The sequence below is a fragment of the Oncorhynchus clarkii genome, chromosome 19 (genome assembly GCF_045791955.1).
Source record: "Oncorhynchus clarkii lewisi isolate Uvic-CL-2024 chromosome 19, UVic_Ocla_1.0, whole genome shotgun sequence".
NCBI classification, from domain to species: domain Eukaryota; kingdom Metazoa; phylum Chordata; class Actinopteri; order Salmoniformes; family Salmonidae; genus Oncorhynchus; species Oncorhynchus clarkii.
This window is the reverse complement of record NC_092165.1, coordinates 44,999,353-45,070,783: the sequence shown is the minus strand read 5'-3', so window position 1 is coordinate 45,070,783 and position 71,431 is coordinate 44,999,353. Positions and strand designations below refer to the sequence as shown.

At 41.6% G+C, this 71,431-nt stretch overlaps 4 protein-coding genes and 1 long non-coding RNA gene across 11 annotated transcripts; 3 read left to right on the top strand and 2 right to left on the bottom strand.

The window, feature by feature from the left end:
- Positions 1 to 8,293: 8,293 nt before the first annotated feature.
- Positions 8,294 to 11,219, top strand: LOC139375290 (MARCKS-related protein 1-A-like). The gene is made up of 2 exons (XM_071116921.1): positions 8,294 to 8,564; positions 9,886 to 11,219. The coding sequence occupies exons 1-2, from the start codon at positions 8,481 to 8,483 to the stop codon at positions 10,399 to 10,401; spliced, it is 600 nt and encodes a 199-aa protein (XP_070973022.1). The 5' UTR covers positions 8,294 to 8,480; the 3' UTR covers positions 10,402 to 11,219.
- A 7,494-nt stretch (positions 11,220 to 18,713) lies between these two features.
- LOC139375292 (interferon alpha-inducible protein 27-like protein 2A) lies at positions 18,714 to 25,174 on the top strand. 3 transcript variants are annotated; one of them, XM_071116925.1, is made up of 4 exons: positions 18,714 to 18,971; positions 19,118 to 19,147; positions 19,528 to 19,689; positions 20,028 to 21,614. In XM_071116925.1, exons 1-4 carry the CDS (start codon positions 18,962 to 18,964, stop codon positions 20,120 to 20,122), a joined length of 297 nt encoding a protein of 98 aa, XP_070973026.1. In that variant the 5' UTR covers positions 18,714 to 18,961; the 3' UTR covers positions 20,123 to 21,614. The 3 variants fall into 3 exon arrangements, with proteins under 3 accessions (XP_070973026.1, XP_070973027.1, XP_070973028.1); XM_071116926.1 differs by lacking the exon at positions 20,028 to 21,614 and adding an exon at positions 24,105 to 25,144 and having other exon boundaries at positions 18,763 to 18,971; XM_071116927.1 differs by lacking the exons at positions 18,714 to 18,971; positions 19,118 to 19,147; positions 19,528 to 19,689; positions 20,028 to 21,614 and adding exons at positions 22,831 to 23,067; positions 23,214 to 23,243; positions 23,626 to 23,766; positions 24,105 to 25,174.
- A 6,648-nt stretch (positions 25,175 to 31,822) lies between these two features.
- LOC139375291 (interferon alpha-inducible protein 27-like protein 2A) lies at positions 31,823 to 42,795 on the bottom strand. Of its 2 annotated transcripts, none has more exons than XM_071116923.1 (6): positions 42,734 to 42,795; positions 35,979 to 36,009; positions 35,792 to 35,819; positions 35,644 to 35,673; positions 32,649 to 32,813; positions 31,823 to 32,511 (listed from the first exon to the last, which is right to left on the bottom strand). In XM_071116923.1, the coding sequence occupies exons 3-6, from the start codon at positions 35,799 to 35,801 to the stop codon at positions 32,411 to 32,413; spliced, it is 306 nt and encodes a 101-aa protein (XP_070973024.1). In that variant the 5' UTR covers positions 35,802 to 35,819; positions 35,979 to 36,009; positions 42,734 to 42,795; the 3' UTR covers positions 31,823 to 32,410. The 2 variants fall into 2 exon arrangements, with proteins under 2 accessions (XP_070973024.1, XP_070973025.1); XM_071116924.1 differs by lacking the exon at positions 42,734 to 42,795 and adding an exon at positions 42,214 to 42,243.
- LOC139375293 (uncharacterized) lies at positions 41,925 to 49,884 on the top strand. 4 transcript variants are annotated; one of them, XR_011627774.1, is made up of 5 exons: positions 41,925 to 42,409; positions 44,744 to 44,812; positions 46,553 to 46,642; positions 47,234 to 47,365; positions 47,471 to 47,882. It is a non-coding gene; the product is annotated as an uncharacterized lncRNA (long non-coding RNA). The 4 variants fall into 4 exon arrangements; XR_011627773.1 differs by lacking the exon at positions 41,925 to 42,409 and adding an exon at positions 42,914 to 44,292 and having other exon boundaries at positions 47,471 to 49,884; XR_011627775.1 differs by lacking the exon at positions 41,925 to 42,409 and adding an exon at positions 44,299 to 44,412.
- Positions 49,885 to 52,068: 2,184 nt separating this feature from the next.
- On the bottom strand, positions 52,069 to 65,044 carry LOC139374501 (cytosolic 5'-nucleotidase 1A-like). The gene is made up of 6 exons (XM_071115507.1): positions 64,793 to 65,044; positions 60,634 to 60,801; positions 60,387 to 60,516; positions 53,236 to 53,358; positions 52,634 to 52,821; positions 52,069 to 52,449 (listed from the first exon to the last, which is right to left on the bottom strand). The coding sequence occupies exons 1-6, from the start codon at positions 65,042 to 65,044 to the stop codon at positions 52,069 to 52,071; spliced, it is 1,242 nt and encodes a 413-aa protein (XP_070971608.1).
- Positions 65,045 to 71,431: the final 6,387 nt, after the last annotated feature.

The following is a 71,431-nucleotide window of genomic DNA, read 5'->3' as shown; positions in this document are numbered from 1 at the left end:
AGTGTGACTATTGTGTGTTCTGTGTAATTCCTTTGTATTTTCCAATCCTAACTGGATGGTGAATGTCTGGTGTCATTGTGTCTTCTTTCTGTATGTGAGAAGAGAAGTTGTTTCTTAGGGGAAGGGAAATGTTTATTTTGAATTCTGTAAATTTGAACAAAATTCAACACCAATTTAAGAACTGGGATAAGCTACAAATCTCATTGTGGGGTAGTCCTCATGTTACAAAGATTACGTCATCTGCATGTTTCCACTGTCCATACCTGCCTACACCTTTAACACCATTGTAACGCTCGTCCTCTTCTTCTGACGAGGAGTCGCAAGGATCGGACCAAAGTGCAGCGTGGTACGTGTTCATGACGATATTTATTCAACTCAGAACACTAAAACAAAAATAACAAACGACAATGATACGAAACAAAACAGTGATGGTGACATACACAAAGACAGAAAAAAAACACCCACGAAACACAAGTGGGAAAAGGCTACCTAAGTATGATTCTCAATCAGAGACAACTAACAACACCTGCCTCTGATTGAGAACCATACCAGGCCAAACACAAAAACACAACATTGAAAATGGAACATAGACAACCCACCCAACTCACACCCTGAACATACTAAAACAAAGACATAACAAAGGAACTAAGGTCAGAACGTGACAACCATAGACAAAATTATGACTCTTTAAATCTGTCCTGAGTCTGCACAACTCTGCCAGGACCTAGGATCAAGGGAGACACTCAAGTGTTTTAGTACCATATCTCTTGACACAATGATGAAAATGATCATGGCCTCTAAACCTTCAAGCTGCATACTGGACCCTATTCCAACTAAACTACTGAAAGAGCTGCTTCCTGTGCTTGGCCCTCCTATGTTGAACATAATAAACGGCTCTCTATCCACCGGATGTGTACCAAACTCACTAAAAGTGGCAGTAATAAAGCCTCTCTTGAAGAAGCCAAACCTTGACCCAGAAAATATTTAAAAAACTATCGGCCTATATCGAATCTCCAATTCCTCTCAAAAAAATTGAAAAAGCTGTTGCGCAGCAACTCACTGCCTTCCTGAGGACAAACAATGTATACAAAATGCTTCAGTCTGGTTTTAGACCCCATCATAGCACTGAGACTGCACTTGTGAAGGTGGTAAATGACCCTTTAGTGGCATCAGACCAAGGCTCTGCATCTATCCTCGTGCTCCTAGACCTTAGTGCTGCTTTTGATACCAGCGATCACCACATTCTTTTGGAGAGATTGGAAACCCAAATTGGTCTACACGGACAAGTTCTGGCCTGGTTTAGATCTTATCTGTTTGTCTCTGTGGATGGTTTGTCCTCTGACAAATCAACTGTAAATTTCGGTCTTCCTCAAGGTTCCGTTTTAGGACCACTATTGTTTTTACTATATATTTTACCTCTTGGGGATGTCATTCGAAAACATAATGTTAACTTTCACTGCTATGCAGATGACACACAGCTGTACATTTCGATGAAACATGGTGAAGCCCCAAAATTGCCCTCCCTGGAAGCCTGTTTCAGACATAAGGAAGTGAATGGCTGCAAATGTTCTACTTTTAAACTCGGTCCCAAGAAACAAAGAGATATTCTGTTGAATCTGACAATTAATCTTGATGGTTGTACAGTCGTCCCAAATAAAATTGTGAAGGACCTCGGCATTACTCTGGACCCTGATCTCTCTTTTGACAAACATATCAAGACTGTTTCAAGGACAGCTGTTTTCCATCTACGTAACATTGCAAAAATCTGAAATTTTCTGTCCAAAAATGATGCAGAAAAATTAATCCATGCTTTTGTAACTTCTAGGTTAGACTACTGCAATGCTCTACTTTCCAGCTACCCGGATAAAGCACTAAATAAACTTCAGTTGGTGCTAAATACGGCTGATAGAATCTTGACTAGAACCAAAATATTTGATCATAGTACTCCAGTGCTAGCCTCTCTACACTGGCTTCCTGTTAAGGCAAGGGTTGATTTCAAGGTTTTACTGCTAACCTACAAAGCATTACATGGACCTGCTCCTACCTATCTTTCTGATTTGGTCCTGCCGTACATACCTACACGTACGCAATGGTCACAAGAAGCAGGCCTCGTTACTGTCCCTAGAATTTCTAAGCAAACAGCTGGAGGCAGGGCTTTCTCCTATAGAGCTCCATTTTTATGGAATGGTCTGCCCACCCATGTGAGAGATGCAGACTCGGTCTCAATCTTTAAGTCTTTATTGAAGACTCATCTCTTCAGTAGGTCCTATGATTGAGTGTAGTCTGGCCCAGGAGTGTGAAAGTGAACGGAAAGGCACTGGAGCAACGAACTGCCCTTGCTGTCTCTTTCTGGACAGTTCCCCTCTCTCCACTGGGATTCTCTGCCTTTAACCCTATTACAGGGGCTGAGTCACTGGCTTACAGGTGCTCTTCCATGCCGTCCCAGAAGGGGTGCGTCACTTGAGTGGGTTGAGTCACTAACGTGGTCTTCTTGTCTGGGTTGGTGCCCCCCCTTGGGTTGTGCCGTGGCGGAGATCTTTGTGGGCTATACTCGGCCTTGTCTCAGGATAGTAAGTTGGTGGTTGAAGATTTCCCTCTAGTGGTGTGGGGCTGTGCTTTGGCAAAGTGGGTGGGGTTATATCCTGCCTGTTTGGCCCTGTCCGGGGGTATCATCGGATGGGGCCACAGTGTCTCCTGGCCCCTCCTGTCTCAGCCTCCAGTATTTATGCTGCAGTAGTTTATGTGTCGGGGAGCTTGGGTCAGTCTGTTATATCTGGAGTATTTCTCCTGTCTTATCCAGTGTCCTGTGTGAATTTAAGTATGCTCTCTCTAATTATCTCTTTCTCTCTCTTGGAGGACCTGAGCACTAGGACCATGCCTCAGGACTACCTGGCATGATGACTCCTTGCTGTTCCCAGTTCACCTGGCCGTGCTGCTGCTCCAGTTTCAACTGTTCTGCCTGCGGCTATGGAATTCTGACCTGTTCACCAGACATGCTACCTGTCCCAGACCTGCTGTTTTCAACTCTCTAGAGACAGCAGGAGTGGTAGAGATACTCTCAATGATCGGCTATGAAAAGCCAACTGACATTTACTCCTGAGGTGTTGACCTGTTGCACCCTCGACGACTACTGTGATTATTATTATTTGACCATGCTGGTCATTTATGAACATTTGAACATCTTGGCCAGTTTCTGTTATAATCTCCACCCGGCACAGCCAGAAGAGGACTGGCCACCCCTCATAGCCTGGTTCCTCTCTAGGTTTTGGCCTTTCTAGGGAGTTTGTCCTAGGCACTGTGCTTCTACACCTGCATTGCTTGCTGTTTGGGGTTTTAGGCTAGGTTTCTATACAGCACTTTGAGATATCAGCTGATGTATGAAGGGCTATATAAATACATTTGATTGATTACTTAGTTTATTTGGACTATTAAAATGGCAAGGATTCACCTAGATTACAGGAAAAACTTGGAAGGGAGGATTAAAGCTCCCTAACATTTCATTATATCAAGAAGCCTTTATAACTGCCCAAATAGGCTCTCTTTATTGACAACTCTAATAGGCCAATTTGGGTTGACATGGAAGAAGAACTTATTGCCCCATTTGGAGCATCATATTAGCTGAGTCAACACTTGTGGGACTGCAGAATCCCATAATGTTCCATACTAAGAAATATGGTGTCAGATAAATAAGAGAGAGACATCTTTACCTTTCCTGACAAGCTCTGCTTCGTTATGGAACAACCATAAATACAAATTAGGAGGACAGGTGGTTGTCTCAAAAGAGTGGCATATGTTTTGTTTTAGCCTCAACAATAACCTTTGCTATTAGTGTCAACTTCAATTTCAGAGTGGCTGTGAAAGACTGGTCCCTTGATGATGTCTGCAAGTGGCTGAGTACTAATAATCTCCATGATTCCATTCTATCATTCCAAGGTTCACAATCTGTCTGAAGAATGCCAACTCTATTCAATTGTCCACTTTGCAACAAACATCAAGACTACTCACACATATTGGCCTCTATCACCAGCATGAACCATGTGGATGAAGATGACAATCTCAGGGACTTACTCAACAACGCTGCAGTATTTGAGGAATGCATTAGATGCATAAGCTCTGAGAGGATGCTGGAGCATTACTGTGTGAAATAATTGGGTATGGTCAGGCCAATTGAAGTATGGCCATCTATCCGGACGTACATCAGAAAAATGTACACTTTTCCGTTTACTCCCTTGTCAGCACACTACAAAAATAGAAAGTAATAAAGAGGACTGGGTCACCTTGAATCAAGACCAAAACCCACATAATGATGAAATTCCGGAAGACTTGACTGACGGTGAATTGTTCAAATCAAATCCCAAGCTAACAAAGCAGAGCCAATGTCTGCAGTTCTATGTTGATGAATTTGAAGTAGTCAATCCACTGGGTTCAAAAAAAGGCACTTACAAAATGACCACAGTGTATTTAAGATTAGGAAATCTTGACCACAAGGATACTTCCCGACTCCAAAATATATACCTCTCCACACTGGTTCATCACTGCGTCATTCAAAAACAAGTCAACACCTATGAAGAAGTATTCAAGCCTTTGATACATGACATCCAGGAATTGAAAGCAAAGGCTATGAAGTTATCATGCAATGGTGAAAACAAAACCTTCCGAGGCACAATCACAACAATCTCAGCAGATAATCTCTCTGCACATGCAGTTATAGGGTTGAGCAAAAAATGTGTTGCTTCTGCTTGGCTACCAAGGGGGACATTTGCTCAGAAATCACTGAAGAGGAATTCACTATGCATGACCCAAACAACTACAAGTACCATCTGCAGGCCGTGGAAGATAATCTAGACAATGCATCAATGTATGGCATCACAAAAGCCTGTTGCTTCTCTCTGAATCATGTGCCATCTCCAATTACCTATCTGTTTCCACCAGATGTCATGCATGAACTTCATGAGGGCATCATACCCACAGTGCTCAGACTAGTGCTGCAACAACTAGATCAAGAGAGGCAAATTACTCTTTCCCAGATTAACTATGAAATTGAGAACTTGTTTTATGGCAAACGAGATGTGTTTTCTAAACCTGTGCCACTACCCGAGAGAATCCTAAGGAAGAATGACCATCTTTTCAGAAGTGCATCAGAAAAATGTACACTTTTCCGTTTACTCCCCCAAATGATTGGTAGTCAAAAACAAAATGGCAGTGCTCCTGATCTCTACCTCCTGCTTGGAGAGATATCCGACATCTTGGCCTCAGTTTTAAAAAGATCCTGGATCCCATATGAGGCAGAACAAATCACTGAATTTCGAGCTCTCTTCCAGGAGCTGTTTCTAGGGAAGACAGTTACAAAGACACACTTCCTTGTCCACTACCCTAGCCTGCTACTTGCCTATGGACCTTTGATCCACCAGTCCACCATCTGATTTGAAGTGAAACACCAATATTTCAAGAGGCTCAATCAATGTAATTTCTATTACAAACAGAATTGTTAGTCAAATGCAATGTTGTATGTTTCTCATTTGCTTTAGGTATTCCACTACCCAGCAATACATGGATGTGTGCACAGCGCTCATTCAAAAGTACCCCTCATTGAGAGAACAGACAGGGAAGGGATACAGTTGAAGTCAGAAGTTTACATACACCTTAGCCAAATACATTTAAACTCAGTTTTGTCACAATTCCTGACATTTAATCCAAGTAAAAATTCCCCGTTTTAGGTTGGTTAGGATCACCACTTTATTTTAAGAATGTGAAATGTCAGAATAATAGTTGAAAGAATGATTTATTTCAACTTTTATTTCTTTCATCACATTCCCAGTGGGTCAGAAGTTGACAAACACTCAATTAGTATTTGGTAGCATTGCCTTTAAATTGTTTAACTTGGGTCAAACGTGCCAGGTAGCCTTCCACATGCTTCCAACAATAAGTTGGGTGAATTTTGGCCCATTCCTCCTGACAGAGCTGGTGTAACTGAGTCAGGTGTGTAGGCCTCCTTGCTCGCACACGCTTTTTCAGTTCTGCCCACACATTTTCTATAGGATTGAGGTCAGGGCTTTCTGATAGCCACTCCAATACTTTGACTTTGTTCTTAAGCCATTTTGCCAATAACTTTGTAAGTATGCTTGGGGTCATTGTCCATTTGGAAGACCCATTTGCGACCAAGCTTTAACTTCCTGACTGATGTCTTGAGATGTTACTTCAATATATCCACATCATTTTCCATCCTCATGATGCCATCTATTTTGTGAAGTGCACCAGTCCCTCCTGCAGCAAAGCACCTCCACATCATGATGCTTCCACCCCCATGCTTCACGGTTGGGATGGTGTTCTTCGGCTTGCAAGCATCCCCCTTTTCCTCCAAACATAACATTGACATTATGGCCAAACAGTTATATTTTTGTTTCATCAGACCAGAGGACATTTCTCCAAAAAGTACGATCTTGGTCCCCATGTGCAGTTACAAACCGTAGTCTGGCTTTTTTAATGGCAGTTTTGGAGCAGTGGCTTCTTCCTTGCTGAGCGGCCTTTCAAGTTATGTCGATATAGGACTCGTTTTACTGTGGATATAGATACTTTTGTACCTGTTTCCTCCAGCATCTTCACAAGGTACTTTGCTGTTGTTCTGGGATTGATTTTCACTATTCGCTCCAAAGTACGTTCATCTCTAGGAGACAGAATGTGTCTCCTTCCTGAGCAACATGACAGCTGCGTGGTCCCATGGTGTTTATACTTGTGTACTATTGTTTGTACAGATGAACGTGGTACCTCCAGGCATTTGAAAATAACTCCCAAGGATGAACCAGAATTTTTTCTGAGGTCTTGGCTGATTTCTTTTGATTTTCCGCATGATGTCAAGCAAAGAGGCACTGAGTTTGAAGGTAGGCTTTGAAGTACATCCACAGGTACACCTCCAATTGACTCAAATGATATAAATTAGCCTATCAGAAGCTTCTAAAGCCATGACATCATTTTCTGGAATTTTCCAAGCAACTTCTGAACCACTGGAATTGTGATAAGGTGAATTATAAGTGAAATAATATGTCTGTGAACAATTGAAAAATTACTTGTTGCCAAAACTATAGTTTGTTACCAAGAAATTTGTGGTGGTTGAAAAACGAGTTTTAATGACTCCAACCTAAGTGTATGTAAAAATCCGACTTCAACTGTATGTAAGAATTCTTTACATTTCCTACTCACATTAATTCACACTAATAACCTTAATACACCATTGTGCTTACCCAGACCATAATGTGCTGGCTTGGATATGTTCTTCTCACATTGTTATACCATCACATTTACAGCAGCATAACAAGGTCATTTTAGTCTGCTCCTCTGACCTCAAGCCCCAATAGTCCGTCATGACATTTCTCCACTCCACATTTTATTCTTTAAGGAGGCATGGCATGATAAAGAATACATATAAAAAATAACGACAGCCACTTGCTCACATTGCACAAGTACAGGAAATGCGGAAGAGGTTTGGGAGGCAAGGGGGAAAAAATTATCCCAGATGACACCAAAAGTGAAGACCCGATCAAAATAGTTAAAGTAACTGCATATAAATAATGGCCCATATTCAGTGTGTCAAAGTCGAACCGCTGAACCCGAATCAGTTTTTAAGATAAAAAAATAAGATTGTATGGACAGGTGGGGGGGGGACCTGATCCTAGATCAGCACTCTGAGATGATTTGTGAATACTGGACAATTTGCATTTTTCTAAGTGAATAAAATGAATTTGTGACTTTACAAGTTTGCCACTCAATATTATTATTCATTATATAATACATGGGACATAAAAGATTCCTACAGGAACCTTAACACCCTAAACGGTTCTTTGAGGATCTTTTATAATAGGTTCCTCGGGGAAAAGGTTCCTGGCTGGAAGCACCTTTAGGGGTTATGTTGGTGTTGCAATCTGAATAACCCCTTAAAATGCCTCCAGGAACCTTTCATTTTTAAAGTGTAGAATTGCAGTGCACTGTATGGAGGATTTTCTAATTAGATTAATTTGGAGTAAAGTGCTTGGAAAGTGCTAAGATATGATACTAGTGTTATTTACTATTTATGTTCAATAAAAATATCTGATAATAAAGATACAATTCTTACTTGCTCCGTCGTCATATTCATTACATCTGTAATAAACACTCTCGTTGCAGCTGATAGGGGGTGAGGAGGGGATTCCAACCCACGGTTGCAGATTGTGCGTGTCCGTGTAGTCACGCCCATAGGTGGAGTCTTCCACAATTTTGAGGCACGGTTGAAATACTCACACTTGTAGCCCTAGCCTTCTTTAATTTGTGCTCAGCAGCAGTGAGGTTAGTAGACCAGAGTGGGGAAACTTTTGTTGCTTCCCAAACGTAAAAGGGATCAACACGGATTTCAAAATCTGGCAAGATCTACCTATCTCTGGCTGGATTTAAAACCGTAAATCGTCTCGGTTTTTCTTTTAGATTTTCTTTTTGTTTAGGAAGCATAAAAGATGGGAGCTCAGTTTTCCAAGGGTGGAGTAGCTGTTGATGGAAAAGCCGTCGACGACCCAGCTGTCGCTAAAACTAATGGCCAGGTAAGAGAAACAGTTGTATGCGTCCACATTGGCACCCAATGCCCACCTCCAGCGTGAGTTGGATGGGCAACGTGATACCAGGCTAGCGATACCTCACGGCTAACAGTTACAGTACATTTGACTAATTAGCAAAAGCTTATTATGATAAAAATGACTATTCGCTGTCGAACCACCTGTTTTGATTGCAGTGATTACATGTTGTAATTAAATTGTTTAGCTAATGCTGTGCTTGGTTGAGTGGCTAATTGATGGTGCCATGCGCCACAACCACCACCTTTTTGTTAAATTCGTCTCTAGTTTAGTCTATCTAATCAAGTACAGTAGCTAATTGTCCGTATTATAACACCAGGACTAAGTTACATAGTTATCATCTGAATGGAAAGCGGATTTATTTTAACTAGCTTTCTCTCATGAGTTGGTGCTGGAAACCGTCAGCGGTCGCCCTCTCGGATGGGCGACAAAGGATGTAAATGAGGACGGCTCGTTGCAAACAAAGCGCACGGGCAGGGCAGCAAAGCGTTCTGTTGAAAAAAGCAAGCAAGCAGACTTGTGCAATTTTCGATGTAATTTGTAGCACTGGAAACATTAAATGATCTACTCAAACCGTGTTTTATTGTACATGCCCGTATGCACGTTACCTGGACAATAAATCGCTATGTTAACTTCAGCTGACGGTTTTAGAATGGGTGCAATTGCCAGTCAACCATCTCATTGAGGCGGCTCGTCTACCAGTTGGTGCATTCTTTAGCTAACGTTAGCAGAGATGGTTAATTTCCTCATTTATCCTTGGCCAAAAGGCTAGAACATGTCATCATCATTTCAATTTAATATGACAAATTGAGAGAAGTTAGTTTGGATTATTCGAAAGGCTAGAAGAGAACGAAATTGACATTTTGCAATGAACTGCAAATGTAGCAATCTCCTAGATTCCATGGGGATTCCTTTGTTCCAAAATTCATCTTGCTGTTCGACTGGTTGTGGTGGAGTACGACTGCCCCCACGTGGTCGATGCGAGTAATGCAAACCTGCTGTGCATATGAAGCTTTTTGCTATGCATTTGACCGAGTCAAGTAATCGTCCACAATGACAAACGTCTGATACGTCGGTTGGACATATCACACTGCCTTATCACAGAATTAAAATAGTCTTGATTTTTATCTCCTGAGCCACTTTCTTGATCAACAGTGACTTGTAGATTGAGTCAATTTGGTATGGGCTGCTTATAATGGTTAACTTAATTTTCTCCCCATACCAGTTTATTTAGAAAATTCTCATTATTGTTCTCCACATCTGTAAATTGTTCTCTCACTGTTGTCCACAGGAGAATGGCCATGTTAAAACCAATGGAGATGTCTCTGCCAAGCCCGATGGGGACACAGCTCCCGTAGACGGGAATGGCACAGCCGAGCCAGCCAAAGAGGGCGAGACAGACTCCATCGAGGCTGCCCCTGCTGCCGAAGGAGAGGTGGCCAAGGTCGAGGGAGAGGCCGCCAAGGATGCCAAGAAGAAGAAGAAGTTCTCCCTGAAGAACTCCTTCAAGTTCAAGGGCATCTCGCTGAAGAAGACCAAGAAGAGCAGCGAGGAGGAGGCCGCCTCCCCCACGGCGGAGGACAAGCCAGAGGAGAATGGCCACGCAGCAAAGGAGACGTCAGCCGCTGAGCCTGTGGCAGAGGCCAAGGAGGAGGCCACCCCGGCCCCAGAGGGTGAGGCTGCAGCAGCAGAGGCCGTTCCCACAGAGGAAGCCCCTCCCACAGAGGAAGCCCCTACCGAGGAGGCCGCAGCCCCCGCAGAGGTCACGACACCCGCAGCATCTGAGACCGAGCCCAAGACAGAGTGACCGTGACTCGTCGCAGCTACTTGAACTGTTTTTCCAAGATTAAAGTATATAAATATATGAGACTCGTGCCACGTTCTTAAACTTATAAACAAAACTACAAACGAAGACAAATGAAGAAGGCTATATCACGTTTGCTGATTCAGCCACCAGTTCACTGCCTTTATCATTTCTCTACTGACGGAATCTCACTGGCCCTCTCACGAAAGTGTTGGCTTACAGCGCCCCCTCATGGTACACACTGGGACTGGCGTGTGGGGAAGGTATTGGATTGGATGTAGAATGAATCAGGAATACTGACTTATTTTCCCAATTCATGGAGAAGCATACATTTAAACGTGTGGCAGTCCTATAACACTTTATTTTTCTTTCTCATCTCTTGGGATTTAAAAATCGACAACGGTTATGGAGCAGGGCATACCACCTCCTTCACTCGAAATGACTGTTATATGGACACAAACCTTTCAAATCATCTAAAAAAAATATATTCTACATTACTATGTTTTACCCCCAAATTAAGTGTTTTGTGCTGTATAGAAAAGCAAAATTCAAGGAGGGGGAAAGGAAATGTCTTTGTTCGTGCATTCTGGTTATTTTCTGGCTAAAACACATTTGAGCTTCTGAGTCTTGCGGTGTTCACATTTCAGAGTTTATGATGCAGATGTTGGGGTCGTGTACAAAAATGTGAGCTTTTTATCTGCAATTTGTCTCTGTAAATATGTTTTGGCCAATATTTTTGGTTCTCTTTATTTTGCTATCGTTTAAAGATGCTAATTGTTTTATTGTAACTTTTAACAAGGGTAAATAAATGTTTGATCCCCTCTGTGTTTTGCCTCTGTCATCCTATGCCACGTGGCTGTGGGAGACCGGTTAGTCTTGGGATAGGATTATCAGTGGACTGTTTTTTTTACACGCACAGATCTTAAATGGCTGAATGCACCACATTCGTTTCCTCTGTGACCTTTCGACCAGTACATCTTCACCTTTACAGAACTCCAGGAGGATGCTTGAGGTAAACAACTGACAAATCAATGACTGACAAGGTACTGTGCTTATGAGCTGAGCCACAGCATGTCAGTATATCACATCACACTTGGCTATGATCGTTCTCTTCTCACAATTTTTTGACTTACACTCAACTAGAGCAGACTACACTTTCAATCATTACAGCGGTATGACTTTACAGCTTTATAACAAAAGCTGTATGTGAGGGAAAGCTTGGCAATTTTTTTTTTGTTGATGTTTCACTAATTGGCACCAATCAATTTCATATTTGACATTTATTTTCAAGTATGTGTCACAGTACATAACAAGGACTGAGCCTAAACCTCCAAACTGCAACAGTGGTAACCGGTGAGGTAGAAGCCTATGTTGAAGATTGGTGTTTTTTCTATATGAAGTAGCCTTGGTTGGAAATTAGGAGAGAATCTCAATTGGTTTTGCTCGTCTATTGTTTTTAAGGTCAAAGGTTATAGAGGCAGCGAGGAGAAGAAACATACGCGTCTGTGAAATTACTCCAGTCAGCGTCAGACAAATTGCGTTTGCAGGGGTGGAATCACGAAATGTGACAATCAAATGTGGCTTAGTTGTGCAAGAAATTTTCTAGATAAAAGGTGAAGTAGCATATTTTTACATTTGAGCATGCTTTTCCCTTTTGATAAAACACCTGATTCAAGAGGTGTGGTGGATTTTAAAACATGAGGATACTCTTGTGCCTCCTGCCAAAGTAGGTAAGTGAGGGGAGCAGACTCCTTTGTTCGCCTACTAACAAATTGACTCCTTGACCACTTGTTTTCTGGGTCATGGAGGAAAGGTGGACAGTGTCCAATTCAATTGAGAATCTCCCTAGGTTGTGTGGAAGACTGGGTGATCTGGGGTGTATTCATTATTGCACACCAACGAAAACAAGGCGTTCTATAGTACAAATTCAGGTAGGTCCCTCAGTGAATGGAATGCTATAACAATATGACAGAAGCTCCAACTTGCCCTCTCATAGGTGTCATATTTACCATACTGCTTAGAAGTATCCAAGTATAATCTTCAAAAAGAGGGACAGCACACGCATGAATAAAGAAACAGCATTTATATTTTGTGGAAGAATTCTGCACAAAAGCCCAATGATACCATGTCCTACATATTTGTTACAGGTGGTGACACTATAAACTACCAGTGGATTAAAGGACAAGGTCTTTCAGAGACACAGTTCTACCACAAGGTGCAAGTTTTAAGAAAGACGACAGTACGTGTAAACCCGATATATCTCAGCGATGATATGGCAGAAAATGAGAGTGATAACCCCACTGGGACTGGAATCTGGGTCCCTGCATCTGACAGTCTTAAGACCTTAGCAATTACACTCAAAAGAGGTCCAAACCTAGAAGGGGTTGCACTACTAGATGCTACATATTAAAATATACGGTGCATTCGGAAAGGATTTTGTTACGTTGTAGCCTTATTCTAAACTTGATTCAATTGTCTTCCCCCCCCCCCCATCAATTTACACATAATGAAAAAGCAAAAACAGGTTTTAGAAATGTTAGCAAATGTATTAAAAACAAAGAACTGAAATATCCCATTTACATAAGTATTCAGACCCTTTACTCAGTACTTCGTTGAAGCACCTTTGGCAGTGATTACAGCCTCAAGTCTTCTTGGGTATGATGCTACAAGCTTGGCACACCTGTATTTGGGGAGTTTTTCCTTTTCTTCTCTGCAGATCCTCTCAAGCTGTGTCAGGTTGGATGGGAGTGTCGCTGCACAGCTTTTTTTGGTCTCCAGAAATGTTTGATCGGTTCAAGTCCATGCTCTGGCTGGGCCAATCAAGGACATTCAGAGACTTGTCCCGAAGTCACTCCTGTGTTGTCTTGGCTCTGTGCTTAGGGTCGTTGTCCTGCTGGAAAATGAACCTTCACCCCACTCTGAAGCCCTGAGCACTCTGGAGCAGGTTTTCATCAAGGATTTCTCTGTACTTTGCTCTGTTTTGCTTTCCCTCAATCCTGACTAGTCTCCCAGTCCCTGAAAAACACCCCCACAGCATAAAGCTGCCATGACCACGCTTCACTGTAGGGATGGTGCCAGGTTTCCTCCAGAGAGTGACGCTTGGCATTCAGGCCAAAGAGTTCAATCTTGGTTTCATCAGACCAGAGAATCTTGTTTCTCATGGTCAGAGTCCTTTAGGTGCCTTTTGGCAAACTCCAAGTGGGCTGTCATGTGCTTTTTCCTGAGGAGTGGCTGCTGTCTTGCCACTCTACCATAAAGGCCGGATTGGCGGAGTGCTGCAGGGATGGTTGTCCTTCTGGAAGTTTCTCCCCAGAGGAACTCTGGAGCTCTGTCAGAGTGACCATTGGGTTCTTGGTCTCCTCCCTGACCAAGGCCCTTCTACCCCGATTGCTCAGTTGGCCGGGCAGCCAGCTCTAGGAAGAGTCTTGGTGGTTCCAAACTTCTTCAATTTAAGAATGATGGAGGCCACTGTGTTTTGGGGGACCTTTAATGCTGCAGAAATGTTTTGGTACCTTTCCCCAGATCTGTGCCTCGACACAATCCTGTCTCGGCGCTCTACGGACAATTCTGTCGACCTCATGGCTTGGTTTTTGCTCTGACATGCACTGTCAACTGTGGGACCTTATTAGGTGTGTGCCTTTCCAAATAATTTCCAATCAATTGAATTTACCACAGGTGGACTCCATTCAAGTTGTATAAAATCTTAAGGATGATCAATGGAAACAGGATGCACCTGAGCTCAATTTTGAGTTTCAAAGCAAAGGGTCTGAATACTTATGTAAATAAGGTATTTCTGTTTTTATTTTTAATACCATTTTCAAACATTTCTAAAAACCTGTTTTCGCTATGTTATTATGGGGTATTGTGTGTAGATTGAAGGAAAAAATAATTGTATACATTTTAGAATAAGGCTGTAATGTAACAAAATGAGGAAAAAGCGGTGTGAATACTTTCTGAATGCACTGTATACAATGAGCTACAAAAGCATTGGGACAGTGACACAATTCTTTGTTGTTTTGGCTCTGTACTCCAGCACTTCGGATTTGAAATTATACAATGACTGATGTTAAAGGTATTTTCCTCCATATCGGGTGAACCTCTTACCAATTAAATAACTTTTTTGTACATAGTGCTACCTTGATTACGGATAGTCCTGAATGAATCGTGAATAATGAGGAGTGAGAAAGTTATACGCACAAATATCATACCCCCAAGACATACTAACCTCTCACCATTACAATAACAGGGGTGGTTAGCATTTTTTGGGGTAGGGGGGGGATGATATTTGTGCGTCTGTAACTTACCCCCTAATCGTTATTCACAATTCATTCAGGACTATCCGTAATCATGGTAGCATCCACATATATGCAGAAGTATTCAAATTCTACTCTTATTTACAATAAAAGTGACTCAAATGATAAAATACATGATTTACCATTCATTTCTAAAGGGCCGAAAATGATCTGAAACATAAAATAATGTGAAGCACAACAAAACAAACAGCAAATACATCCAACAAGTTTGTAGAGTCCCAAGATTGATGTAATCATTGCATGCTAGGAATATGGGACCAAATACTATCTCAAATGAGTGCAGGAAATGCAGAAAATTAGGTTGAAGTTGTATTGAACAGTATATAACAATCAGGATGGAGAAAGACCCATTGAAATCATTTAGAATATGTGTTGCCACCCTAGTGTCACGCCCTGGTCTTAGTTATCTGTGTTTTCTTTATTATTTTGGTTAGGCCAGGGTGTGACATGGGTGATTTATTGTGTTTCAGCCAGTCCACATGGGACTGTTTTCGGGTTTTCACGTTTATTGTTTTGTATTTCTCTCCTTCCCAGGAGGAAAGCTGTTAAAGAACCACCCACCAAAACAGGACCAAGCGGCGTGGTAACGGGCAGCAGCAACAGCGGCCGAAGAATCAAGACTCTTGGACATGGGAGGAAATCCTCGACGGGAGAGGACCCTGGGCACAGCCAGGGGAGTATCGCCGCCCCAAAGAAGAGCTGGAGGCAGCGAAGGCGGAGAGGCGCTGGTATGAGGAGGCAGCACCGCGGCGTGGATGGAAGCTCGAGAGTCAGCCCCAAAAATGTCTTGGGGGGTTGCACACGGGGAGTATGGCGAAGCCAGGCAGGAGACCTACGCCAACTTCCTGTGCTTACCGCGGGGCGAGAGAGACCGGGCAGGCACCATGTTATGCTGTGGAGCGCACGGTGTCCCCGGTGCGGGTGCATAGCCCGGTGCGGTACATACCAGCTCCTCATATCGGCCGGGCTAGAGTGGGCATCGAGCCAGGTGTCATGAAGCCGGCTCTACGCATCTGGTCTCCAGTGCGTCTCCTTGGGCCGGCGTACATGGCACCAGCCTTACGCATGGTGTCTCCGGTTCGCCTGCACAGCCCAGTGCGGGCTATTCCACCTCCCTGCACTGGAAGGGCGACCGGGAGCATTCAAGCAGGTAAGGTTGGGCAGGCTCGGTGTTCAAGAGCTCCAGTGCGCCTGCACGGTCCGGTCTATCCAGTACCACCTCGCCCATAGGTGCGTGTCCTCGGGTTTTCACGTTTACTGTTTTGTATTTCTGTTCATGTATAGTTTCTCTGATTTAAAGAACCATGAACTTTAACCACGCTGCATATTGGTCCTCCGATCCTTCTCGCCTCTCTTCTTCGGAAGAAGAGGAGGAAATCCGTTACACCTAGGGTCAAGCACTACTAATAAAGCAAAAGTAGAATTTTTATTAATCAAAAACAAAATACCGTAATACTGTCAAAAATTTGACATATACCATGATATGATATTTTGGCCATATCGCCTAGCCAGATATAATGTAAATATTGTCTGGTGTCTTTGTCTCTACATACAGTATGTGTCAGCTAGGGATGGAAATTAGTTTAGTCTTCGCAACAGGATGTTTTCCAATTGAGTTGATTAGGCTGATGTCTTCAAATCTGTACCTCACTGGTCTGTTGTACAGTGCAGTGGTGTAAAGTACTTAAGTAAAAAATACTTTAAATACTACTTAAGAAGTTTTTTGGAGTATCTGTAATTTACTATTTATATTTTTGCGAACTTGTACTTTTACTTCACTACATTCCTTGTTACGGATACAGGTATCCTGGGGGTATTAGTAGGCGGCTTTCTTCAAATCTGTACCTCACTGGTCTGTTGGATTTAAGTAAAAATACTTTAAACACTACTTAGAGTTTTTTTGGGGTATCTGTACTTTACTTTACTATTTGCCAACTTGTACTTATACTTCACTAAATTCCTAAATAAGATAATTTACTTTTTACTCCTTACATTTTCCCTGACACCAAAAGTACTCGCTACATTTTGACAGGAAAATGGTCCAATTCACACACTTATCAAGAGAACCTCCCTGGTACTCCCTACTGCCTCTGATCTGGCAGGCTCCCTAAACACAAATGCTTAGTCAGTAAATTATGTCTGTGTGTTGGAGTGTGCCTCTGGCTATCAGTCGATAAAAAACTAAAAAATAAATTGTGCCATCTGGTTTGCTTAATATAAGGAATTTGAAATGGTTTGTACTTTTACCTTTGATACTTAAGTATATTTAAAACCAAATACTTTTAGACTTTAAATCAAGTAGTATTTTACTTGTTGACTTTCACTTGAGTCATTTTCTATTAAGGTATCTTTACTTTTGCTCAAGTATGACAATTTAGGACTTTTTCCTCCACTGGTACAGTGTCTTTTTGCATTGGTTTGTCCTTCTTCTTTAAGTTTTAATGGCAGACCAAACCAATTGCTGTATTGCAGTCCCCTACTGTACAATTCATTGTACTTTGTGATGCAGTAATACAAAAATAGGGAAAAGGAAATTTACCCTGCCAACTATTATCCCTCACTAAAAAACTCACCACCCCATTCCACCATTTAACCCTATCTTATCCTACCCCAGACCAGCTGTCTGGGAGGACAGAACACTACCACTCAACACCCCCTGGTATTTGTGTGTCTGTAACTTTCTCACTAATCATTACTCACAATTCATTCAGGACCATCTGTAATCATTGTAGCATCCACATTCATATAGAAGTGTTTGGAAACATATTATATTCTTATTTACAATAAAAGTGACTCAAAAATGACACAATACATGATTTACCATTCATTTCTATAGGGCACAAAATAATGTGAAACACAACCAAATTCAAACAGCAAATACATCCAACAAGTTTGTAGAGTCACAAGATTGATGTAATCATTGCGATCTAGGAATATGACACAAAATACTAAACGTTTGACTACTTTATTACACATATCAGGGAATTTTTCCCAATACTTTTGGTCCCCTAAAATAGGACGATGTACAAAAGTACTGTAATTTCTAAACGGTTCACCTGATATTTATGAAAATACATTCAAATTAAAGCTGACAGTCTGCACTTTAACCTCATAGTCATTGAATCAAGTGCTGGAGTACAGCAACAAAACATGTGTCACTGTCCCAATACTTTTGTAGCTAACTGTATATTTTCAAAGACTCACTCAAATGGGTTCCTGTCAATGTTTTACTTTCTGGTCAATGTGTTCCTTTATTCTGCAAAATCCCATGGCCTGGTTACAGTCAGTTTACCAAAACAAACATTTGTTACAGTGCTCTCATTTGACAGTGATGCTTTGTATTGTAATGCCCTTACTGAAGAGAAGATAGCTTTTGTTTTACAGTAATAAAGGTTAAAGAAACCACAGTGCCACCTGCAGAGTAACTGTTCACTCATAGTTGTAGTTGCAGTATTGTCAAATGCAAGCCTTTGGCGCCACCTAGTGTCAAGGGATGGGCCAAAACAATCTAAATACTGTCATGTCACTTACAGTATTTACTGTAAAGCCACATAGAAGAATATTACTTAAAGTGTCATATAAGCTTAGTACAACTGTCTTATGTCAAAAATTACGTTTGTTTTACTCCACTGTTTGTAAACAATGTCTTCGTGGACAAACATTACTTCAAAACTATAATTTTAATATCACGGCAGTCATTGCATTGCAACGCACTATAGCTGCGTTTTGCATCTGTAGTTCCATCTATGAATTTTAAAGTGGTTACATTTCTCGAACCCCATCCCTCAGTTTTATAAAAAGCCAAGCGGCGGGGATTCCGTTCGGCTGGAAAACGAATAAAGAATTGTGCCTTTCTTTACTACCTTTGAACATAACCAAAAGCCTATTCGCCTACACTATTGGCTCGATTGTCCTGTTTCATGTTCCTTTCACGTGATGGCCGAGCTATCTTAGATCCTTATCTAATATCCTTCTCACAGGAACAAGAAACGGTTGACTTTCGTTTCTGTTTGTGGGCTTGACGACAATCGACACGGAACTCGTTCCGGCCAGTTGTGACAACCAGCACCCTGTCGATCAAGTTTCCAATGCGGAATGCTTGTAATGTTCAATATGCGCACCGAGATGGATACAGACACACCCTAAATTGGAGCACCTGAGTTTCGTTTCCCAAAAAATCTAGGCACTGCATTATTTAACCCGGACCCAGTCTTTTCTCCTGCAGTCACTGATACAGTCACTGAGGAACCATGGAACTTCGTGAGTAACCTAAACCCCTAATGTATCTGGCTAAATCTAAATTGTGTGAAGTAGGCTAGGCTACAGTAACCAATGCATAAATGTGGCATACAATTTTCATGTAATTATATTTGCTCATTGTACATCCTTGATTTTTTTTAAAACAGTTACCGTTATTGCGGTCACAGCAGGAGCAGGTGAGACATTTGTCATGCTATTTAAAAATTGACTGACATAATTAAAACGGTAATATATATTATCAGATTACCCTGTGTCAGTTTCATTTCAAACTAAAAACTGATAAGACAATATGAAATTCCATGGAAATACCAATATTGTGGATAGCCTAGTTTAATTAAGTAGGCTAAGCTACCAGCAAAATGCCAATTCAACTCATGGTTAATGTTACAAGTGCACAATAAAAAGCATAGCTAACTACACATGTTAAATCATTTGCCGTTTTCACAGCTAATTTTGAGAGATTCCATTTTTTGTTAACATTTTACCCAATAACTTCAATTTGCTACTTGGCCAACTGTAGTAGGCTACAATTGAAATGTTTATTTGAACTTTTAAGGGGTAGCGGTGGTCATGGCTCCAGTTGCCCTAGGCGCTGTAGGGTTTACCGCCGCTGGCATCGCCGCAAACTCTGCAGCAGCCGGCATGATGGCTTCCGCAGCCACTGCAAGTGGCGGTGGTGTGTTGGCTGGAAGCATCGTTGCCGTTCTGCAGTCGGCAGGTAATTACAGTCACATTTTCATGTGTTTAAATATCATATTTAAAAATCAGTTTACATAATTGTGTTGTGTTCAATACATTGGCAACTTTACAGAGAACCATATTGTCAATTAATTGCTATTAGTCACAGAATCAATAGGAATATGATCTTGTGATAATCCCCAACTATACCTTGATCATCTCTCTTTAAGATTGATTTCTTCCACCTTGATTTTGCATATTAGAACATTGAAGACCTCTTATTTTCAGACAAGACAAGGCTATGATACCCTGATGCCTGAGGTACATTCTGTTGTGAATGCCACAGTGACCAAAGTATGTTGTGTTGTTTCCCTCTAGGTGCAGCAGGATTAGCTGGGTCTACAACTGCAGTGGTGGCTGGTGTTGGAGGAGCAGTGGGATGGCTCACAGCTACAGCAGCTGCACTCATCTGATGATCCAAATATTGATGATTGATAGCTGTCTTGGGACAGCTCTCGTCTAAGACAATTTTAATCACAAAGATCACCTCTTTAAATATATATATATTTTATCCTTTATTTAGGGATACATATAAACACTTGATAAGACGGTGAAGGAATGCTTAGTGTTAAAAAATATATATTATTGAAGTTCATATCCTCTATTGTGTGCAATGAAGGCAAATTATGACTGACTTGTTCTGTTTGGACATCTTGGTCAGCTGCACTTTCAAGCCCAGGGCTTTTTTATACCGTACTTTTTCATATTTCAGTTTAATACCTTCTTTATCTCAATCAAAGGTCAAGTGTTGCCAGATATAATGTAAACATTAGTCTGGTGTCTTTGTCTCTACATACAGTATGTGTCAGCTAGGGATGGAAATTAGTTTAGTCTTCGCAACAGGATGTTTTCCAATTGAGTTGATTAGGCGGCTTTCTTCAAATCTGCACCTCACTGGTCTGTTGTACAGTGCAGTGGTGTAAAGTACTTAAGTAAAAATACTTTAAATACTACTTAAGAAGTTTTTGGGGGTATCTTTACTTTACTATTTGCCAACTTGTACTTATACTTCACTACATTCCTAAAGAAAACAATTTACTTTTTACTCCTTACATATTCCTTGACACCAAAAGTGCTCATTACATTTTGACAGGAAAATGGTCCAATTCACACACTTATCAAGAGAACCTCCCTGGTACTCCCTACTGCCTCTGATCTGGCGGGCTCACTAAACACAAATGCTTAGTCAGTAAATTATGTCTGAGTGTTGGAGTGTGCCTCTGGCTATCAGTCATTAAAAAAAACTAAAAAATAAATTGTGCCGTCTGGTTTGCTTAATATAAGGAATTTGAAATGGTTTGTACTTTTACCTTTGATACTTAAGTAACATTTTAGCAATTCCATTTACTTTTGATACTTAAGTATATTTAAAACCAAATACTTTTAGACTTTTAATCAAGTAGTATTTTACTTGTTGACTTTCACTAGAGTCATTTTCTATTAAGGTATCTTTACTTTTGCTCAAGTATGACAATTTAGGACTTTTTCCTCCACTGGTACAGTGTCTTTTTGCATTGGTTTGTCCTTCTTCTTTAAGTTTTAATGGCAGACCAAACCAATTGCTGTATTGCAGTCCCCTACTGTACAATTCATTGTACTTTGTGATGCAGTAATACAAAAATAGGGAAAAGGAAATTTACCCTGCCAACTATTATCCCTCACTAAAAAACTCACCACCCCATTCCACCATTTAACCCTATCTTATCCTACCCCAGACCAGCTGTCTGGGAGGACAGAACACTACCACTCAACACCCCCTGGTATTTGTGTGTCTGTAACTTTCTCACTAATCATTACTCACAATTCATTCAGGACCATCTGTAATCATTGTAGCATCCACATTCATATAGAAGTGTTTGGAAACATATTCTATTCTTATTTACAATAAAAGTGACTCAAAAATGACACAATACATGATTTACCATTCATTTCTATAGGGCACAAAATAATGTGAAACACAACCAAATTCAAACAGCAAATACATCCAACAAGTTTGTAGAGTCACAAGATTGATGTAATCATTGCGATCTAGGAATATGACACAAAATACTAAACGTTTGACTACTTTATTACACATATCAGGGAATTTTTCCCAATACTTTTGGACCCCTAAAATAGGACGATGTACAAAAGTACTGTAATTTCTAAAACGGTTCACCTGATATTTATGAAAATACATTCAAATTAAAGCTGACAGTCTGCACTTTAACCTCATAGTCATTGAATCGAGTGCTGGAGTACAGCAACAAAACATGTGTCACTGTCCCAATACTTCTGTAGCTAACTGTATATTTTCAAAGACTCACTCAAATGGGTTCCTGTAAATGTTTTACTTTCTGGTCAATGTGTTCCTTTGTTCTGCAAAATCCCATGGCCTGGTTACAGTCAGTTTACCAAAACAAACATTTGTTACAGTGCTCTCATTTGACAGTGATGCTTTGTATTGTAATGCCCTTACTGAAGAGAAGATAGCTTTTGTTTTACAGTAATAAAGGTTAAAGAAACCACAGTGCCACCTGCAGAGTAACTGTTCACTCATAGTTGTAGTTGCAGTATTGTCAAATGCAAGCCTTTGGCGCCACCTAGTGTCAAGGGATGGGCCAAAACAATCTAAATACTGTCATGTCACTTACAGTATTTACTGTAAAGCCACATAGAAGAATATTACTTGAAGTGTCATATCAGCTTAGTACAACTGTCTTATGTCAAAAATTAAGTTTGTTTTACTCCACTGTTTGTAAACAATGTATTCGTGGACAAACATTACTTCAAAACTATCATTTTAATATCACGGCAATCATTGCATTGCAACGCACTATAGCTGCGTTTTGCATCTGTAGTTCCATTTATACATTTGTGGTTACATTTCTCTAACCCCATCCCTCAGTTTTATAAAAAGCCAAGCGGCGGGGATTCCGTTCGACTGGAAAACGAATAAAGGATTGTGCCTTTCTTTACTACCTTTGAACATAACCAAAAGCCTATTCGCCTACACTATTGGCTCGATTGTCCTGTTTCATGTTCCTTTCACGTGATGGCCGAGCTATCTTAGATCCTTATCTAATATCCTTCTCACAGGAACAAGAAACGGTTGACTTTCGTTTCTGTTTGTGGGCTTGACGACAATCGACACGGAACTCGTTCCGGCCAGTTGTGACAACCAGCACCCTGTCGATCAAGTTTCCAATGCGGAATGCTTGTAATGTCCAATATGCGCACCGAGATGGATACAGACACACCCTAAATTGGCGCACGTAAGTTTCGTTTCCCAAAAAATCTAGGCACTGCATTATTTAACCCGGACCCAGTCTTTTCTCCTGCAGTCACTGATACAGTCACTGAGGAACCATGGAACTTCGTGAGTAACCTAAACCCCTAATGTATCTGGCTAAATCTAAATTGTGTGAAGTAGGCTAGGCTACAGTAACCAATGCATAAATGTGGCATACAATTTTCATGTAATTATATTTGCTCATTGTACATCCTTGATTTTTTTTTAAACAGTTACCGTTATTGCGGTCACAGCAGGAGCAGGTGAGACATTTGTAATGCTATTTAAAAATTGACTGACATAATTAAAACGGTAATATATATTATCAGATTACCCTGTGTCAGTTTCATTTCAAACTAAAAACTGATAAGACAATATGAAATTCCATGGAAATACCAATACTGTGGATAGCCTAGTTTAATTAAGTAGGCTAAGCTACCAGCAAAATGCCAATTCAACTCATGGTTAATGTTACAAGTGCACAATAAAAAGCATATAGCTAACTACACATGTTAAATCATTTGCCGTTTTCACAGCTAATTTTGAGAGATTCCATTTTTTGTTAACATTTTACCCAATAACTTCAATTTGCTACTTGGCCAACTGTAGTAGGCTACAATTGAAATGTTTATTTGAACTTTTAAGGGGTAGCGGTGGTCATGGCTCCAGTTGCCCTAGGCGCTGTAGGGTTTACCGCCGCTGGCATCGCCGCAAACTCTTTAGCAGCCGGCATGATGTCATCCGGTGTGTTGGCTGGAAGCACCATTGCCGTTCTGGAGTCGGCAGGTAATTACAGTCACATTTTCATGTGTTTAAATATCATATTTAAAAATCAGTTTACATAATTGTGTTGTGTTCAATACATTGGCAACTTTACAGAGAACCATATTGTCAATTAATTGCTATTAGTCACAGAATCAATAGGAATATGATCTTGTGATAATCCCCAACTATACCTTGATCATCTCTCTTTAAGATTGATTTCTTCCACCTTGATTTTGCATATTAGAACATTGAAGACCTCTTATTTTCAGACAAGACAAGGCTATGATACCCTGATGCCTGAGGTACATTCTGTTGTGAATGCCACAGTGACCAAAGTATGTTGTGTTGTTTCCCTCTAGGTGCAGCAGGATTAGCTGGGTCTACAACTGCAGTGGTGGCTGGTGTTGGAGGAGCAGTGGGATGGCTCACCGCTACAGCAGCTGCACTCATCTGATGATCCAAATATTGATGATTGATAGCTGTCTTGGGACAGCTCTCGTCTAAGACAATTTTAATCACAAAGATCACCTCTTTAAATATATATATATTTTATCCTTTATTTAGGGATACATATAAACACTTGATAAGACGGTGAAGGAAAGCTTAGTGTTAAAAAATATATATTATTGAAGTTCATATCCTCTATTGTGTGCAATGAAGGCAAATTATGACTGACTTGTTCTGTTTGGACATCTTGGTCAGCTGCACTTTCAAGCCCAGGGCTTTTTTATACCGTACTTTTTCATATTTCAGTTTAATACCTTCTTTATCTCAATCAAAGGTCAAGCGTTGCCAGATATAATGTAAACATTAGTCTGGTGTCTTTGTCTCTACATACAGTATGTGTCAGCTAGGGATGGAAATTAGTTTAGTCTTTGCAACATGATGTTTTCCAATTGAGTTGATTAGGCGGCTTTCTTCAAATCTGTACCTCACTGGTCTGTTGTACAGTGCAGTGGTGTAAAGTACTTAAGTAAAAATACTTTAAATAGTACTTAAGAAGTTTTTTGGAGTATCTGTAATTTACTATTTATATTTTTGCAAACTTGTACTTTTACTTCACTAAATTCCATGTTACGGATACAGGTATCCTGGGGGTATTAGTAGGCGGCTTTCTTCAAATCTGTACCTCACTGGTCTGTTGTACATTGCAGTGGTGTAAAGTACTTGAGTAAACATACTTTGAATACTACTTAAGAAGTTTTTTGGGGTATCTGTACTTTACTTTACTATTTGCCAACTTGTACTTTTACTTCACTACATTCCTAAAGAAAATAATTTACTTTTTACTCCTTACATTTTCCCTGATACCAAAAGTACTCGTTACATTTTGACAGGAAAATGGCCCAATTCACACACTTATCAAGAGAACCTCCCTGGTACTCCCTACTGCCTCTGATCTGGCGGGCTCACTAAACACAAATGCTTAATTTAATATAAGGAATTTGAAATGGTTTTTACTTTTACTTTTGATACTTAAGTAACATTTTAGCAATTCCATTTACTTTTGATACTTAATTATATTTAAAACCAAATACTTTTAGACTTTTAATCAAGTAGTATTTTACTTGTTGACTTTCACTTGAGTCATTTTCTATTAAGGTACCTTTACTTTTGCTCAAGTATGACAATTGAGTACTTTTCCACCAACGGTACAGTGTCTATGGTTGCATTGGTATATCCTCCTTTAAGTTTTAATGGCAGACTACACCAATTGCCGTCACATTCTGTACAATCCATTATACTTTGTGATACAGTAATACAAAATTGGGGAAAAGGAAATTTACCCTGCCAACTATTAGCCCTCACAAAAAAAAACAACACCCCTTTCCACCATTTAACCCTATCTAATCCTACTCCAGGCCAACTGTCAGGGGGACAGAACACTTACACTCAACACCCCCTGCTATTCTTCTGCAGTAAAACCTCGCAATCCCAAGTACTTCTCTGCAGATTCCACCACAAACAATATTTTCTGTGACTTACGTTCCATTTCTGCAGTACAGTTTATGACCATGGCTATGAATACTAAGAAACTCACCTTACTAAAGCAAATATTATTCTCATCACTCACTATTGGTCTCTGCCTACTCACAGGAATCTTCTCAGGATCCCTCATCCTGTACCCATCTTCCTCTACCACTCTCTTAACTGCTTCAGTATGACACTTTCTGTACTACTCTGACCCTGCTAACCTCCACCTGCCTTTCTCTCACCAGACACCTCAGATCTCCAGCCCCATGGGCACCCCCATAGATAACGCAACTTTCTCCACCGATACTACACATTCCTGCATCTCATGCCCTCCTGCACACTTCTCATATCTAGCAATCTCCCTCCTACACACTGCTGCAACATGACCATAAACTTCACACCTAATACACTGTAGTATTTTTGGAACAAAAGCTCTCACGTGATAACTGATACATCTTAACTTGACCTTGTCGGACAAAGACTGCATCAAAACTCAGCAGGACAGACAATGTCTTCTCCTTTTCACCGTCCTACCTACCTGGCCGGCTGGACCTACCTACCTGTACATAGGGTAGCAGTCTTTTAAGGTGCAGGGTAGAGTACCGGGTGGTAGCCGGCAAGTAACTGACTAAGTTCAGGGCAGGGTACTGGGCGGAAGCCAGCTAGTGGTGACTATTTAAAGCAGTTTATATTTTTTTAAGCAGTTTTTCAGTCTGTCGGTCCCAGCTTTGATGCACCTGTACTGTTGATGCATTTTAGATGGTAGTGGAATGAACCACTATTTCGTCCCTTCGCAATATCGGCATTGAACACGTCACCCTCCCTATGAGAGGGGGTGACCTTGACAATTTATTGTTAAAAACGAGAGGCCGCCTGGATTTTTAATTTAAAGACCCTTTCTCCCTTCGGTCTCAACGTAGACATTGCTCTGAAGCCATTCTTGGGATTATTGTGATTTTGCTATTCATTGTAAATGTTTGTTGGCCTATGTAGCCAAATTGTATCTATGAATGTATGCTATCCATTCATGCTTTTTTATATGTTCTATTTATGTCTGTAAATCAACCAATGAAATCAAGCTTGGTTCAAATCAAGCCACCATGATTACAGACACCTGTGTGTCTCCTTTCAAAGGTTATAAATTAGTGGCCTGCAGTGTTTGTCATTATACCCTGATGAATACAGCTTGTCTGTCAAAACATTGGTTATAAAATGATTGCATCTGTGAGGCTCTCCTTTTCAAGTGTTCTACTCCGTTAGCCATCAACTTGCGTAAACAGGTGTTGTTTATTTTGCCTCCAGTAGGGTGAACAGACCATAGTTTGGGTGGCTGAGGTCCTTGATGATCTTCTTGGCCTTCCCGATGATTTGGGCTGACCACACCACCCTCTGGATAACCCTGCGCTAGTGGACGGTGTAATTGACGTACCAGGCTGTGATACAGCCCGACATGATGCTCTCAATGGTGCATCTGTAGAAGTTTGTGAGGGTCTTAGTGGCCAAGCCAAATTTCTTCAGCCTCCTGAGGCTGCCAGGGAGTGTGCAATAGGGCTCTTGGGCACAGGCACTATGGTGGTCAGCTTAAAACATGTTGGTATTACAGACTCGGACAGGGAGAGGTTGAAAATGTCAGTGAAGACACTTGCTAGTTGGTCAGCGCATGCTCGCAGTACACGTCCTGGTAATCCGTCTGGCCCTGCGGCCTTGTGAATGTTGACCGGTCTTCCGGTACAGCTGGTGCTCTCATGCATGTTTCAGTGTTATTTGCCTCGAAACGAGCATAGAAGTAGTTTAGCTCGTCCGGTAGGCTCGTGTCACTGGGCAGCTCTCGGCTTCCCTTTGTAGTTAGCTAGCTACCTAGCCATTTAATTTGCCCCCCTCTGACTCCAGAAATATATAATAATACAAATGTCCAATTAATTAATGTCCAACTTAACCTCTGATCGCGTTTGGCTAAGAACCCTCTCCTTAGGAGTGAAGACATGCACTTCTATTCAAGAGCCATGGTGGAGATTTATATTTAACCTTTATTAACTATGCAAGTCAGTTAAGAACAAATTCTTATTTACAATGACAGCCTACACCGGCAATGCTGGGCCAATTGTGCACCGCCCTATGGGACTCCCAATCATGGCCGGTTGTGATACAACCTGGAATTGAACCAGGGTGTGTGTAGTGACACCTCTATCACTGAGATGCAGTGCCTTAGAGCGCTGCACCACTTGGGAGCCCAAAGATTCATGGTTTGATGGACAACTTTGAGAGCCAAAGGACTTTAGTTAGTTTTGATGACAAGCTCATTTGAATACATTTAATTGGTCAATTGGTCGTGAAAGGTTCTTGCAGACTTAAAGGAGAATCAATAGTAAAAATATATAAATCACAACATTTGGAGTGACAAGGTTGTCATCTGACAGCGATGATATAATAATATAAATCTATGTAACTGAATTCATTTTGTAAAATGTAACCGAGTAAAAAGCAAGTTACTTCCTTCAGAAATGACTAGAGTAAGAGCACAAGTACAGCCCACAGAGAGTAACTAGAAAAGTACTAGTTCCTCCCAAAATGTACTTAAAGCTGCAATATGCAACTTTGTGGGCGACCGACCAAATTTACATAGAAATTTAAGTTATAGATCTGTAAATACTCATTGAAAGCAAGTCTAAGAAGTGGTAGATCTGTTCTATGTGTGCTATTTTTTTGCTTCCCGTTCTTAAGTTTTAGTTTTTGCATCATTTACTTTCGGTTTTGTACACCAGCTTCAAACAGCTGAAAGAAAATACAATAATTTTAGTTATGGAAAATATATTTCACAGCGGTTTAGATTGTACAATAATTCTCTACACAATGACTGCTTGTTTTGTACCAAACTGAAATTAGGCAAACTTTTAGAAGAAGTTTAGCAACCACGGAATGTCGGCCCAAGCATTTTTTTTATTTATTTATTATTTATTACATTATTATCCCAGAAAATGTTTTGTGTTATTAGATACAGCCGGCAAGAACTATTGGATATCAGAGCAGCGGTAAATCACCACCACTACCAGCATTACCACCAGGAATGGGACTTGAATTGAACTGATTCCAGAGGCCGACCCAAAACAAAGCAGGCGATGGAAAGGTACTTGGAGTGGTCTTATAGTCTGACTTAGGAGGCACACACACCACCCACCGCTTCCGAATATATTACTCGCTAAGGTCCAGTACCTGGATAATAAAGTTGGTGAGCTCAGGGTGAGGGTTTCTTTCCAGAGCAACATCAGCGATTGAAACATACTCTGTTTCACAGAAACATGGCTCTCCTGGGATATATTGTCTGAGTCGGTCCAGTCAGCTGGGTTCTCAGTTCATCGAGCAGACAGGAATAAGTATCTCTCCGGGAAGAAGAAGGGCAGAGGTGTATGCTTCATGATTAATGACTCATAATGTAATTGTGATGGCATACAGGAACTCAAGTCCTTTTTGTTCACCTGACCTAGAATACCTCACAATCAAATGTATTATCTCTCAAGAGAATTTTCTTCAGTTATAGTCACGGCCGTGTATATCCTCCTTCAAGCAGATACCATGGTGGCCCTCAAAGAACTTCACTGGACTTTATGCAAACTGGAAACTACTGTCAAGACGTGGCCCTTTCTGGGTATAGATCGTGGCTTCCCCCTCTCACACTCTCCTAAACCCAGGTTCTGTTATCTCAGGTTGTAAATTCCTGTCGGAGACTCCCCCTGGCCATGCAGAAAGAGAGACCACAGAGTGAATAAAGGAGTTCACGTGGCAGAACTCCTAAATCCCCAAAATGGGAAAACAAAACTATATGTCCACTTGTGAGAATGTGGGAAATGTCTGTGGACACTTAAGGGACTGGTATGAAGAGTGTGTTTCATTGGGTGACCTCACGAAGGGCAGGAAACATACATAACTATATATCTGAATGTGTACATCTCAATTATGGTGTTTGCATCTAATTCTTGTATAAAATGAATGAGTAAAGATGAAACTATTTTCGAAATGATGTAATCTGATGTTAAACCTTTAATGTGAGAGAATTGTATTCCCTTTAAAGTTTAACTAAGTCATTGGTCTGCCCCCGTGAGCACAAACATGATCAGGCGTCATAGAGCCTTTTCTACTGTTACGAATAAAAGCTCCTTCTAAGAAAATCTTCTTTAGACTGAGCAAACCCACAGCGTGAGCTGTGATTGCGAATAGTTTACACCACGCATACCTTGGTGTAAGCTGAGGTGGCACAGGTTTGAGTACCAAAACTAGAAATGGTTAATGGTTCAACTCTGAGACTATCGATCCCTACAGAATAAGAGCAAATCTTAGATACTAATTACTAGTCTGCAGCTAGAAATGATGTAAACCTGGGACGAGAATAATCAACACCCGCCGAAACATCTATTCTTTGAGAACATTTCTGAATGGTACTCTGAAGTATCCATTCTAACCACAAAAGACTTCAGGGAAACAGAAAGAGAGAGACTCGGATGAACTCTTCAGCAGACGGACCTGATTCCAACAGAAAGATCACAACGACACATGGGCGTAAATGTATATTGATTGCAATTATTCCCGAATGAGTGAGCGTTCATGTGCAAAGGATTCGAATTTCAATTAATATATTTAACAACTGTGTGTTGTGATCCCTTTTGTCTTTCCCGCTTCATTCTCAGTCCACACCCACTTCCATTCGTCCACCAAGCCATCATATCGGCTTAGCCCACTAGGGATTCTTCCCTATCCTTTGTTAGTAACCAATACTGACTGTTGGTTTGTCTGTGATTATTTAGTTAGTTAGTAAATACATTATTAAGCCAATTGGTGTATGTATGGATGATTTATATTAAAGGATGGGTTCGTGTGTAGATAACCAACAATTTACGACGTTTGGAATGAGACTGACGTGAGGTAAAGAATAATTCATTAATAGAAGACTAATTGATCAGATAATAGTATCTGAAGAGTTGTATTCGGAAAATTAAAACTTTGTAATCTGAAGATTTTCCATGGTGCCCCGACTTCCTAGTTAATCACATTTACATGATTAGTTTAATCGAGAATTTATTTGAGAAAATAACAGTCTTCACTCTTAATGATGCCAAAGACACGACACCACATTTCCTGAGTCCGCATTTATTGAAGCTGGGGATTTTAACAAAGCAAATTTGAGTAGTCAATGAACAGCATTCTCACGTAGGTGTTCCTTTTGTCCAGTTGGGAAAGGACAGCGATTATGTCATCTGTGGCGGCAGTATGTGAATTGGAGTGGGTCCAGGGTCTTTGGGATGATGGTGTTGATGTGAGCCATGACCACCCTTTCAAAACATTTAATGGCTACAGATGAGTGCTACAGGGCGGTAGTCATTTAAACAGATTACACCTTGGCATTCTTGGGCACAGGGACTATGGTGGTTTACTCAAAACATGTAGGTATTACAGGCTGGGACAGGTAGAGGTTGAAAATGTCAGTGAAGACACTTGCCAACTGGTCAGTGCATGCTCCGAGTACGCATCCTGGTATTCCGTCTGTGGCCTTGTGAATGTTAACCTGTTTAAAGGTCTTACATCAGCTATGGAGAGCATGATCATACAGTCATCTGGAACAGCTGCAGGTGCATTGTAAAGGAATTCACAAATTGGTGAAAGGATCTCGGGGACTTTAGGTCACCCTTGTAATGAAAATTAAACATTTCCAAATGACCAGGTTGGGCATCTCATTTAGAACGTGAGATTACATAATATAGTGGTCAGATTCATGACCAACTGGTCATACGGTCAGAAAAATGTAATATTCTGGTCGTTAGAAAGACCAACATTTTAAAGGGAATTTATCAGTTTCTGACCAGAATAAGACGTCACAAAAATAAATCATATTGACATCTTTTCAACCAGATTTTGCCCACTGGGTTCCCGCTTACTTAAAAGGGTAGTCCACACAATGCAGGCCTGTTTGCAGAAATAGTACATTCCACACTTTGGGTTGGTTTACCTAGCCACTGTCAAAGAGCATGCACTTTCTATTAAAAAGACTGGAAGTGAATATGATATTTTACATGTAAATGCCCAAATCAGTGATCTCAAAGAAATGTCAAATCAAGACAATGAACTGATTTATTTATTTAACGAGGCAAGTCAGTTAAGAACAAATTCTTATTTATAATGACAGCCTACCCCAGCCAACGCTGGGCCAATTGTGCTCCGCACTATAGAACTCCCAATCATGGCCAAATGTGATACAGCCTGGATTCGAACCAGGGACTGTAGTGGCACCTCTTGCACTGAGATGCAGTGACCACTGCACCACTTAGGAATGGGCCCCCATCCACATTAGTTGGCCTACCATTATTTTTTAGCTTATAAATCTGCAATCACAAATGTAATTTCATACAGAAATTGAATTGACCAATAACTACAACCTCCTTGACAAATGTAAAATATATTTACTTCAGCAAGGCATTGCAATACTCACTGATCTTTCACATTCACTAATCAACACATCCTCTTTATCGGTCAGAAATCAATGGAAACATTCAGTAGCTTCAACACTATGCTATAGTCAACTTCTCTATCCTAAAGCTCAGTACATACAATACGGGACAGACACATTTGAAGTATAATCAAATTTATTATCAATGTAATCATAGCGAGGATGAGACCCCAGCGTCAATACGGCTGAATATTGAGGTCACCCCCTGAACTTAGAGGACACCCATCCCACCGCTCCACCGGCTGCCGCGCCGACACTTCCCACAACAGCTGTGGCCACACCGGTGAGTCCTGCAGCTCCTAGAGGAACAACGAGATAAGTTCAATTTATGTCCAATTTATGTCCAAACCACTAGTTAAAATCATGACCACAAGACAGTCCTGATAAATTCAGTTTCCAACTATTTACATTGAAAAATAAAATGTATTGTCTTTACCTGCTGACTGTAGAGCAGCAACAAGACTCCCTGCTGCTACCCCACCTCCATTGGCCACGGCTGCAGAAGACATCATGCCTGCTGCGGTTGATCCAGCTGCAACCCCAGCAGCACCGAATCCCATCGCTCCCAAAGCAACAGGGGCAATGAGCACTGCCGCCGTACCTGTCAGGTCCAAACAAACCTTTTAACTTGCAGACCAAAACACAGGAGTTCTGGGTCACACCTCCCATAAGGAGATATGGCACTACTGTCATGTGCAAGAGGGCAAAATTACAGTGCAGAATGCAGACGGGTCTTTCCACACGGTTGTTTAAATTTTAACAAACATTTGTTTTGACAATGGAGTATTTATAGTCCACACAACCGCTGCGCTTTCATAGTCCACACTACTGTTAGTTAAACCATGGGAAGTTCTAGAACCTGCTAGAAGACTCATAGACGGTCCTCTGAGGAGTAAGACTTGACTCTGCTGCACCAGACCAGGTCTCCACCAGACCAGAGAAAGGGGCATAAATCTAACCTGCCAGAGTAAGTTTCTCTCTCTCTCTATCTAGAGAAAAGTTCATATGTTTGTTGATTTGTATATGCTGCTATGTGAATATCCTTTGTTCCTGAGAGAGAGATGAGATATATATAAACTCAGCAAAAAAAAAGAAACATCCTCTCACGGTCACCTGCGTTTATTTTCAGCAAACCTAACATATGTAAATATTTGTATGAACATGAGTCAACAACTGAGACAAACTGAGCAAGTTTCACAGAAGTGACTAACAGAAACGGAATGTGTCCCTGAACAAAAGGTGGGTCAAAATCAAAAGTAACAGTCAGTATCTGGTGTGGCCACCAGCTGCATTAAGTGCTGCAGGGCATCTCCTCCTCGTGGACTGCACCATACTTGCCAGTTCTTGCTGTGAGATGTTACCCCACGCTTCCACCAAAGTACCTGCAAGTTCCCAGACATATCTGAAGGAGAATGGCCCTAGCCCTCACCCTCCGATCCAACAGGTCCCAGACGTCCTCAATGGGATTGAGATTCAGGCTCTTCGATGGCCATGGCAGAAAACTGACATTCCTGTCTTGCAGGAGATCAGCCATACTGCTCATTCTGTGCACGCTGGCATTGTCATGCTGGAGGGTCATGTCAGGATGAGCCTGCAGGAAGAGTACCACGAGGGAGGAGGATGTCTTCCCTGTAACACACAGCGTTGAGATTGCCTGCAATGACAACAAGCTCAGTCCGATGATGCTGTGACACACCGCCCCAGACCATGACGGACCCTCCACCTCCAAATCGATCTCACTCAGTGTAACAGGCTGACTACACCGCTCGCTACACATGCGTTGCAAAATAAATGTAGAAATCTACATTATTCAATTATTGCACCCACACTGCGCGCGCTCCAACAGGCGTCTACATTGCCAAGGGCTAAAATAGAAGTCAGTTCTATTTCTGACGCAGATCACACAGCAAGTCCTGCCTCTCTCATTGGTTATACCCACGTGGGTGACTGAAATACAAACAAGGTTGGTGGCGGTAATGCACCTAATTTATGAAAGTTGCCAATTGCAATATAAAGTCAAGAGAAGAAAAAGCCTAGGAGGAGAGATGACTAGAAACGATTCAGTTGACCGTTTGTGTGGATTAAATGTCGGAGTAGAGGACCTTGTGCATTTCAAGTAAAATAACAATTCAATGTTTATATCCCAGGACAAATTAGCTAGCAACAGCAAGCTAGCTAAATAGGACAAATTAGATAGCAAGTGCCAGCTAACTAAATTGCCATAAAGGTTTCATGTTTTTCATCATGTCCCCAAATTACTGTAATTGGTTCAGAGTTTGTTTTGATATTCTAACCTGCGTGTCATGATCACGTTTGGTGTGGGGGGACAAAATCAATTTATGGCACGCACGCAGCCGGTTTGGGTACCGTGTAACACTCATTCCTTCGACCATAAACGTGAATCCAACCATCCCCCCGGTGAGACAAAACCGCAATGTCAGTGAAGAGCAGTTTTTGCCAGTCCTGTCTGGTCCAGCGACGTTGTTGCCGGTGAGGACCTGCCTTACAACAGGCCTTACAAGCTCTCAGTCCAGCCTCTCTTAGCCTATTGCGGACAGTTTGAGCACTGATGGAGTGATTGTGCGTTCCTGGTGTAACTCAGGTAGTTGTTGCCATCATGTACCGATCCTGTGCAGTAGCACGTGGTCTGCCACTGCGAGGATGATCAGATGTCCGTCCTGTCTCCCTGTAGAGCCGTCTTAGGCGTCTCACAGTACAGACATTGCAATTTATTGCCCTGGCCACATCTGCAGTCCTCATGCCTCCTTGCAGCATGCACAAGGCACGTTTACAGAGATAAGCAGGGACCCTGGGCATCTTTCTTTTGGTGTTTTTCCAGAGTCAGTAGAAAGACCTCTTTAGTGTCCTAAGTTTTCATAACTGTGACCTTAACAGCTTACAGACGGTAGGCAATTAAGTGTCTTAACGACCGTTCCACAGGTGCATGTTCATTAATTGTTTATGGTTCTTTGAACAAGCATGTGTTGTAACCCTTTACAATGAAGATCTGTGAAGTTATTTTGATTTTGACAAATTATCTATGAAAGACAGGTTCCTGAAAAAGGGACGTTTATTTTTTTGCTGAGTTTATATCTACATACAAATATATATGAATACTGTCATATCTATACATGTTTCTTTCATTTTAGAACAAGTCTATTCCTAAATAACTGAAGAGAGTGTGTGTGTGTGTGTGTGTGTGTTAAAACTCTGGATATGAACATATCTGCCTGGTTCTTGCCGGACCGCCTGTAGTGGGGTCAGACCAAAGTAGAGTCAGCATTATGTGGTGGTGTCAGACCAAAGTAGCATTAAGTCACTAATGGGTGAGGGCATGTACAGCCAATCACACAGATGGCTCCAGCTAGCCGTTTTTACAGTCGTATCTGCAACTGTTCATTCTTAGAAGAATTGATTGAAGGATACTTTACCAGTCCCAACTGCCATGGCAATCACAGATACTAAATAGAGGAACAAACATACATGGGTCATCATCATTATGGTTAACTAATGCAATGTTTTTCTTAGACAAAGCAGTTTCATTGCCAAAACTTACATCAAACAATGAAATAAACTCACCAGACACCATTTTCTTGGATTCAAATAGCTAAAAGTGTGATAAAGATTCAGTTAATTAATGTTGTTGTTAGTGACAAAAGATCTGCCAGCATTCTCACTTAGGCTATATCAGAAGAACACTGCTGGTACAATGCTAAAACATGGCATACAGCATTATAACAGAATAAATCAAATATGGACATTTTACCTTCCCGTTTTAGGCGTTGTTCAGTGGTAGGCTATAATAAATGACAAAAAAGCAGATAAATCAAAATAAGACCACTTCTTGTAAGATCACATTCAGTTTCAAAATGTTTATTATGATCAAGTCCAGAGTACAGTCAATAACTCCGTGCTTGCCTACAGTGAGTCAGAGCTGTAACTAATCTACTGGACAAATACATTTATGGAAAGCTTCGGAGTTTAACAGCATTGGCATCCAATATGTTGCATTACCGCCCCCAACTGGACTACAATATCAACCCATTACACTGATACAAAAAGGGAAAAGGATTACCAAAGATGTACTACAACTAAACCAAGATAAACCACAGCCTGTCATTTAAAATGGGAACAAATGAGTCAGTAGGCAGAACAAGAAAGGGGGTGGGCAGAGCCAAGCACGAGCTAGCGAGATCCTATCTGCTTATTTCCGTTAGGGAAAGACTGCTCTGAAATGCACATGTGCAATAACTCAATACGCCTTTGCACTCCTAAACAACGCAATTTAACATCTTTTACAAAAGGGTAAACGCTACAAAACTTTGTCCACTCTGTTCATAACATAATCTAGTTTTGAGAACAGAAAAATTGTATTGAGATCAAATATTTCATTGATGAGAAATTGTGCAGAATGTCAGCCAAAATCCATCTCGTTCCACCTTCTCTCATATTTGGTAGTGGGTGGAAACACCAAGCAGATGATCCACATTTATACTTCCGGTGAAATATCTGTCATTGTTCTGTGGGATTACTCCACCTCTATGATATCATTGCGGTCCACAAACCAACATTTAAAGTGCATGCTGCCACCTACTGTGTTGGAATGTACGATCAATGATCATATGCCCAATTCTGAACTACCATAAAAATAAAACTCTAAATCAAATAAATCCTCAACTTCTCCCACACCATCCCCGCAAAACTCTTCCCAACCCCATTAAACTTGATCTATATAATGCTGAAACACTCCACCCTTGTTCAGTATATCAACCACAATTTCAACAATCAACAAAGCTTGATTACCAACAACGACGAGACGGCCTACAGGGAGGAGGTGAGGGCCCTCGGAGTGTTGTGTCAGGAAAATAACCTCTAACTCAATATCACTAAAACAAAGGAGATGATCGTGGACTTCAGGAAACAGCAGAGGGTGCAGCCCCCTATCCACATCGACGGGACAGTAGTGGAGAAGGTGGAAAGGTTTAAGTTCCTCGGCGTACACATCACGGACAAACTGAAATGGTCCACCCACACAGACAGCGTGATGAAGAAGACGCAGCAGCGCCTCTTCAACCTCAGGAGGCTGAAGAAATTTGGCTTGTCACCAAAAACACTCACAAACTGCACAATCGAGAGCATCCTGTCAGGCTGTATCCACCGCCTGTTACGGCAACTGCTCTGCCCACAACCGTAAGGCTCTCCAGATGGTAGTGATGTTTGCACAACGCATCACCGGGGGCAAACTACCTGCCCTCCAGGACACCTACACCACCTGATGTCACAGGAAGGCCAAAAAGATCATCAAGGACAACAACCACCTGAGCCACTACCTGTTCACCCCGCTATAATCCAGAAGGCGAGGTCAGTACAGGTGCATCAAAGCTGGGACCGAGACACTAAATACCAGCTTCTATCTCAAGGCCATCAGACTGTTAAACAGCAGTCACTAACATTGAGTGGCTGCTGCCAACATACTGACTCATCTCTAGCCACTTTAATAATGAAAAAAACGATGCTATTATCTGAGGATAGCACCTCCGTAAACAAGAGAGAACATATTTCAACCCTGCAGGCGCGACACACAACGCAGAAATAAAAATATAAATCATGCCTTACCTTTGACGAGCTTCATCTGTTGTCCCATAAACATCACAAATGGTCCTTTTGTTCAATTAATTCCGTCCATATATATCCAAAATGTCCATTTATTTGGCGCGTTTGATCCAGAAAAACACCGGTTCCAACTTGCACAACGCGACTACAAAATATCTCAAAAATTACCTGTAAACTTTGCCAAAACATTTCAAACTACTTTTGTAATACAACTTTAGGTATTTTTTAAAGTAAATAATCGATAAAATTGAAGACGGGATGATCTGTGTTCAATACAGGAAGAAAACAAACTGACGATACCTTTCTGGTCATGCGCCTCAATCAAACAGTACACATGAAGTGACCCTTGTTTTGAACAGGGCTACTTCTTCATTACACAAAGGAAAAACCTCAACCAATTTCTAAAGACGGGTGACATCCGGTGGAAGTGGTAGGAACTGAAAGCAAGATTCCCAATGAAAACTCATTGAAAAGAGTGACCTCAAAAATAAATCTGAATGGTTTGTCCTCGGGTTTCGCCTGCTACATAAGTTCTGTTATACTCGCAGATATGATTCAAACAGTTTTAGAAACCTCAGTGTTTTCTATCAAAATCTACTAATAATATGCATATCTTATCTTCTGGGGATGAGTAGCAGGCAGTTGAATTTGGGCATGCTTTTCATCCAAAATTCCAAATGTTGCCCATCCTAGAGAAGTTAAACAATGCCACTTTATATAATGTTTACATACCCTACATTACTCATTTCATATACTGTACTCTACTGCATCTTGCCTATGCCGTTCAGCCATCGCTGATTCATAATTGTAGTTTTTAGTTGTGAAAATTTTAGGTTAGATTCCTTGTTAGATATTACTGCATGGTCAGAACTAGAAGCACAAGCATTTCGCTACACTCGCATTAACATCTGCTAACCACATCTGCTAACCATTATCCCAAGGGCATAAGATGGGTGTGTCTTTTAAGTGTTTGGACCGCAAGCAACACGTGGCCAGAATAATATGCACCTCTACCTGTTTATAGCGTTTTTTTATGGGGAAATCAGAGTAGCGCCACAAAACCAACCAGTGGCCGGAATTCTATTACATCCGGGTTAGTTTAGAAACCTTATTGACAATGCATGGGAAACTGTTTAGCGAAAGAATCCCCCGCGCGAGAGCATGAAGTAATGCAAGAGTTGTGGATTTGATTCCCACGGGACCAGTATGAATAAAAAGTATGAAACTGTATTCACAGATAAGGGCATCTGCTAAATGACTAAAGTGTAATGTAGCATCTTAGCCTAACAGTAACCCTTTTCCTAACCCAAACCTCATTCTTTTAACCTGCCACATTAATTATCCTAACCTGTTGTATTTGTAGACTTCTTGCCATCCAGGACCTGTATACCAGGCGGTGTTGGAGGAAGGCCCAAAAAAATGGTCAAAGACTCCAGACACCATAGTCATAGACTGTTCTCTCTGCTACCGCACGGCAAGCGGTACTGGAGCGCCACGTCTCCTGAACAGCTAATGAAATGGCTACCCGGACTATTTACATTGTCCCCCAGTCATAGACTGTTCTCTCTGCTACCACATGGCAAGCGGTACAGGAGCGCCAAGTCTAGGTCCAAGAGGCTCCTAAATAGCTTCTACCCGCAAGCCATAAAACACCTAATCAAATGCCCCTCCCCCCCAATCTGGAAAGCTCCTGCTACTCTTATCTATGCATAGTCACTTTAATAACTCTAGCTACATGTACATTTTACCTCAATTGCCTCGACACCGGTGCCCCCACACATAGACTCTGTACTGGTAGCCCATGTATATAGCCCTGCTATTGATATTTCCTGCTGCTCTTTAATTATTTGTTCTATTTTTTGGGGTATTTTCTTAACTACATTGTTGGTTAAGGGCTTGTAAGTAAGCATTTCATTGCAAGGTCTACCTACACCTGTTGTATTCAGCGCATGTGACAAAGAACATTTGATTTGAAGAAACTAAAAACATTAATTGTACTTTTTGTGTTGAGCATTCAGAAACAGTTTTGCATTTATTTTGGCATTGTCTACATGTAAATACATTATGGAAAGATATTCATAGTTTTATACTTGTTAATAGTTGATGACTTGTTTATGGGAGAATGTGCTGTTCATTTTCCATAACTATAAAAAGGATAAAGAAAAACTATTTTACCTCAAATCTAATTGTACTAATGGAAAAATGTCATATTCATAAATGTAAATTCAGTAAACATTATAAAAACTCTGTTTTCTATAAGGAATTCACACAGTACATTAAGACCATTCTACATTCTTCTAATATGAAAGCTGTTAAAACAATGTGTGCCTCAAGGTCTTTGTATAATCTGTACCCCCTAGCATATGTTATCATTGTCTGTTTGTATACTTCTTGTATGTAATACTGTTTTTTCTGCAATAACTAAAATTATAGAATGGAAGGCGAGTTGGTGCCACTGTGCTCAATTGACCTTTTGCACAACGAAGCAAAGCCCACTTCAGCTCAGCTTCCTACCCGATACATAGCTTCCTGTCCCAATCGCGTTGTCAGCCTGATTGTAGCCATACTAACCTCGAAGTCACTCGTTTTATCATTAACTCGGTATATTAACAATCATTTCTATAACCTTATTTTAATCACTCATTAAATTCTGTTTATCCATTCAGTTAGTGATTTTTGTAATTTGGATTGTGTTGTCTTTTTGTCTCTTTAGCTAGCAAACGTTAGTTACCAGTACCTAGTTAACGTTAGTGCTAACGACGTTAACGTTAGTTGGTGCGGCATCTTTATTGAAAGTTAGGAAATTAAGATTCCATTATACCTTCGTGGGCTTCGACATCTGAAGAAGGGAGCAGTACCTTTGCTATTCCAGTGGAATAACTACCATGTCCAAGAGATCCTCATGTCACTAATGGGAAGCATCAACTGAATCTGGGTTGTGGCTTGACTTCTCACAAAACTACCAGTGTGAGACTCTTGTGAAGGCGTGGGCCAAGGAGTTACTACTGCAATGCATCTTTCCTTTTTTTGCTTTGACCGTTCACTTTGTCTAACACCCTGTAGTCCATTTATTGGTAATAAACAGCTCTGTTATACTCCAAACAAAATGTTAGAGTTTTTTATTTACAGTGACAAGAGAACAGAAACATTTAACTGAATTATTTTTGAATGATTAATTGCACAGACAGATGTTGGTTTGTTTCTCTTTCATACATTGAAAGATAAAGGAGCCTGTCCCTTGTTATTGAGTTTTTCCTGCCTAAGAACTTTTGCATGTACACAAGTAGTACCAGTCACCCTTCTCTCTAATTAGTGAGAACACCACTGGGTCTCTATGTATTCTCTCACCTGAATAGTCTATGTGAAGCTGGTCTTCTTCACTGAACACAAAGGTGCAGCCTTGAAAGTTGCTCTCCAGTCTGTAGCTATTCGGGGGCAGTGAGGGGAATGGTGGGGTCTCCTTATGGTGAACTATGTGTCACCCTACACAAACTGTGTGGTTTCTCATTTTCCCTCATGGACCTGTCGCAGCAAGCCCTTATGCTGACCTCTCCTGTCACTCTGTCCCTGTTCAAAACTGGAATAAAAATAATGAGCAATCATAATGTTAGCTAGCTACTGTAAAAGGCATGTCTTAAACTACGTCACAGCTTTGAATAAACGTCCTTGTCTGGTCTGATAGGCAACTTACCTTCATAGTTGGAAAGGTAACTGGAGACAAAGTTTCAGTCCCTTTTCCAACTTGAAGTGCAGTGCTTTGCTACTTGTCTTGGCCAGACGATGTACATCCCTCACTTATATTTGTCAGCTCTTGCACGCGCCTTGAGTATAACACTGCCATGGTTGGTAAGGGAGGGCGTTGGCTAATTGCTAGCCACCTTACTAGTTAGGGCGTTAATAGCTAGCTAAGAGACAAAAGACAGAACACAATCGAATTGCAAAAATCACTAACTGAACGGATAAACTGAATTTAACAAGAATTATAAAAAAAAGCTATAGGAATATGATTAATATACTGAGAATGATAAAACGAGTGACTTCGAGGCTAGTATGACTAGTCAGGCTGACAGGACGCTATGTATTAGGTAGGAAGTCGAGGTTGTACAAAATATCTATGGAACTAATAGGAGCTGGCAGGGTGGGAAATAACCTCAAATAAGGCCTGTTTTTCGTGATTACTTCAAAACTACGGCAAACTGCTCGGGAATATGGTCATATTATGAAACTGGGCTCCACGGCGGAGGCAATGAACTAGTTATCAGAAGAACAAAAAAGTTAATGTCATGTGTCCAGCCTACGGTTGTCATTGGTTGTTTCTTTGCAGCTAGCTAAGCTAACATTAACTAAACATCGAACTTTTGTACATCGCTATATTCCGTACACTTTACCTTATTTTAGCGCTTTAATACTTCCAGATCAACTGTAATATGAATACCATTGTAAAGCACAATTTCTCCCCTTTCAAGCAAAATCAATGACGAGACCTTTATGCTGCCCGCCTCTACATGATTGAAGATAGCAAAGGAGCTACGCCATGTATTTTTTTAAAAGTCGGGTGGGGAAGCGGAAAGCTATTGCGTGAAAGTGAGAGATATATCATTTGTTATTTTACCTTTATTTAACTAGGCAAGTCAGTTAAAGAACAAATTCTTATTTTCAATGACGGCCTAGGGACAGTGGGTTAACATGTGGAGAAACAGCCTTTTTCCATTTTATAACCTCTAAAATGTTTTTTTTTAAATACTATAAATAGTTAATGTCTCATTACATACATATTTAAAGGTTTATATCGAATTCCAATAGTGTTAAGGTGGCGCAAAATTACTTCAAGTTAATTGCGGCTGTCACGGTTTTTCAGTCATGATGGTGCGAAAAATGAACAACTGATTGAATTGTCTTCACACTCACCATTGATCATTTGTTGTTTTTAATCTTCGAGAGAAGCGCTGCTCCTGGTGGAAAGAGGCTGTACGGCACAGAATGAGTTGCGCCGTGACACATCACACTTTAAAATACAGCGTCAGAGGGGTCAGTTTCTTCAACGTTTCTCCAATACTATTGGTCGATTACCATGTCAATCAACGCTAAACAGAACGTTAGTTCACACCTCGGATTTTGATGCCAACACAGACGTTAGTCTCATTAGTTTTCATTGCAGCCTCGTTAAAATTAATGTATTTAACCGTTATTTAACTAGGCAAGTCAGTTATGAACAAACTCTTATTTACAATGATGGCCTACCCCGGACGACACTGGGACAATTGTGCGCCACCCAATGGGACTCCCAATCACAGCCGGATGTGATACAGTCTGGATTCGAACCAGGGACTGTTGTGACGCGTCTTGCACTGATATGCAGTGCCTTATTAGACCGCTGCGCCACTCGGGAGTTTGAATGCCGTGGTTGCCTAATATGTGTCCGGATTGGGGTTAGTCACCGTTAGTTAGGTGGTTGTGGTGTACATTAGGCTCCATTACCGTTTACATACTATTAGTTCATTTTAGAATACTGTAAACTAACAGTATCCTTTCAGTTGAGCGTACTAGCTGTTCGCCTGTCTACTGGAAGTTGATGCTGTTGTTGTGCAACCTCTTGCTATCTAGTTAGCATAACAAATGACTAGTTAGACATTTTTACGACTTCCGGTGTGTTCTTAAATTCAATCTGGAGTGCAGGAGTGCTCGTTGTCAGATTATCCGTTTGTTAATTCAGAGCGCACTCTGGATGCTTGGGCGGAGGAATAGGGTCGATTTGAGCGCACTGACCATACAACAGCAGTCAAGTACCCAAGCTAACGTTGGCTAGCTACTTCCAGACACAAATGAAACCACTCTGACCAGTTTTCATGTTATCTAAGAGCGTTGGTGACTATAACTGCTGCTGGCAACAATTTACGTATTTTTGCTGACAAATGCCATATTCAATGGGTGTTAGCGCTAGTAAATTCATTATTCTGCGCTCTTGTACACTCAGAGGAGAGTGCTCTGAAATCGGAGCCAGAGCGAATTTACGAAAGCACCCGAATGTCCGAACGCACAACGACTATACCATTTAGCTAAGAGTAACGGGAATAATCAAGTCAATAAACGTTGGTTAGCCTATAGTTAATATACTGGCAAATTTGATGTATAAGTAGCCAACTAACATACTGGTATATAATGTTCATTCTGTAATGATATGCTATGTGGTTCGTAAGGACAGCATAGCTAAAAAAGATTGTCAGGCTACATAACGTGTAAGTTTAACAGTATAACTTTAGACCGTCCCCTCGCCCATACCCGGGCGCGAACCAGGGACCCTCTGCACACACCAACAACAGTCACCCTCGAAGCATCGTTACCCATCGCTCCACAAAAGCTGCGGGCCTTGCAGAGCATCGGCTGCATATTTTCCGCCATTTTCTTCAAATCTGAAAGCAATGTGAAGCCACGCCCATCTTCTGAAGAATTGCATTATGGTCCCTAAAGTAAGGAAATAGTGTCTTCTGTGTGTATACTTCATATTTTTGCAAATTTAGTACGACATCCGGGAACTTTTGGCATACTAACTATATCCATACTATGACCAATTAGCATACTATATTGCGGTTAGTATGAGTATTCGAACACAGCTATTGTCCTTATCCATACCATAGCTGCTGCTATGGATATGCTTTTTACTTGAGAGCTCTGTCTTCTTTTCCAGGTCTCCCTTGACAAAATGAGGTTATTTTTTGACTTGGTAAAATAATCTAACGGTTGTGTGCACTCTCGCTAGATAGAATTGTGTGGTTTGGTGGCAGATTTTTTAAAGAAAATAGAAATATACAGTATATCATCAGCAAATCTCAATCAGATGAGATACACAGCTAACCCAAATTGAATTTCATTCATTCATAAATGTGGACACTAATTATTGTTAATATTACAATTCTCTAGGTCCTTCATTCCAAAACCTGAAGCCCCCTGTCCTCAGCAGGAAAGAACAGGAAAAAGTGTTGGCTTAAGGTACATGTAAGATAACTCAATGTCATATTTAGAGTTACTGACATGAATAGCAGCATATACAAGCAATCTATCAAATGTATTTTATAAAGCCCCTTTTACATCAGCAGTTGTCACAAAGTTATTATACTGATACCCAGCCTAAAACGCCAAAGCGCAAGTAATGCAGACGTAGAAGCACAGTGGCTAGGAAAAACTCCTTAGAAAGGCAGGAACCTATAAAGAAACCTAGAGAGGAACCAGGCTCTGATGGGTGGCCAGACCTCCTCTGGTTGTGCTGGTGGAGATTATAAAAGAGTACAGCCATTTAGACCAGATCGTTCTTCAAGACGTTTAACGTTCATAGATGACCAGCAGTGTCAAATAATAATCACAGTGGTTATAAAGGGTGCAATAGTTCAGCACCTCAGGAGTAAATGCCAGTTGGCTCTTCATAGCTGAGCATTTAGAGGTTGAGACAGTAGGTCCCGTAGAGAGACAGGATCAACCGGCATGTCTGGGACAAGGTAGTTCCTTCGGTGAGTCCAGAGCAGGTAAGGGTTCCATAGCTGCAGACAGAAACAGCAGAGACTGGATCAGCAGCACGACCAGGTGGACTGGAGACAGGGAAAGCCAGAAGTCGTCAGGCCAGGTAGTTCTGAGGCATGGTCCTAGAGCTCATGTCCTGCATCCTATATTTAACTTGAGTCTAGACTAAGCCCTAGAGGTTTGTAGCTTCACATGATTTAGCCTACTTGTCAATCCAGATCTGAATATTTAATATCCTTTTTATTATACACTGTTGATAGTAATTTTTTCTGAAGCTAATCACTGAATGTCCTACTTCAAGGATGTGGTCCGGTTGACACTTTAAGTCATAATAACACCGAGTGGCGCAGCGGTCTAAGGTACCGCATCTCGGGGCTTGAGGCGTCACTACAGACACCCTGGTTCAATTCTAGGCTGTATCACAACCGGCCGGGATTGGGAGTCCCATAGGGCGGCACGCAATTCACCCAGCGTTGTCCAGGTTTGGCCGGTGTAGGCCGTCATTGTAAATAAGAATTTGTTTTTAACTGACTTGCTTAGTTTAAATAAAGGTACAACAATTAATAAAATGAAGTCTGCTGCGTGGTTGCCAGGTACACACAAACTTAATACATTTTTTGTATTGTATTTATTATGGATCCCCATTAGCTTACTCTTCCTCGGGTCCAGCTAAATTAAGGCAGTTATACAATTTGAAAAATATTACAATACATTCACAACACATTGTGTGCCCTCAGGCCTTTACTCTACTACCACATATCGACAACACAAAATCCATGTGTACGTGTGTGTACAGTGCATATGTTATTGTGTGTATGCCTGTGTTTCCCTTCACAGTCCCCGCTGTTCCTTAAGGTGTATTTTTATCTGTTTTTTTTTCAATCTAATTTTACTGCTTGCATGAGTTACTTGATGTGGAATAGAGTTCCATGTAGTCAAGGCTCTATGTACTACTGTAGGTTAGGTTAGGTTAGTGTGAAGTCAAGGCTTTGTCATTAAATAAATATTGTGCCTATCTTTCAAATCTGCCAACCAGGCTCGGTGGGTGACCGGTAACAATGATTCAACCAAGCTGTTCCAGGCCTGGAGTGGCACGCTGGAACTTCCAGAGGCTTGTAGACCTGAAGCAGTGTGATGTGATCACTCACTCAATCACTCATTCTGTTTTGTTGTATAATTATTTTAACTTAAGAAAATTCTTACTCTCTCTTTTAGATCTGACATCCCTATTACCTCAACCACAGTTCTCACAGCTGAAGTCGTCTGCCCCTGCACCTGCTACACCAGCCACGACAGGTGATACAGGTAATTATCACATGCATGTATACACCCATGCACACTCTCCCTCACTTGGGGCTCTATTCAATCACATCTGCTTTAGCCGACATCCACATAGCGGTTGTTTTGGCGGTGTCTGATGTGTAACTGTGTTAGAGCTGTCAAATTCACAAGCGTCTCCTGGCATTATACCTAAAGAGGACATTGCCTGCACGGAGTCGCATTAATAGAAATCTCATGCAGCCCTGTTTACAAGTTAGAACACTGGAATTTGAGATGTAATCTACACCTCAATTAGGCTGATAGAAATCCTCATTATTTAGTTTAATGATTTTGAATTTGAGCGTCGTTATTTATACTATATAACCTACACTTTCTAGTTCTGAACATGTAACGCGAGTAGGACGGTGTATTTACGTGACAATGATCAAGAGCTGCTGCTTACCGATTTGACAGATCAATACACTTACACCTCAGACACCGCCAAAACATCAGCTATGCAGGTGTCGGCTATCGCTGGTTAACTCTTGATCTGATTGAATCTAGGCCTTACACTCATTCAGTCTGTTTAGTTGTATGATTATTGTCAGTGAAGAAAATTGTGCCTCTCTCTTTTAGATCTGCCACCCCCAGCAGTTCAGCTGCAGTCACAGCAGTCCTCTGCTGTGGTATTTAATTTACCGGCTGCACCAGTTCCTACTACACTGGCCATGAAGGGAGATGCTATTGAGGAGACCCAGATGGATACAGGTAATTCAGAATTATGTTGCATATGCTCACTCACACCAACAGATGTGTACACAAACATGTTGTTGAGCTGTATACTTACTCTCACTTTGTGCATCTCTCTTTCAGATCTGCCATGCACTCCACCAGTGCCTGACAGACTCATCTCTGAGAAAGCAGAGATGGGTGGCTGACAAGGAAAAATAAAACACAACACACACTCTCTCTCTGTCATACACACTCACACACATTATTCCCAGTGTAAATGAGTTGTATTTACTTGTTTATTTTATGTTTGCTCAATTTGATTTTAGGATTTGAGATATCTATTCCTACATATCCATTCTCAATATCTACATAATTACTCTAAATATCTATCAAATCAAAGTGTTATTGATATTGTAAAAGACTTGCTTAATTTGTATAGTTTGAGGAAATTCTGTGTGCTTTTTAAAAACATGCCTCCCTCTCACACACACATTAGACCCAATGTAAATACATTGTTTATTTTATGTATGCTCCATTTTGTTTGAGGATTGTCAAATCAAAGTTTTTTTGTCACGTGTGCTGAATACAACATGTGTAGATCTTACAGTGAAATGCTTATTTACAGGCTCTAAACAACAGTGCAAAAAAGGTATTAGGTGAACAGGGTAGGTAAAGAAATAAAACGACAGTAAAAAAACAGGCTATATACAGTAGCGAGGCTATAGAAGTAGCGAGGCTACATACAGACAACGATTAGTTAGGCTGATTGAGGTAGTAAGTACATGTAGATATGGTTAAAGTGATTTTACATACATGATGAACAGAGAGGAGCAGTAGCGTAAAAGAGGGGTTGGTGGGTGGTGGGACACAATGCAGATAGCCCGGTTAGCCAATGTGCGGGAGTACTGGTTGGTCGGCCCAATTGAGGTAGTATGTACATGAATGTACATCGATGGAACAGTAGTGGAGAGGGTAGTAGAAGGCATCGTGAAGAAGGCGCAGCAGCGCCTCTTCAACCTCAGGAGGCTGAAGAAATTCGGCTTGTCACCAAAAGCACTCACAAACTTCTACAGATGCACAATCGAGAGCATCCTGTCGGGCTGTATCACCGCCTGGTACGGCAACTGCTCCGCCCACAACCGTAAGGCTCTCCAGAGGGTAGTGAGGTCTGCACAACGCATCACCGGGGGCAAACTACCTGCCCTCCAGGACACCTACACCACCCGATGTCACGGGAAGGCCATAAAGATCATCAAGGACAACAACCACCCGAGCCACTGCCTGTTCACCCCGCTATCATCCAGAAGGTGAGGTCAGTACAGGTGCATCAAAGCTGGGACCGAGAGACTGAAAAACAGCTTCTATCTCAAGGCCATCAGACTGTTAAACAGCCACCACTAACATTGAGTCAACTCAACTCCAGCCACTTTAATAATGGGAATTGATGTAAAATATATCACTAGCCACTTTAAACAATGCTACTTAATATAATGTTTACATACCCTACATTATTTATCTCGTATGTATACGTATATACTGTACTCTATATCATGTACTCTATATCATCGACTGCATCTTTATGTAATACATGTATCACTAGCCACTTTAAACTATGCCACTTTGTTTACATGCTCATCTCATATGTATATACTGTACTCGATACCATCTACTGCATCTTGCCTATGCCGCTCTGTACCATCACTCATTCATATATCTTTATGTACATATTCTTTATCCCTTTACACTTGTGTCTATAAGGTAGTAGTTTTGGAATTGTTAGCTAGATTACTCGTTGGTTATTACTGCATTGTCGGAACTAGAAGCACAAGCATTTCGCTACACTCGCATTAACATCTGCTAACCATGTGTATGTGACAAATAACATTTGATTTGATTTGTATAGTTAAAGTGACTATGCATATATGATAAACAAAGAGTAGCAGCAGCGTAAAAAGAGGGTTTGGGGGGCACACAATGCAAATAGTCCGAATAGCCATTTGGTTACCTGTTCAGGAGTCTTATGGCTTGGGGGTAAAAACTGTTGAGAAGCCTTTATGTCCTAGACTTGGCACTCCGGTACCGCTTGCCATGTGGTAGTAGAGAGAACAGTTTATGACTGGGGTGGCTGGTGTCTTTGATCATTTTTAGGGCCTTCCTCTGACACCGCCTGGTGTAGAGGTCCTGGATGGCAGGCAGCTTAGCCCCAGTGATATGCTGGGCCGTACGCACTACCCTCTGTAGTGCCTTGCGGTCAGAGGCCGAGCAATTGCCGTACCAGGCAGTGATGCTCTCGATGTTGCAGCTGTAGAACCTTTTGAGGATCTCAGGACCCATGCCAAATCTTTTTAGTTTACTGAGGGGGAATAGGCTTTGTCATGCCCTCTTTTCCTGTAGTCCACAATAATCTCCTTAGTCTTGGTTACGTTGAGGGATAGGTTGTTATTCTGGCACCACCCGGCCAGGTCTCTGACTTCCTCCCTATAGGCTGTCTCGTCGTTGTCGGTGATCAGGCCTACCACTGTTGTGTCATCTGCAAACTTAATGATGGTGTTGGAGTAATGCCTGGCCATGCAGTCGTGGGTGAATAGGGAGTACAGGAGGGGACTGAGCACGCAACCAGCGTGGCAGATGTGTTGCTACCTACCCTCACCACCTGGGGGCGGCCCGTCAGGAAGTCCAGGATCCAGTTGCAGAGGGAGGTGTTTAGTCCCAGGATCCTTAGCTTAGTGATGAGCTTTGAGGGCACTATGGTGTTGAACGCTGAGCTGTAGTCATTGAACAGCATTCTCACATAGGTGTTCCTTTTGTCCAGGTCTGAAAGGGCAGTGTGGAGTGCTATAGAGATTGCATCATTTGTGGATTTCAAATCCAGCATTTCAAAGCATTTCATGGCTACAGACGTGAGTGCCACGGGTCTGTAGTCATTTAGGCAGGTTACCTTAGTGTTCTTAGGCACAGGGACTATGGTGGTCTGCTTGAAACATGCTGGTATTACAGACTCAGACAGGGAGAGGTTGAAAATGTCAGTGAAGACACTTGCCAGTTGGTCAGCGCATGTTCAGAGTACACGTTCTGGTAATACATCTGGCTCTGCGGCCTTGTGAATGTGGACCTGTTTAAAGGTCTTACATCAGCTGAGGAGAGCATGATCACACAGTCGTCCGGAACAGCTGATGCTCTCATGCAGGTCACCAAAATGTCCCTTATGGCTATACATGACTGGCCCTACCAGTAGTAGTTCATGGCTACAGACTGTAGTTTTTCTTGATGTGACTAAATGAAGCTGTACTGACAGCCACAACCGTACAAACCACCAGTATCATAACACAGGATATGGGATGATTGAATGGAATAAATGTCAATAAACAAATATAAAAGCCATATAATTTACACATTATGCCATCTCCTCACAGAAGCCATGTTTTTACAGAATGGCTCAGTGCCCATGTTTATAAAGTGAGAGGAGGTTGTCCATTTTTGCACTTTAGGTTAACATTGCATAGGCTGCGTTTAGACAGGGTATCCAGGATTCTTAGGACGTCCATACACCATTTAAATGGACATTTAGAATGGTTAAGGTTAGGGTTTAGGCTAGGGACGTCCAAAGGAGCTAAGATTGCACTAAATGTTTACACAGGCTGCCCAGTTCTGATCTTTTTTTATCACTAATTGGTCTTCAGCTCTGAAAAATATCTAATATCTTGGTCAAAAGACCAATTATTGGAAATAGATCAGAATTGGGTTGTCTTTGTAAACGCAGCCATACAGCACATATAGTAACTTGCATGAGGAGCAAACAAAAGTACACCAAAGGTACTAAATAAAGTTTCCTAGATTAGAAACAAAATAATAGAACAAACAATGACGTCAATAACATGCAATACATATTCCGTAAACATGTTTTCAACCTAAGATAAATGTGATATGCTGAAATGATACAGGTACAGTCTACTGTAGGTTTATAAACACCCCTCCCCCTCAATGTTACAAATACTGTATTGCCAAATATCTGTATAGACTGAGATAATGCATTTATACATTTTGGGGTTCTGGAGTTTCATCATGATGTTGCTACAATTCACAGATCTGTAAACTCCACAACTATTGTATAGTCTATATTTGGGTGGATTTTTGGATGTAAAGGATGGTTTTCGGAACGTTAATGCTATGGTAAAGTTCCAATGGAGCTGTTTCCATCTAAATATTAAATAATTTCTGGGTAACAATTAAGTACCTTACGGTGATTGTATTCAATTAAAATGAAACAAAAATAGCTTATTAGCAAAGAGACATTTATATTCAAACATTTCTAACACTAAAATGGTATTAAAATTTTCACAATTTCACAGCATTATTACATCATTGCAGGACTGGCGATAGACCTTGCAATTGTGTGCAGATTCTATTTGAGGAATTGCTGTAAAATTGTATTTTTCCTGGTCTGACAGAGTTAATTAGATACAATTCCAGTTCTTTTACCTTGGTAGGTCAAGATCTGGATATGTATGTACAGCACTTTTTGGGCATACGATATTTGACATTTTGTTTTACATCTACTGGCACTGTCTCTTGTGATGACACATGACACGGGTGAAAATGGCATGCCCTCCCTCTATGCTTCTCCCATTGTCATGTGATTCTCTCCCCAGAAAACTGAGGGCACTGAAAAGGACTGTCTCATTAAAATACACAATGCTGTTTTATTGTCCCTTGGGTTAGGGAAGAGAGTGAAATCCAGACTACTTGGTGGCAGCGTTAAAGTCTTTCGTGTTCTCCTTAGCAGGCTTCTGCTGGGGCAGTTTCTGAGCCACACCATATGGCACATGAGCTGCCACGGTCCCCAGCTGCGAAGCTCCCTCCACATGGAACATCTGATCGTCAAAGAATATGTGAGGCCGGATCTTCTCCAGCATTGGCCCCTTAGGGGCCCCAGCAAGGAAGAGGGCCTCGTCTGTCTCCAGGCCCCAGGATCGCAGTGTCTTCAGGGCCCGGGTGCCTGAGCTGGCTGCGCTGCGTGCCGTCACCAGGTAGGTACGGATGGGGCAGTCCAGACGCTGATCCTTGGCATAGAACTTCTTTTGCAGCTTCCCCAGAGACTCCAGGAACCCTTTCAGTGGTCCCTGAGAGGAAGAGAGAAGAAGAGAGAGGGAGTTGCTGCACGATGGGCCCAAACACTGAACATGTGTCACTTAAAATCGACAGAGACACCAAACCTCTTCTGCCCGCACTAGATTCCTTAATCCATATGAAGTACCATTTGTCAATTTACAAACTATTGTGTTATAGAATGATACGTGAACATACATGATCAAGAAGCGTGTTTTCGTGTGTCTTCTCATGCTCAAAGAACTTGTCCAGTCCGTGGGCCTTAAAGATGCGCTCCGACTCGTCAGAGAAGAGCACTGCGTCCCCATCGAAGGCCACCCGCAGCTGAGTCTCTGACACTTCTGTTCTCTTCTCTGGTGGATTAAACATGGTGGCTGCTGCGATCCCTGAGAGAGAGAGATAGAGAGGCAGAGATAAAGGGAGAGAGAGTGAGAGAGACAGACAGTGGGAGATTACTCAGTATCACTTGATCAAGGTAAGCTTATTTTGCTGTATTAAACAACTAGATAACTGTCTTACGTGTCCATCGATAAGACTGACAGTACATTCTTAGAGAAAAAGGTTATTCGGCTGTCCCCATAGGAGAACCCTATTTGGTTCCAGATATAACCCTTTTGGGTTTCATGTAGAACTCTCTGAGGAAAGGGTTCTACATGGAACCCAAAATGGTTCTATCTGGAACCAAAAAGGTTTCTTCAAAAGGTTCTCCTATGGGAACAGCTGAAGAACCCTTTTAGGTTCTAGATAGCACCTTTTTTCTAAGAGTGTAACTAATAAGACTATGCTCTCTGTCCACTTACCCTCCTCCAGGGCCTCTCTGACCTTCATGGGGTCAGCAGACAGGTACAGGTTAGTGTGGTAAGCCTTCAGGTACCCAATGGGACTGTTCCCACCCGTCATACAGAAACGCTCAATGAAGAGCTCTGCAGAGGAAAGAGAGAAGGGCATAGAGTCAGTGTTATGGTTTCTGGCTGTAATTCAGAAATTCGTCATGCTGTGGCCAGATGGATTATACTCCCAGAAAAAGGGAGTGTGGCGATTGTATTGTTCGATCATAAAAGCTTCAGTGTTGCACTGAATCAATGAGCTGCAGCCCATTACCAACAGTGCCAGCAGAGTCTGAGGAGAGCCAATGGAGCTGTGTTTGAGCAGCTGTATATCTGATTACACTCCGGGGATGAGATAACAGTTGCCAAAAGCTAGGGAGATACAAAGAGAGAAAAATCCCTAGAGAGGAGTAGGGAGAGAAAAAAGTGGATTGAGGTTTGAGATGGAAGGAAAGAGCCTGAGATAGGGGCTCAGGCAGAGCAGATGTTTCCACTTGGCCAGGGTATTTTAGTGAGGGTAGGGGGTGAGAGGACTGACCCCACCATTACCCACACCCCTCCACCCCCAGGGCCCAGAACCTCAGGTGAATACACCTCAGGGTGTATTCATTACGGAAACAAACAGAGAAAAACAAGAGGTTATTTTCGACAAATTCAGGTAGATCCCTCCCCATTGTTCCGCTTGCTTCCGTTTAAGAAACATTTTGCAACAGAATTGGAGTAATGAATACGCCACGCGCCAGTGGACAGCAAGTGAAAAATGTGTTTTAAACTCCGCTGTGGTATTGTGCTCCATCTGGTCCAAATCTAGTATAATTTATGAAGACCATGAATGGGGCTTTTATTTTCTTAATAGAAAATTACCATCTAGTTTTTCACATGCAAGTACCAATTTTTGGTAGTGAGTCCATCAGTCCATCATGACAAAAAACAACAACAACGGATTAGGATAATTAGACTTTTGGGTTATGCTCAGGTAAAACAATCTGGCTAAACTATATTTTCATATTTCCAAGTCCTACTCTTGAAGATCAGGGAGTATTAAATTAATTGGAAAGACTGGAAATCTGACAGACTCCTTTTTTTATATAAAGATATAGCCTAATCATATTATTATCTGTAGTGGAAAGCAATGGTTTAGAAGAAGCCTACATAACCAACCCATAAAGTAAAGCGCAGCATCCATTCATGGCCAACTATATCAACTCTAACATAGATTTCTCCTGCAATAGATGTCGTTCAATTGGTAATATTCATTATTGTCTTATTCTCATGCCGTTTAAAACTTCTTAGTGATCCCTTTGCGCGGCAATTTGACAACACCCAGTGAAATAGCAGCGCGCCAAATTCAAAAACAGAAATACTCATAATAATAATTCATGAATCATACAAGTGTTATACATTGGTTTAAAGATGAACTTCTTGTTAATCCAGCCACAGTGTCAGATTTCAAAAAGGCTTTACGGCGAAAGCAAACCATGCTATTATCTGAGGACAGCACCCCATCAAACAAACACATGAAAATCACATTTCAACCCACCAGGCGCGACACAAAAGTCAGAAATAACGATATAATTCGTGCCTTACCTTTGAAGATCTTCTTCTGTTGGCACTCCAATATGTCCATTAAATATCACAAATGGTCCTTTTGTTTGATAAATTCTGTCGTTATATCTCCAAAATGTCCATTTATTTGGCGCGATAGATCCAGATAAACACCGGTTCCAACTCGCGCAACATGACTACAAAGTAAACTTGATCCAAACATTTCAAACAACTTTCCTAATCCAACTTAAGATATTTTTAAACGTAAATAATCAATCAAATTTAAGACGGGATGAACTGTGTTCAATACCGGACGAAAACAAAGTGGAGCGAGTTTCAGGTCGCACGCCCCCAACCACAACAGTACACTAGACTCGACCCTCGTTCTGAACAGCCCTACTTCTTCATTTCTCAAAGGAAAAACATCAACCAATTTCTAAAGACTGTTGACATTTAGTGGAAGCGATAGGAACTGCAAGCAAGTGCCTTAGAAATCTAGATCCACATTGAAAACACATTGAAAAGAGAGTGACCTCAAAAAAAAAATCCTGGATGGTTTGTCCTCAGGGTTTTGCCTGCCAAATAAGTTCTGTTATACTCACAGACATAATTTTAACAGTTTTAGAAACTTTTGAGTGTTTCTACCAATTATATGCATATCCTAGCTTCTGGGCCTGAGTAGCAGGCAGTTTAGTTTGGGCACACTTTTCATCCGGACGTGAAAATAGTACCCCCTAGCCTTAAGAAGTTTTAAGCATGTTGATGTTTATTGGGATGAGTCTTATCCTTGAGGCAGAACTGTGCAATTTCTGATAGATGGGCCAGCTGCAAAGTCAAAATTTGCTATATTGTAAAAATGTATGAAAACATAAATGAGCTTTTTAGTCTTAATTCAAGGATAGAGTTAGGCATTAGGGTTAGCAGTGTGGTTAAGGTTAGGTTTAAAATCAGATTTTATGACCGTGTAGATGTGCCAGATACTAATCTGCGCCTCCTAAAGGGAAAGTCATCTAAAAGTCACTGAAAGTAATCAGATTTGGTTAATCCAAATCCATATACGTTCTGGTAATCCAAAAGTTACGTTACAGGTAGCTAGTAACTGTAACAGATTACATTTAGAAAGTAACCTTGAAGTGTCACCAGCCACATCATCATGATGATGCATTTGGACAAAAGGACCCAACCAGCTAAAGTTATTTTTGTGAAGTTTTAATTAAGCAGACGTGTGTTCTGAGGGACACTAGCTCTTACAGTCTGTGTGGAAATGGGAATGATCAGCTGTGTGGAGCACCCAGAGCACCATCATCTGTTCAAGAGTAACATGTGTTACAATGTTTGAAATGTTTGTATTTTATAGTTGTGTTTTTGGTGCAATGCATACTTTTCCTGCTCTTTTAACAGATTAAGCATGGCTCTGATAACGTTGGATTGGCCAAATGTTTTGGAATCTAACTGAATTATGTGATGTCACAAATACGTCCAGAAATACCCCAGAGACTCTGAATGTGCTTGTTTCTAATTCAAGATCATTGATAAGCAAAGTGGATGCATTTGAACTGCTACTTCAATCAGTAAATGCAGACATGGGATGTGTCACTGAAACATGGGTCCACGAAAATATCCCAGATGACTCTCTTTTTCATAGAAGAAATGACAGGTCCAGAGAAGAGATGAGAGGAGGGGGCGTAGCTATGTATATTGAATCACAGTATGCAGGAAAAGATAAGAACTGATCTAGAGAAAGAAGACTTTGCGTGTGTGTGGCTTCAGCTTCGTCCTAGACGACTCCCCAGCCCAGAACAGAAAGGATGCCTTGGCACGATGTATAGCCAGTACTTACTGGTCTGCCAAATACGAGGTGGTGATCATCAATGCACAGGGGTAGACGTTCAACTCCTGCATTCAAACTGCACTTGATGTATGCACACCAATAAGAAAACAACAACACTGGACAAGCCCTGGATGACCAAAAAAATAAAGGCTGCCATCAGTAAAACAGATTTTCAACAGATGGAGGGGGGAAATATTGAAATGCAGAAAATACAGAAACACTGCAAATGCTTATCAAGGAAGCAAAGAAAAACTACTACAAAACTGAAATCCAGGACCTAAAGAAGAGAAATCCTAAGGAATGGTGGGACTTCATTAACAAAGGACTGGGATGAAAGAAAACATCAGGAGTTAGAATACAGGTTGAGGGAACTGAAGATGACGACGTGGCTGATGTTATAAATGGCTTCTTTGCTGAGGCATGGACAAGCACCACACGTCTTGCCATCTTCCCCCTGCACATACCTATAAAGCAGGTTGAGCTGTGCAGCATTGGCTAGATAAAGCAAGCTCTGACCAGATCAGCCCACGTACAGCGGGTGGGCCTGATGGCATTCCAGCCTGGCTACTAAAAGAGCATGCAGAAGATCTAGCCCCTGTCATCACACACATAGTTAACACCACCTACTGGCAGGGGGCTGTTCCTGCTGACTGGGAAACTGACAATGTGTGTCCCTACACCTAAATTGTCAAACCCATGTCCAAAGAGTGACTGGAGGCGGATCTCTCTAACTTCATGCCATGGAAAAATCCAGAACAGCGTCATCATAAAAAAGTGCACAAATCAGTATGCCTATCTCCTAAAGTCCAGCACTACTGCCACCCTTGAGAAAGCCACACACTCCTGGCTGGCAGCTACAGATTCCAGAAAACCAGCAATGGTGAGGGTGTTAATAGCTGATATGTCCAAAGCCTTTGATTGAGTAGATCACGCAAAGCTCCTGCAACATCTGTCTGACATTGAACTGTATCCAAGGTTACTAGCCTGGTTCCACAGCTACACCACCGGAATAAGGCAGAGGGTGATGGCAAATGGCACATTTAGCCCTTAGTCAGAGGTCACCTCTGGTGTACCACAAGGGGGCATGGTTTCACCATATCTGTTTCTCCTTCAGATGTCCATCAAAAAAGTTGTCTTCAGTGACACTCTGGACACTGGATATGCAGACGATGTAGGGCTGTCCTGAGCCATACCATTAACCAGCATCCAAGAGGACACTTATATGGGCTTGAAAGCAAAGCAGCTGGAAGAGTGGATCCCATCCAACAACATGCTCCTGAATGGGAAAAAGTCTGTGGAAATGTGGATAGGTTTTTCTAGAGATCATCCACAACCTGCACCACTAATCATAGTAGGACAGAAAATACCAGTGGTAACAACAACCAAGTATCTTGGTTTTCATCTAGACTCTAACCTCAGTGACGCACATGTTTAGCAGTCAGTGAGGAAAGCCTCAAAACCCCTGCACTTTGACTGTTCTTGCCAGAAATGGCCTACCCACTGAATATTTGGTCACAGTATACCCTACACTGGTTAGGCCTTGTCTGGGATACGGTGGAGTGCTGTTAGTTGGATGCAGTAAAAAGCAGCAGGCCCAACTAGACATGGTACAGAGGAGGGCCTTGAGGATCATCTCCAGAGGTGGAGCAGTCCAACCACAGCTCCCTTCACTGCAGCGAGAGCATGCTGCAGTGCACCTAGTGAAAGACAGTGCACACCATGCATTGAACAACCTGCTCCCTCCAAAAATAGGTAACTGCACAAACAGGCTCCTGAGAAACACAAACAGGCTCCTGAGAAACAGCCACAAACTGTCTTGTATAACAGCCTGCACAAACCGCCTATGAAACGCCACTCTACCCACTGCTATCAGACTGTATAATAACTCTAGTTCTTAAATGTTTTCCCCAAAAATTATTTTCTTTTTACAATCACATTTTAACATTTCAATTTCCATCATGAAAAATGTCCGGTGATGTTTCAAGTGTTCTGTATTCTATTTATGTCAAGTATTGTGTATTTTAAATTAGTGTTTTGCCATTATTAGTAGGGATGCATGATATAGTCGGTAAGCATATCGGAATCGGCCGATATTAGCTAAAAATACCAACATCGGCATCGGCCCGATGTCTAGTTTAACGCCGATGTGCAAAACAGATGTCAAAGCTGCCGTGCATACCTATATAACGTAGGTAGATGTCGTGCATACCTATATAACGTAGGTAGATGATGTGCATACCTATATAACGTAGGTAGGTGACGTAATGACGCCACAAAAAATACAGAGCTACACAGAACAAAAGCTGAGAATACTAAGCACACACTTCCAACAACTAAACAAGTTCAAGTTTAGAAATAATTTGAAAGAGTAAGAAAATTTCAGCGAGACAACTCAAAGGTGAAATCCATTAACGCCAAGATAATGTAATTTATTGCCCTTGACAATCAACTGTTCTCTGTCGAGGATTATGTTGGCTTTCGCCAACTGGTCGAGCACCTCGAGTTCCGGTACACACTACCAAGTAGGCACTATTTTTCAGATGTTGCCCAAAACAGTATTGTTGAAACACATATCCATGAGCTACTTGCTATGGGCGTCACTGCTATTAGCTTTATGACTGACATTTGGACCAGCGACGTCAGCCCCATGAGCATGCTGAGTCTGACAGCACAGTGGGACGATGAGGATTTCGTACTGAAGAAAACCGTACTGCAAGAAAGTGCTGGTTCTCATAACGCTGCTGCCATTTCAATGGCATTTGAGAACATGTTTGAAACTTGGAAACATGAACACACTCCTAGCGCCATTCGAACAACTGACTCGAGAAATAAGATCATCAACTGCGTCTGCAGCAGACGTGATACCCTCTGTCATGGCATTGAAACGCCTGCTCAACAAAACTGCCAACACAGACCGTGGGGTTAAAACTTACAAAAGTACTCTACTAGAGGCTGTGAACAAGTGATTCGGTGGCATTCACTCTGAGCCTTTACTGTGTCACCACCATGCTCGATGCAAGGTACAAGGACCGCTACTTCGATGCAGACAAGAAACAGGGTTTAGGTGAAATGTTACAGACACAGCTGGACAAGATGGAAACGGACACAGTGACAGTGTGGACTGAGGAGGAGAGGCCACGGACAGACAGAGCTGAAACTTCACTGCTTGACATGTATGATGAAATCCTGGTTGAGAATGGACAAATTAACAACGAAACAGCACAGCAAGTGAAATAAATAGGTTTGATTATGTTTTACTGGTAATGGGGACATACGCAAATGCCAACAAAATAACTTTTTGGTCAGCGTGTGTGTGTGTGTGTGTGTGTGTGTGTGTGTGTGTGTGTGTGTGTGTGTGTGTGTGTGTGTGTGTGTGTGTGTGTGTGTGTGTGTGTGTGTGTGTGTGTTTGATTAAACTCTTTAACTGTACTAGAATGCTTAAAAAATAATGTTTTATATCAGTTATCGGTATCGTTTTTTGGCCAAAAATGTCATCCCTAATTATTAGTCATGAAAATTCTGCACTTCTTCAGTTTTATCTGTAAGCAAGAATAAATCAACTGAAACTTCATCATCAGTGCACCAGAACAGCCCTCATCTCCTGGTACCCTTAAGCCCAACCTACCATCAGGGCATAACAATGAATTTGAATGAAAGATGTACTCATTCACAGCACAATGGCCAGGTTGTGTACATGTGTGCACGTATTTATGGGTGTGTGTGTCTCTGTGTGTGATTAGGCACTCACGATGGTGGTTGATGGTGTTTATGAGTCGGAGACCGGCGTGTGCGTGGCTGTTGGTCATGAGCACAACGTCAAAGAGCTCCTCACTCTCAGGGTACAGATCCCTCAGCCGAGTATTCACTGCCTCCAGAGCCTGAGGTCATGTCAAACAGAAGCTCTCAACATACATCATTCACATTGACGAACATGGTCGGCAATGTCAAAGCTCTGGGTGTATTTCTGTCTGTCTGTGTGTCTTTATTTCCCTGACCTTAACGAAAGGAAAAGCAGGGCCGGGGGCGAAGGGCTCCATCTCATGCTCTATCTGGTACTTGAGGTAGTCCTCCATGCCTTTCTGTTCGTAGATTTGCTGCTCCTTATCCATGTTGAAGAGGACACGCGATGACACCGCAATGGTGATGGCATTCTGAGGCTTTGGCTGTTGGATGAGGGGACACAATGCTTAATACCTGAACACACAATACAACACACACATTAGCACACAGAAATACATAAATACAAGTAGGAAGGGCGATTCAACGCCAGGAAAGCGCAAAAATATTTTTGGTATCTCAGATTGTTCTGGCAATTCTCACATACCCTTGTTAGAACCAAAGTATTGAGTTTATTCTTGTTAGAACCAAGCACTGAGTTTTTGTTATAATTAATTGGCATTATATTTAAAAGGGGATTGAATTGCTCCCGAATTGTAATGTGGTTAATGCATTTCTTTTGAAGAAATATTTATTTAATGTATAAGTGAATAGGTTGGTTTACTTTTAAGTTTGACCAATAAGGTTGGTTGTTAAGCTGTGGCCAATGGGAAAGTTGACCTGGTTAATGGGAGGCCTGGGAAGACAAGAGAGGCAGAGAGACATTGAGAAAAGGATGGACATTACATTATGACCGTTGGTGAAGAAAAATGAAACAGAAGATGATAAAAATAGAACAAAACCCATGCTGAGTTTTGATGGGAAATACCGATTTTATAAGAGAGTTGTTATAATTTTGTTAAGAAAGACTTAGTAAAGACTGAAGCTACCGTCTCATCGTGGATGTATTTGACAGCCTTGAGCTTAGCCTAGCATCGTGTGAAACCGAGAGAGAATTGCTTGGGAAAGATTAACGAGTTCATGTTCCCAAGGGATATCGGTTACTGCTAAAGAGTACTGTCTGCATTGATAGCTGTGCTTGCTGTGGATCTTGTGAGGGAATCTGCCAGGAACTGCCATACTACACTGAGGGAATATCTACGAGTAGTGAGTAACGACAACGGTGGGGTGCTTCGGGACTTTGTGTGTCGTAATTTTTTTTTTTTAACTCCAACGCGCGCCAACGGGGTTAAGCAAGCTTGAAATAATTTGAACATGGGTTGTGCATGACTCATTGAGGTTTATTATTATTTTTTTTTTTGATGTGGTGCTTTGAAAATGTAATAATACAGATTTTGAACCTTATGTATGTTGCCTTGGTGGAGTAATTTCCTGTTTCAATTTAATTTAATGCATGGGAAAGTATATCCGTATACAATAACAAAAACCTTAATCATTCCATCTGAAGTTAATACCCTATTTGTCATCACCCTAGATAGTTTACAATAGGGATTCTTATTGGAGATATCCTTCTCACCTAACATCCCATGCTGTTGAGATACTCTACGTAAATTAATATCATGAGAGTCAAGTTCGAGCCTGGCGAGAAGGTTACATATCTAAACATGATGAAAGTGGCAATTTTAGGCACATTTTTAGACCAACACGTGCCTCCTGTAAGACAATATGATCCGTGAACCGTACATGATACAGACAACATATTGGCGTCATTATACTCCTTTATAGTGCGCTCTAACATATGTCTAGATTCTGAAATACCATTTTTCTCAAATGTATAAATATCTCAAAAGTAACCTTGATTTTGTACATTTTTGGGACATTGTTTTAAACCAGGTATTCCCAAACTGGGGTACGTACACCCTCAGGGGTACACACAATGCCGTCGGGGGTACACCAAAACAAAAATGTGATTCACATTTAGAAATGAAACATGACCATTTGAAAAATAAACCACGGGAGTTTTTTGAGCGAGAATAAAGACGACTTTCATGTAGTAAGACATGTATAAAAGCAACAGATACCATTAATAAGAAGGGGCTAGAAGCGTCTTACATGTATATTGTGAACTACCGAGTGGCTAGGACAGGCAAGCCCAATACTATTGTGGAGGAATTAATACAGAAAATACCCGAGCTCTGAAGCAAGCTTCCAGAAAGATGGAACGGAAATGGCGCCACACCAAACTGGAAGTCTTCCGACTAGCTTGGAAAGCTTGCTCGATCATCCTATTTTTCCAACTTAATTGAGGAAAATAAGAACAATCCAAAATGTATTTTTGATACTGTCGCAAAGCTAACTGCAAAGCAGCATTCCCCAAGAGAGGATGGCTTTCACTTCAGCAGTAATAAATTCATGAACTTCTTTGAGGAAAAGATCATGATCATTAGAAAGCAAATTACGGACTCCTCTTTAAATCTGTGTATTCCTCCAAAGCTCAGTTGTCCTGAGTCTGCACAACTCTGCCAGGACCTAGGATCAAGGGAGACACTCAAGTGTTTTAGTACTATATCTCTTGACACAATGATGAAAACAATCATGGCCTCTAAACCTTCAAGCAGTGTACTGGACCCTACACCAACTAAACTACTGAAAGAGCTGCTTTCTGTGCTTGGCCCTCCTATGTTGAACATAATAAACGTTTCTCTATCCACCGGATGTGTACCAAACTCACTAAAAGTGGCAGTAATAAAGCCTCTCTTGAAAAAGCCAAACCTTGACCCAGAAAATATAAAAAACTATCGGCCTATATCGAATCTCCCATTCCTCTCAAAACTTTTAGAAAAAGCTGTTGCGCAGCAACTCACTGCCTTCCTGAAGACAAACAATGTATACGAAATGCTTCAGTCTGGTTTTAGACCCCATCATAGCACTGAGACTGCATTTGTGAAGGTGGTAAATTACCTTTTAATGGCGTCAGACCGAGGCTCTTTATCTGTCCCCGTGCTCCTAGACATTAGTGCTGCTTTTGATACCATCGATCACCAAATTCTTTTGGAGAGATTGGAAACCCGAATTGGTCTACATGGTCAAGTTCTGGCCTGGTTTAGATCTGATCTGTCGGAAAGATGTCCGTTTGTCTCTGTGGATGGCTTGTCCTCTGACAAATCAATTGTACATTTCTGTGTTCCTCAAGGTTCTGTTTTAGGACCACTATTGTTTTCACCATATATTTTACCTCTTGGTGATGTCATTCGGAAACATAATGTTAACTTTCACTGCTATGCGGATGACACACAGCTGTACATTTCAATGAAACATGGTGAAGCCCCCAAATTGCCCTCGCTGGAAGCCTGTGTTTCAGACATAAGTAGTGGATGGCTGCAAGTTTTATACTTTTAGACAAGAGATGCTTGTTCTAGGTCCCAAGAAACAAAGAGATCTTCTGTTGAATCTGACAATTAATCTTGATGGTTGCACAGTCGTCTCAAATAAAATTGTGAAGGACCTCGGCGTTACTCTGGACCCTGATCTCTGTTTTGACGAACATATCAAGACTGTTTCAATGACAGCTTTTTTCCATCTACGTAACATTACAAAAATCAGAAACTTTCTGTCCAAAAATGATGCAGAAAAATTAATCCATGCTTTTGTCACTTCTAGGTTAGACTACTGCAATGCTCTACTTTCCGGCTACCCGGATAAAGCACTAAATAAACTTCAGTTAGTGCTAAACAAGGCTGCTAAAATCTTGACTAGAACCAAAAAAAAATATCATACACTGCTCAAAAAAATAAAGGGAACACTTAACAACACACTGTAACTCCAAGTCAATCACACTTCTGTGAAATCAAACTGTCCACTTAGGAAGCAACACTGATTGACAATACATTTCACATGCTGTTGTGCAAATGGAATAGACAACAGGTGGAAATTATAGGCAATTAGCAAGACACCCCCAATAAAGGAGTGGTTCTGCAGGTGATAACCACAGAGAACTTCTCAGTTCCTATGCTTCCTGGCTGATGTTTTGGTCACTTTTGAATGCTGACAGTGCTTTCACTCTAGTGGTAGCATGAGACGGAGTCTACAACCCACACAAGTGGCTCAGGTAGTGCAGCTCATCTAGGATGGCACATCAATGCAAACTGTGGCAAGAAGGTTTGCTGTGTCTGTCAGCGTAGTGTCCAGAGCATGGAGGCGCTACCAGGAGACAGGACAGTACATCAGGAGATGTGGAGGAGGGCAACAATCCAGCAGCAGGACCGCTACCTCCGCCTTTGTGCAAGGAGGAGCAGGAGGAGCACTGCCAGAGCTCTGCAAAATGACCTCCAGCAGGCCACAAATGTGCATGTGTCTGCTCATTTGAAAGAAACAGACTCCATGAGGGTGGTATGAGGGCCCGACGTCCACAGGTGGGGGCTTACAGCCGAACACCGTGCAGGACGTTTGGCATTTGCCAGAGAACACCAAGATTGGCAAATTCGCCACTGCCGCCCTGTGCTCTTCACAGATGAAAGCAGGTTCACACTGAGCACATGTGACAGACATAACAGTCTGGAAACGCCGTGGAGAACGTTCTGCTGCCTGCAACATCCTCCAGCATGACCGGTTTGGCGGTGGGTCAGTCATGGTGTGGGGTGGCATTTCTTTGGGGGGCCGCACAGCCCTCCATGTGCTCGCCAGAGGTAGCCTGACTGCCATTAGCTACAGAGATGAGATTCTCAGACCCCTTGTGAGACCATATGCTGGTGCGGTTAGCCCTGGGTTCCTCCTAATGCAAGACAATGCTAGACCTCATGTGGCTGGAGTGTGTCAGCAGTTCCTGCAAGAGGAAGGCATTGATGCTATGGACTGGCCCGCCCGTTCCCCAGACCTGAATCCAATTGAGCACATCTGGGACATCATGTCTCGCTCCATCCACCTCGTTGCACCACAGACTGTCCAGGAGTTGGCGGATGCTTTAGTCCAGGTCTGGGAGGAGATCCCTCAGGAGACCATCCGCCACCTCATCAGGAGCATGCCCAGGCGTTGTAGGGAGGTCATACAGGCACGTGGAGGCCACACACTACTGAGCCTAATTTTGACTTGTTTTAAGGACATTACATCAAAGTTGGATCAGCCTGTAGTGTGGTTTTCCACTTTAATTTTGAGTGTGACTCCAAATCCAGACCTCCATGGGTTGATACATTTGATTTCCATTGATCATTTTTGTGTGATTTTGTTGTCAGCACATTCAACTATGTAAAAAAAAAAGTATTTAATAAGAATATTTCATTCATTCAGATCTAGGATGTGTTATTTTAGTGTTCCCTTTATTTTTTTGAGCAGTGTATTACTCCAGTGCTAGCCTCTTCTACAATGGCTTCCTGTTAAGGCAAGGGCTGATTTCAAGGTTTTACTGCTAACCTACAAAGCATTACATGGGCTTACTCCTACTTATCTTTCCGATTTGGTCCTGCCATACATACCGACACAAGAGGCAGGCCTCCTAACTGTCCCTAGAATTTCTAAGCAAACAGTTGGAGGCAGGCCTTTCTTCTATAGAGCTCAATTTCTATGGAATGGTCTGCCTACCAATGTGAGAGACTCAGACTCGGTCTCAAGTCTTTATTGAAGACTCGTCTCTTCAGTAGGTCATATGATTGAGTGTAGTCTGGTCCAGGAGTGTGAAGGTGAACGGAAAGGCACTGGAGCAACGAACCGCCCTTGCTGTTGCTGCCTGGACGGTTCCCCTCTCTCCACTGGGATTCTCTGCCTCTAACCCTATTACAGGATCTGAGTCACTGGCTTACTGGTGCTTTTCCATGCCGTCCCTAGAAGGGGTGCGTCACTTGAGTGGGTTGAGTCACTGACGTGATCTTCCTCTCTGGGTTGGCACCCTCCCTTGGGCTGTGCCGTGGCGGAGATCTTTGTGGGCTATACTCAGCCTTGTCTCAGGATGGTAAGTTGGTGGTTGAAGATATCCCTCTAGTGGTGTGGGGGCTGTGCTTTGGCAAAGTGGGTGGGGTTATATCCTGCCTGTTTGGCCCTGTCCAGATGTGTCGTCGGATGGGGCCACAGTGTCTCCCGACCCCTCCTGTCTCAGCCTCCAGTATTTATGCTGCAGTAGTTTATGTGTCGGGGGGCTAGGGTCAGTCTGTTATCTCTGGAGTATTTCCCCTGTCTTATCCGGTGTCCTGTGTGAATGTAAGTTTGCTCTCTCTAATTCTCTCTCTCTTTGTTTCTTTCTTTCTCTCTCTCTGAGGACCTGAGCCCTTGGACCATGCCTCAGGACTACCTGGCCTGATGACTCCTTGCTGTCCCCAGTCCACCTGGCCGTGCTGCTGCTCCAGTTTCAACTGTTCTGCCTGCGGCTATGCCACACTTACCTGTTCACCAGACGTGCTACCTGTCTCAGACCTGCTGTTTTCAACTCTCTAGAGACAGCAGGAGCAGTAGAGATACTCTCAATGATCGGCTATGAAAAGCCAACTGACATTTACTCCTGAGGTGTTGACCTGTTGCACCCTCGACAACTACTGTGATTATAATTATTTGACCCTGCTGGTCATCTATGAACATTTGAACATCTTGGCCATGTTCTGTTATAATCTCCACCCGGCACAGCCAGAAGAGGACTGGCCATCCCTCATAGCCTGGTTCCTCTCTAGGTTTCTTCCTAGGTTCTGGCCTTTCTAGGGAGTTTTTCCTAGCCACCGTGCTTCTACACCTGCATTGCTTGCTGTTTGGGGTTTTAGGCTGGGTTTCTGTACAGCACTTTGAGATATCAGCTGATGTAAGAAGCTTTATAAATCATTTTGATTTGATTTGTTCCTGCTGCCCGTGAAAATGGCTGGGACAATGCTGGGGGTAAAAGCCTTAAAAACTATACAGACAATGCCTCCATCAAACAACACTGTTTCACAATGCATCAGTGACATGTCAGGAGATGTTTTGAAACAATTACTGCTTCGCATACAAGCCAGTGAATTATATGTGTTACAGCTGGATGAGTCAACAGACGTGGCGGGCCTGGCACAGCTCCTGGTATATGTCCGTTACGTTTATGGGGGGGGGGGGGGGGGGGTTAATTAAGGAAGACATCCTCTTCTGCAAACCAGGACAACATGAGAGGATGTTTTTTTTTAGAACTGGACAGCTTTGTGACATTTGTTGGTATCTGTGTTGGTATCTGTACTGATGGCTCAAAAGCCATGACAGGGAGACATAATGGAGTGGTAACACGCGTGCAAGCAGTTGCTCCCGACGCCACTTGGGTACGCTGCAACATCCACTGAGAGGCTCTTGCCTGCCAAGGGAATGCCTGACAGCTTGAAAGACGTTTTGGACACTACAGTGAAAATGGTTAACTTTGTTATAAAGCATGGCCCCTGAACTCTCGTGTATTTTCTGCATTATGCAATGATATGGGCAGCTACCATGTAACGCTTTTACAAGGGGCAAGGTATTGGCACATTTTTTTAATTACTGACATTAATTTTCACTTGTCTGACCGATTGAATGATGACGAGTTTCTCACACGACTGACCTATCTGGGTGATGTTTTTTTCTCACCTGAATCTAGGATTACAGGGACTCTCCGCAACTATATTCAATGTGCGGGACAAAATTGAGGCTATGCTTAAGAAGTTGGAACTTTTTTCTGTCTGCATTAACAAGGACAACACACAGGTCTTTCCATCATTATGATTTTTTGTGTGCAAATTAACTCAAGCTTACGGACAATGTAATTATGTGATACAGCGAAGCACCTGAGTGAGCTGGGTGCGCAATTTATCAGGTACTTTCCCGAAACGGACAACACAAACAACTGGATTGGTTATCCCTTTCATGCCCTGCCTCCAGTCCACTTACCGATATCTGAACAAGAGAGCCTCATTGAAATTGCAACAAGCAGTTCTGTGAAAATTGAATTTAGTCAGAAGCCAATGCTAGATTTCTGGATAGGGCTGCGCTCAGTTTCTTGCCTTGGCAAATCGTGCTGTTAAGACACGGATGCCCTTTGCAACCACATACCTATGTGAGAGTGGATTCTCGGCCCTCACTAGCATGAAAACTAAATACAGGCACAGACTGTGTCTGTAAAATTATTTAAGACAGACTCTCTCCAATACAACCCAACATTGCAGAATTATGTGCATCCATCCTTTCAAGCACACCCTTCTCATTAGCCTGTGGTGAGTTATTCACCATTTTTTATGAACAAATAAAGTTTTATATGTAAGATGGCTAAATAAAGAGCAAAATGATTTATTATTATTATATTATTATTTGTGCCCTGGTCCTATAAGAGCTCTTTGTCACTTCCCACAAGCCGGGTTGTGACAAAAACTTTACAAAAAGTTTGGGAACCCCTCTTTTAAATAATATACTCTACAAGTACATCACATTTCCAGAGTGGGTGCTCTGCTACTTTGGAAGTTATGATACATTTTAGGAGCACCACCAACATAGTGAATGGGAAAATGTATTCAAAGGGAACTGCTGGTGATTTGATGAATGTAATTGGTTAATGACTTATAATGTCAATTTCTATGAATAAAATGGTTCACATCTTCAAAATTAAGTAGCAGAGCACCCACTCTGGAAAAGTATATGGTTCCAAAAAATGTCCAAATCAAAAAGGGTACTTTCAGGAATACTCTATATTTAGAGCACACTATAAGGAGTATAGTGACCAAATGTCTGTATCATGTACGGTTCACGGAACATAGGGTCTTACCGGATGCATATATAGGTCTAAAAGGGGCCTAAAATGGCCACGTTCATCATGATTTTCTCAGAAATGGTTTGTGATTCAAATGTAAAAAGCATATCAAACATCCTTCCTCCCAATTAAGTTTCTATGCCAGAACAATCGGAGATACCAAAAATAGTTTTGGGCCTTCCTGGTGTGGAATCGCCCAGAAGCTCTGTGGATCAGTCCACTACAGTCGGAGACAGTGACTCTTTAGTAGTGATGATGGAGTTGGAGCGTAAATAGGTTAAGTGGCCCCCAGCCAGGAACAGGGTACTGTGGCGCCAGAGTGAGACAGAAGGTGTACTGGTGTCCATAGTTCTACTTGTTTTATAGCTACAGTGTCAAAGTGAAATACTGTAAACCAGCTGATTAAAATGCATCTCCTATGAGCAATATGGAACCTGTGAGGATAAACTAAGGGACATCCTTGAAATTAGGGGGAGGAAAAGTACTTGGCAGTCTAATCACATTTGTTCGCTTTGTCAATTGGCTTGCTCAGTTTCAATTGGATCATATTTTACAGCAAAGGAGATGCTCTACCTCAGTGATTGAACCAACTATTTTTACAAAGATAGAACCTATTGTATTTGCATATCATGTAAGCGTATCTTAACCACTGGCTAAGGCTAGGGTGGTGGGCTGGAGAGAGCAATTTTATTTTAAACATAACTGCAGAAATCTAGCCTGGGTTCCAGTCTGTTATGGAATTGATATTCAAAACAGTTGGGCCTTTCTGTGAATCTCAACAATTCAATATGCATCTGAATATTGTGCAAGGTCACTGATCAGCTGCTGAATATAAAATTGAATAATTCCATGACAAAATCTGGAACCTCAATTTAGAATGACATTTTTAACAACAACATGAGATATTGAGATGTTAGCTAGACAAGCACTTGTATTTTGATGTTTAAATCAAAACGTATACGTGTTGTGGTTGAAATTGCAGTTTGTATTAAGTGACTTGACCAAGCAACTTTTGACAGATTGATTTGGCTTGACAATGGAGTAGGCAAAAGTCCAAACGGATCTGGGACCAGGCTAGCAGAAAACTGCCTTGAAGAGCACATTAACAAACTCATTACATGAGTAGGTTCCACTTTAAAATGCTGGTCGGTTGCGCCCCACGGGTTTCAGACTAGTCAAAGTGAGAGAGCTGTGTGATAAGAGCTGAGGTGACCGTTTGACATGACTACCTTCCCACAGCCAGATTGATAACACATGAAGCAGAGCTGTCACTTGTTAACCCCTTGAGTACCTGTATAGGGTTCAAACCAGAGTATAATACCACATTTAAAGCTGCAATATGTAACTTTTTGTGCGACCAGACCAAATGCACATAGAAATGTGTGTTAGATATGTCATTCTCACTGAAAGCAAGACTAAGAAGCCGTGGATATGTTCTAGGCAAGCTACTTCTATGCTTCCCAGTTCTTAAGTTTTTTTTTGTGTCTTTTACTTTCGGATTTTTACACCAGCTTCAAACAGCAGAATTATTTTTGGTTTTGGAAAAGACATTTCCCAGCGGTTTAGATGATATAATGATTATCTACACTATACTTGTTTATTTTGTCAGATACTGTACATGTAAACTGAAAATGGAAAAACTATTCGATTTTTAGCAACCAGGAAATGGCAGAGCGATTTTTGCAAAGTGCATCTTTAAATGGTTCTTGACTTTCTCTCTCCATTTTGTTGATTTGAATCAGTTGTATGGATGTTTTGGAATGACATCAGTTTAACATTAATGTGCTTTGTTTTATATATTAACTCAGCAAAAAAAGAAACGCCCCTTTTTCGGGACCCTGTCTTTCAAAGATAATTAGTAAAAATCCAAATTATTTCACAGATCTTCATTGTAAAGGGTTTAAACACTGTTTCCCATGCTGTTCAATGAACCGTAAACAATTAAGGAACATGCACCTGTGGAATGGTCATTAAGACACTAACAGCTTACAGACGGTAGGCAATTAAGGTCACAGTTATGAAAACTTAGGACACTGAAGACACCTTTCTACTGACTCTGAAAAACACCAAAAGAAAGAGGCCCAGGTTCCCTGCTCATCTGCGTGAACGTGCCTTAGGCATGCTGCAAGGGGGCATGAGAACTGCAGATGTGGCCAGGGAAATACATTGCAATGTCCGTACTGTGAGACACTTAAGACAGTGCTACAGGGAGACAGGACGGACAGCTGATCGTCCTCGCAGTGGCAGACCATGTGTAACAACACCTGCACAGGATCGGTACACCCGAACATCACACCTGTGGGACAGGT

Excerpts from the sequence above, each read along its gene's own strand:
- LOC139374501 (XM_071115507.1), bottom strand. The coding sequence starts at position 65,044 with ATGACTGACCCACCGCCAAACCGGTCATGCTGGAGGATGTTGCAGGCA. Across the intron at positions 60,517-60,633 it reads CTGCTTTTCCTTTCGTTAAG|GCTCTGGAGGCAGTGAATAC; the intron begins GTCAGGGAAATA and ends ACATGACCTCAG. Across the intron at positions 52,450-52,633 it reads AAAACACGCTTCTTGATCAT|GGACCACTGAAAGGGTTCCT; the intron begins GTATGTTCACGT and ends TCTTCCTCTCAG.
- LOC139375290 (XM_071116921.1), top strand. The coding sequence starts at position 8,481 with ATGGGAGCTCAGTTTTCCAAGGGTGGAGTAGCTGTTGATGGAAAAGCC. Across the intron at positions 8,565-9,885 it reads TCGCTAAAACTAATGGCCAG|GAGAATGGCCATGTTAAAAC; the intron begins GTAAGAGAAACA and ends TGTTGTCCACAG.
- LOC139375291 (XM_071116923.1), bottom strand. Across the intron at positions 32,814-35,643 it reads TGCCATGGCAGTTGGGACTG|GTACGGCGGCAGTGCTCATT; the intron begins GTAAAGTATCCT and ends TGGACCTGACAG. Across the intron at positions 32,512-32,648 it reads TGCTGCTCTACAGTCAGCAG|GAGCTGCAGGACTCACCGGT; the intron begins GTAAAGACAATA and ends TTGTTCCTCTAG.
- LOC139375292 (XM_071116926.1), top strand. Across the intron at positions 19,148-19,527 it reads TGCGGTCACAGCAGGAGCAG|GGGTAGCGGTGGTCATGGCT; the intron begins GTGAGACATTTG and ends TGAACTTTTAAG. Across the intron at positions 19,690-24,104 it reads TGCCGTTCTGCAGTCGGCAG|GTGCAGCAGGATTAGCTGGG; the intron begins GTAATTACAGTC and ends GTTTCCCTCTAG.